The 70,811-nt window shown below is 49.3% G+C and overlaps 1 protein-coding gene across 3 annotated transcripts; it reads right to left on the minus strand.

Annotated features, from left to right (window-relative positions):
• Positions 1-11,224: 11,224 nt before the first annotated feature.
• On the minus strand, positions 11,225-27,888 carry SALL1 (spalt like transcription factor 1). 3 transcript variants are annotated; one of them, XM_055331060.1, is made up of 4 exons: positions 27,877-27,888; positions 26,762-26,854; positions 14,058-17,512; positions 12,903-13,402 (listed from the first exon to the last, which is right to left on the minus strand). In XM_055331060.1, exons 2-4 carry the CDS (start codon positions 26,835-26,837, stop codon positions 13,364-13,366), a joined length of 3,570 nt encoding a protein of 1,189 aa, XP_055187035.1. In that variant the 5' UTR covers positions 26,838-26,854; positions 27,877-27,888; the 3' UTR covers positions 12,903-13,363. The 3 variants fall into 3 exon arrangements, with proteins under 3 accessions (XP_055187036.1, XP_055187035.1, XP_055187034.1); XM_055331061.1 differs by lacking the exons at positions 12,903-13,402; positions 27,877-27,888 and adding an exon at positions 11,225-12,833 and having other exon boundaries at positions 26,762-26,920; XM_055331059.1 differs by lacking the exon at positions 27,877-27,888 and having other exon boundaries at positions 26,762-26,920.
• Positions 27,889-70,811: the final 42,923 nt, after the last annotated feature.

Consider the following 70,811-nt stretch of genomic DNA (forward strand, 5'->3'; position numbering starts at 1 on the left):
ACTCAAAACCCCGAGATCAAGTTACATGCTCTGCCAACTGTACCAGCCGGGTGCCCCAAGCATTTAGGTTTTTTTTTTAAGGAAAGGAGAGGTTCTTTATTAAAGCGACTAAGCATTAATATTTATTATGTTGGGCAGCCCAGGTGGCTCAGTGATTTAGTACTGCCTTCAGCCCAGGGCCTGATCCTGGAGACGGGATCGAGTCCCACGTCAGGCTCCCTGTGTGGAGCCTGCTTCTCCCTCTGCCTGTGTCTCTGCCTCTCTCTCTCTCTCTCTCTCTCTCTCTCTCTCTCTCTCTCTGTATCTCTCATGAATAAATAAATAAAATTTAAAAATATTTATTATGTTATACTAGTATTACATATATTTTTAAATGTATAAGACAAAGAAATACAAATACTACCATATCAATAGAGACTTCCATCATTAATTTTTGACAATCATCAATCTTTTCTCGTGTTCCCCCTTCCTCAAAATCCCTCTGTCTCTCTTTTCTAATTAATCTAGTTGTCGTTTTGGTTTGGTTTTGCTTTCTATAATGCAACAGCTTTCACCGATTCTAAGACAGGTCCTACTTGTTTTCCTTCGGTGGTCAGGAAAAGACCATGTGTGCATGAGCCCTCTGTTTACTGTGCGTGGTGATGAAGATCAAACCCATCGGCCCACGAGTGCTTGCAGATTTACCTCAAACTATGAATGAGGGTTCCTAGGGTAAAAACACTATCTTTTAAAATTTTTTCTTTCTTTATTTGGGGGCATCAGCTGCTGCTGTTCTTCTGCCTGAATCAGTCATAAAGATGTTTCTTTAAAAAGGGGGGGGGCACCGGGGTGGCTCAGTCGGTTACACATCTGCCTTTGGCTCAGGTCATGATCCCAGGGTCCTGGGATCAACCCCTATATCAGGTTCTCTGCTCAGCTGGGAGCCTGCTTCTTCCTCTCTCTCTCCCTCTCTGTGCTCTCTCTCTCCCTCTAGTTAAAAAAAAAAAAAGTTTCTGGTAGAAAAGATTTGATCTTTGCCCCTACCCTGGCTGGAGGTAATGGGAACTGGAAGGAGATGAAGACACCTCACCTGGGGAGAGTGGCTCCACCTGGAACATGGACATGGGCTGTTTGGTTCAGGTGTCTGGGTGCAGCCTGTGACTGTCTTGGTTAACCTCTTACGAAGACCATTGCTCTCACATGGACGATGTCCTTAGCAGGGAGGCTCTCCTGTCCTCCAGACTTCCAGAAGCAGATGCCCCCAGAAATGCAGTCACTCACTTAGGGCATGGCCAATGGCAGTTTGGTCTACCTCTCATCCTTATAATACAGGATGCAAATATCTCTATGGCAGTGGGGGGTGTTCCTGTTAATATTCCACTTGGGTAGTACAACAGCTTTTATAAAAGTAGCTGAATGTAAGCAACCTGAGGGTAGAGATTCATTCTGCTTTTTGTTGCTTTGTGTCCCAGAACCCAGCACAGAGCAGGTGCTCACTAGATGTTTGCTGAATGAACGAACGAATGAACCCAGCAGCAGGCACCTTCCTGGGGCCTGGGAAGGCTTCCCTGAGCTCCCCTCCTGCAGTAGCTAGACTCTGCTGTCCTGGGTGCCAGTGTCCAGAGCACCCTGAAGTCCCCGTGGGCTTCCACAGCGATGGTCTGCACTGCCCTATGAGTACCAGGGGGCAATCCTGGTGCTGCCCAAACTGCCTGGCCACTTAGAGGTGCTTCATAGTTTAATAAGCTTTAATAACCGTTTGATGAAGGAAGGAACGAGGGAAGGTGGGAGGGAGGAGAGGAAGGGAGGCTCTGGGTAAGTGGTTAATTAGAGATTGCTCTCTCTACATACATAACTCCATGTTGATCTGGGTGGGGGGGAAGCTAACCCTTTTTTAGTCTTTGTTGTGGCTGGGTCTGAATTGAACCTTCCAGACTCAAAGGTGGGAGAGCCTTTTGGCCACAGGGCAATTACAACCTCCTGAAATAGCGTTTCATTAGCAAGAGCACTGGGTTAGCCGGGAGAAAAAATGGATTGAAATAGTCCTCTGCCACTTAACGATCCAACTCTGGAAAAGTCCCGTTAAGTTTTCCCATTTTTTTTTAAGGTTTTATTTATTTATGCATGAGAGACACAGAAAGAGAGGCAGAGACACAGGCAGAGGGAGAAGCAGGCTCCCTGCGGGGAGCCCAATGTGGGACTCCATCCCAGGACCCCAGGATCACGCCCTGAGCCGAAGGCAGACCTCAACCCCTGAGCCACCCCAGCAACCCTCCCCATCTGTTTAAAGGGAACACTCTACCATTCACTCTGCCCTGCTGGGTTGAAGGAGACAGTGAGTGTGGAAGTGGTTTGAAAAGCAAAAAGCCCCTGGCAAACAAAGGATGACCAGGGAAACCTAAAGTCTGGCCTACCCGGACCAGCTTAAAGTCATCGTGTTCTTTCTTTCCCTTCTCTACCGGCAAGAACATCTGCAGGAAATCCAGGGTCCTGTCTGAGTCCCAAGATTTGCCTCCTGATGGAGCCCTCCTCCTGAAATGCCCTCTTGCTGTGCTTTACCTTCCTGACATCTTCGTCTCCTTGAAAGTATCTGCCTTCTGCCTTTCTACGTTTTCCTGCTGAATTAATCCGTGTGGCATTTGCCACTAACCCAGGTACTTCTGTCTCTGGGCCTTCCTTTCTTCACTTACCAAATGAGCTGGCTGGACCACAGCGAGGCAGAAAAAGTCAAGTATGTGCAGAGGCCAGCAGGCTGGTAGCCATGTGAGATGGGTCGGGTGGGAACCGAAGATGGACAACAGGTTTGCTTCAACCGAACGGGACAGTCACCTTCTGTGCTAGCCAATTGTTGAAATGTGGGAAGGCGAGAACACTAGATCATTTGACATTCCCCCCCCCCAAAAAAAAAATCTGGAAATTTGAACTTTTATATGAGATCTCCTGACTTTCAAATGCTGGCAATGCTTTCAAATTTGTTAAATATGCCTCGTGAGCCAAATAAAACACATATGCAGGCCGAAGTCAGCCTGTGAGTCTCCACTTTGTGACCCAGGGCCTCTGGGTGCCTTTTTAGCTCTGAGAGCTGTGGTTTTTCTGGGCTGTGAAATCTGCTCAGAAATACCCAAAGCTCCTTCCACCTTCTTTTTTCTGCTCAGCTCCTCTTTGTGTCTCACTTGGGCTTCTGTGATGGCCTCTCTCTAGCCCTGGGTATCTGCCCCAGTGGCCCTATTTGGAAATCGTCTTTGCAGATGTAATCAGGTGCAGAGATGAGGTCATTAGGGCAGGCTCTAATTCTGTATGACCAGTGTCCCTATAAGAAGAGAAGACACATGAAGAAGGTCCTTGCAGAGGAAAGATGATGGGAAGATACATGAGAATATCACCTGCTGCTGGAAGCAAAGGTTGGAAGGATGTGTCTACAACTTACAGGATGTTTCTACACCAAAAATCACTAGGGATACCAGAAGCTAAGAAAAAGGCATGAAAGATTTTCCCCTAGAGGTTTTTATTTTTTTTTTATTTTTATTTTTTTTAGATTTTGTTTATTTATTCATGAGAGACACATAGAGAGAGACAGAGACATAGGCAGAGGGAGAAGCAGGCTCCCTGTGGAGAGCCCAATGTGGAACTCCATCCCCGACCCCGGGATCACACTCAAACACTGAGCCACCCAGGTGCCCCTTCCCTAGAGCCTTCAGAGGGAACATGGCTCTGCCAACATCTTGACTGACTTCCAGCCTCCAAAGCTGTGACAAACTAAGTTTCTGTTGTTTTGGTTGTTGCAACCACCCTAGGAAACAAATATACTGGCTAATCAGGGGGTGGCACCCAGACAGGAAGGAAGGCCAGCAACTCCAACCTTCTCATCCTTCTCCCCCATGGCATGTTCAGATCATGAAAACCTGACCCTCTTCCTAAATTTCAACTATTTCCCTCAGCATTTCCTTCATTTTCCAGGAATTTGCAAATCTAGCTTTGCACACATAAGAAAATGTGAATGTCATCAATATTCTTCACGGGGAGATAAACGTATACAGCTACTCATGCCTGCCAACTATCTCTTCACTGTGATAAATCAGATGAAACATCCCTTCCTCCCCCCCCCCCCATGAAAGATTGCATGACTTGTAGTGTGTGAAAAAGAAAAGGGAAACCAGTTGATGCGTTTTCCCATGAGAGAAGGAAAGAGGGCGGGAAGTAAAGCCCCACACACTGCTAGGTGGATGGATCATTCCCTCCATGGAAAAGATACAAAAATATTTTGATCTGTAAGTATTAACAAGGTCTTTACAGGGTAGATAATGATTATCACGCGCAGAAAGCATCCAGTGCTCACTGAAGGGAGGTACTGGAATTAGTGTGTGGATTTACAATTAGTGTGGATTTCTGCTCTTTCTGTCTACACTCTACGCTGAGCATGAAGGACCCTGGTCAGGAGGGTTCTCATGGCAAGAGCAGGTGTTGGAGCAGAGCACTTGCCTGTGAATCCTGCAGGATTCTACCTCTCTGGAGACTTCTAAAGGGAGTAGAAAAAGTGAAAGGTGCGGAGATTTGATTTATTTATTTTATAATTTTGGGCCTGGGGTTTAGTTAGGGAGGGATGGGCAGGCGGTTTCTTAGATTTGTGACAGGGCGGGGCAGCCCCGGTGGCGCAGCGGTTTGGCGCCGCCTGTAGCCGAGGGTGTGATCCTGGAGACCCGGGATCTAGTCCCGTGTCAGGCTCCCTGCATGCAGCCTGCTTCTCCCTCTGCCTGTGTCCCTGCCTCTCCCTCTCTCTGTGACTCCCATGAATAAATAAATAAAATCTTAAAAAAAAAATAGATTTGTGACAGGGCAAAAGGATAGCGGAGTGGTTAAAAGCAAAGCATGCTCATTCTGGAGCTGGATTGTCTGGGTTGAGATTCTGTTTACCAGGGGTGTCCCTTTAGACGTTACAGGGAATCTCTCTGTACCTTAGTTTCCCTATTCATAAAATGGGTTTCATGATAGTATCCACCTCATGTGGCCGTTAGAGGGATTTAATGAGTTAGTTCAAATAAAACATTTAAAATGATGTCTGACATTTCATAACCACTATAAACACATCTTATGGAAATGGTTAACAGTGGCCCCAGTGATGTTTAGCTCAGTGGGTTAAAGCAACACCCATCTGTGGTTTGCCTCGGCTCAACTGGGCCTGGCTGGGCCTTGGCTGATCTAGGTTGGGCGTGACTAGGGGTGGTTCCATGTTGCCTCTATTCTTTTCCTGAGATCAGCGGGAATGTTCTTCTCGTGGTGATGGCAGAGGTACCAGGGCCATGAGTAGACACGTGTAGGAGTCCTGAGTCCCCAGGAATGAAAGTGGCACAATCATCGCATCTGGACAAAGCAAGCCAAGGGGCCAAGGCCAACGAGGTGGGGAAGTTCAAATGCTCCACGGGGGATGGCACTGCAAGTGACATGCCAAAGCAATGGAGGAGAAACAGCCAGAGACCTGGTGCCGATAACGTGAGCTACCACAGTAACTCTTATTATTATAATTTACCTAAGAAGTATTGGACTGAAACTGGGAAGGATAAATATAAATAACTCAGGCCCCAGCTCCCTGACTCACGTCTATTCAAACAAAGAAGGGTCTTCCTGGCCATTCCTGGCTCTGGAGATTTAGATAAAAGTGTGTGTGCACCCCCACAAGCACACACGTGTTTGTTAAAATGAAATCTTTGCTGAAGGCCACCGACAACCTCCCTTTCTGAGCAGTGTTTCTGAAAGGGACTCTTCTAGGAATGATGGCTCAGGACCACATACTATTTATTGGGCCCCGGAAGCCCCATAGTGAGCACTGTGACTAAGGATGCTCAGAAATGGGACTCAGGAAGGAAGTTATCTTAGGTACCCAAGAGCTGGAGCCCGTTACCAATGGGGCGAGGGACCTTAATGGGACAGTGCAGCTCACTGCACCGAGTAAGCTTTAGCGCTCAGTTTTGTTTTGTTTTTCTCTTTTGCACTCGTGTGTGCGTTTACAGAGAAATCCTCTTTATGGCAAAATGCTTTTAAAATCCTCCACGTGGAAGCAGCCCGGGAGAGGAGAACACACAGATGAGCAGCATGAGCCCAGTCGCTAGTCTCTCTTTTCCTGCCGGAGTGGCAGCTAGAAAACTCTGCATCGTGGATGAGTCATTGCAGAGAGCTGGGAGCTTAGGTTATTGGCCTGTGCCTTCACCACCACTCCTCCCATCCCCAAAACTGACTGCCAGTCTCCCCTCTAAAGCCCCTGCTGCTGTGATTTCAGAGGAGAAAGAGAGAGGGGTTAGCTGTACTTCTTGGGGCCTTCGTAAGTGGCTTTCCAACGTTTTCGATGGCAACCCATGCTAAATACATTTATTGTGTGTCCTGGAGCACCCATGCACATGCACAAATGTGCACGCACGCACACACACACACACACACACACATCCCTTGAGATAAGTAAGACACGACTGACCCTTACTAGTGAGTGTGATATATTCTGATCCTTTCTACTCTATTACATTTAAAAGATAACGCTGATGATGACTTCTAGACTGACTTCATAATGCCCCGATGGGTCCTGACCCACAGTTGGAAAAACTCTGGGCCAGTGCCAAGGTGTGCTGACAAGTAGAGGAGTGGGATGGCGACCAGGAAAGAAAACTCTTTAAGAGCACCCAGGCTTCATGCTTGTCTAAAGCAAGAGGCAGTTGGAAAATGAGGAAAGGACAGAGCAGCGGGTGTGTTGGTGTGATGTGGTGGTGTCGGTGTTATTTGGAGTTGGGGCACGGCACCCAATGGTTGTGATTGGAAAGACTATTGAAGAGAATCAAATTTGGCGTTTTCTTATTCCTTCTAAAATAAATATACGTAGGTTTTTAAAAAGGGAGTAACTTAAATGAAGTCATCGAGTAAGTAAGAGTATAGGTGGGACCCCAATGATGTGACGTGGTGAACATGGTAGAGTCTGAGAGAAGCTACAGGAAATACCGATGGGAAGCAAACCTTGTGTGGTACAGATGGGGAAGGTGGTCCATGGATCAGGCAAGTTAGGACTGTGCCCTGGGGCTGATGGTCAAGCAAGTGACAACTCCATATCTCCTGGCATCCAGGAGTTCCTTCTCTGCTCTCTGGGACTCAGTTTTGTCATCTGGTAAATGACAGTGGTCCTGTCTATCTCACAGAACTGTAACAAGATGAGACCTGCAGAAGCACCGCAGATTCTGAATGTAGAAGGAGCTCCACAAGCTCTTATGTCCCTCTCTGTCCCTTACATCAGGAGTGGGGCCTGCGATATGGCACGTTTACCCACATTTCTAGGTGACTGGGGCCTCATACTGGATGTGGCTGTGATTACAAGAAGATGACATGACCCCTGGTCTCTCTCCGCACCCATGTCCTAACCAACCGACCGCGCTGCATCGGGATTCAGCCGCATTTGGCAAGCTGGATGGGGTTCCACCTTGGGCCTAACAAGGAAGGATGGGTTTGTGTAGCCTCCAACACAGTGCCACTTGTCTTCAAAGCCCTCCGTGGATCATCAAAAACTGATGCTGGGTTTGACCTCCGTGAATGAGTCGCCAAGGGCCCCACACAGAAGATGGCCTGTTCCTGGGGGTGTTTATAAAGGCCCGGCACAGGCCCCACCCCCCTCATCCTGGCTTTAGAGGGGGCCAGAGCCAAGCTGACAGGCAGTCCCTGAGTCTTTGTTAAACTTGAGCTCAGATGGCCGTAGAAACACAAGAGGAGCCAAATCATATGTTTAAACAGTTAAGAGGAAACCCGGCTCAGCAAGGAGCTACAATCCTGGATTTAGCCTGGGTGAATTTTCCTTTACTGGGATTTCCTGTCCCGTTTCTGGATGTTTCTATCTATCAAATGTTCCCTGGCAGTTGGTTTCAGGCCATCAGCTCTGCTGTGAAAGAAAGCTTTACACAGTACTTGGGCTTCGCTGCTAAAGTATCAAGGGCTGCTGAATAGTATGGACCCAAAGGTTGGCTTCTATGACAGAAGCTCTGGTCTCCGTCTATCCGGCTGCCATGGAAAGAGACCAAACTCAAAGACTGGCCTTAAAGAACCATCCATAACAATAAAGGCCAGCATGCTCTCCCCGCAACAACTGCCTGGGGGGCAGGCGACAGTGGGGTTTGTGGGGGGTAGGTCCTTAAGGAATGTAAAGTAAGTGAACCCAAAAGTCGGCCTCCTGCAATGCTTTTAGACCGCAGTTAAAATTTAACAATTTTTTTATGTAAATCATCTGGTATACTCAATTGCAAGGGTTGGTTGGGGGGTGGGGTGGGGGGTGGGAGTGTGGACAAGAAGGGAACAATGGCCTGGGATTAGATAATTTAGTTAGAGCTAAAATTCCAGGAAGTTTGTGTTGATCTGGGCCTGGATCTTGTTACTTTCTAGCTCAAATCTAAATCTTTATCTTCCTATTATAGTTGAGAGGACATTTTTTTTACTTAGTCATTTTTACAGTTGTGATTTTTAGCCGCTTTCATCCACTAGAGCCAGTTAGATTAGCAGCTCTTAGCGCGGAGATGAAAATATTGGTAGGGCCCAATGGGCCCTGTTTTGTTTATTCTAACGGAGCAGGCTTTGATCTAAACATATTTCCTGGGGTCTGGACGCGATGACCTAATTCCTGTCTTATCCTTCTCCACTTTCCGTGAATCTCAGATTGCGCTTTACTGTGGAACCCTTTGAAATGCACTTTGCATGTTTTCCCACTTTGTTACCCCCTCTGACATTTGTTTCACTTGGGGTAGAGTTGTGTGACTCCTGGTAAAGGTTCCGACGCTTTATTTTTCTAAGGGGGCTGCTAAGTTTTAACAGAGCAGGAGCTTTTTCTTTCTCCCTCTTCCCTTCAGGTTCTCTCATGCTTGACATTCACAACACGCCAAAAACAATAAGCAAATAATCTACTGCTAGAAGTTTATGTCAACTGCAAATCATTTAGGATTTTCTGTATGAACGCCTTTTCTAATTAAAAAAAAAAAAACTGCCCCCCACCCTCCACCCCCCACCCCATCTATAAAAGTTAGTTGAATCAACCTGGCCTCCCTGGGAGGACGGAGATGGGAAAACTCTAAACTCAAGTTATTTTCAGGTGTCTCTAACTGGTCGGCGGGAACCTGCTTTCCCCTCCCCCACCCCCGCCCCCAGGGTCATTTTTCGAGGGAGGGGTGTCCTGGGCGGCTCGGGCCGGTCCTCGCTCTCCCTTCTCGTTCCCTCCCCAGGTCCTTGGCCATCACTACTCCGCCCTTCCGCGTATATTTTCTAGACGAGGGGGTCCGTTACGTGACTCGCTGTGCTTTCCTGTACTTCCACGGTGCACATTTTAAAAGTAGGAACGGGGGTGCATGTCACCCAAATCAGTATTTTTAGTTCAAAAATGTCGTCACCTTCGCCGTCATCGTTGCGGGCAGCAGCAACCCAGGAAATTCGGTTCTTCTCGGTTTCCAAACCACCTCCGTGCCACTCCCACGTTTCGGCGGGGGCGGGGGCGGGGGCGGCGGCGGGGGCGGCCGGGGCGCCGACCTGGGTCGCGGGGACGGAAACCTCGTCGCCTCACCAACCTGCAGCGTGTCCCTCCCGCGGGCTGAGCCCCAAGGCCGAGGCGGGGCTCGCGCAGGGAGGGGCAGCCCGGGCCCGGGCCCGGACCCGGGAGTGAAGCGCGAGGCGAGCGGGCAGGTCAGCATCAGTGGCCCGCGCTGGTGCACGGAGGCTGGCCCCGCGGGGACAAGGGCGCAGGGAGGGGCCGGGACTGCGGGGCTTCGGCGCCCCGGGAAAAGTCTGCCCGGGCTCCCCTCAACTCCCCTCCAGAAAGCGCTGGAAGGCTGGAGGTTGGAGGGGCGCCGCGGGAGAGACAATTGCCCGGCTCCCGCCCCGACCGCCCGGCTCGGCTCGCGGAAGCGGACGCGCAGCCCCGGGTGGCGCAGGGCCGTGACCTGGGACCTGGGGGCGGGGGCGGGGGCGGCAGGGCCAGGCCCAACGGGCGCCTCCGGAGCGGCGCGGGGCGGGGGGGCAGCGGGCACTGCGAGCCCGCCCCTCCCGGGGGCCTGTCCCCAGGCTCCATCCCAGGGTGCGGGGGCCGCTCCCGGGGAGAGCGCCCCGACCCCGAGGCCAGGGGCCACGGACACCTCCCCTTCTGCCTTTCATAGGACAGAAGCTTCTGGCCAGACCCGGGGCCTTCCCTGCGCATCCCCGCTCTCGAGCCAAGGCGGCTCTCTTGGGGCGCGTGGCCCCGACTGCACAGGGGCAGCCCCCCAATTCTCGTGCACCCAAGTGCACCCCAGCGCCGCGCACGGCCCCACCAGCACCCCGTCCCCGCGTCGTCCTGGCCTGGTACCCCAGGCCGAGCCACGCAGCTGGGGAGGCGAGTCCGGGCGCAGACTCCTGCTGGGAGGCGACCCGATGCTTGTCCCTTACCTGGGTGCAGGGCCACTGGCCACCGGCGGCCTGCTGGCGGCTCACCACCTACCTCCCTGAAAGAAACAAATCGCCGGACCCCTGTAGACACCAACTTCCACCCTGTCCGTTTGCTCACCCCAAAATAGTGCTCAGGAGGAAAACATGTTTCCCCTAGAACAAAAGGGAGAGAGGAAGGATCAGATTGAATTTTGGTGACGAAACATTCAAGTTGTAATGGACTTTTTCTTTCAAACATGCGTGTGTGTGTCTCAATGCCTGAAAGACTAATTACCGGACCGGTTGACCTCTGTGGGTTGAGGCCTAGTTTCAGAGTCAGATGATATAACCCCCACTGCATCGGGCACTCTGCAGCCATGGGGCTTTCTCTGCCTGAAAAAAGCCACTGAATCAAGGGAAGCGGATCCAGCACCGTTGAAATAAACCTGAAATCTAAATGGGCCAAATGTCCCGCTTCAAGGATGACCTGTTTAGATGAAACCTCCAAGAACTGCTTTTTATTTCATTTTTCCTCCTTCTTGGGGGGGGGTGGGGGTTGAGTGCCCAGATGAGTCATGGATGACTGGGAAAATATCTAGATCCTCCAAATTAAAAAGAGAAACGACAAAATGAAAGAGAAAGGAAAAAAAAAAAAACAAACCCACAGGCCCATGCAAACCTGTTTCTGTTACGCCTTTTACAATTCCTTATTTAGAGAGAGAGAGATACACACTCACATACACTTTACTGGTGCCTGGGGAAATGTTAAAATACATTTCGGGGCCTGGCTAAATAGAAATGCACTCTAAAAACACAGACACAGTATTTTGTTTTATCTGTTGCAAAAAAAAATGTATTTGATTACTTGAGTAAAATTACAGTATCTCTGTTGTTAGTAAGTATTAAATGTTAAAGAAATTGGACCCCCCATTTCCTTTCAACTTTCCAAGAAAGTGCATGTAACAGTCCAATTTTGTTTTCTTCCATACCTAATACAAAATAAACAAACACTATACCTGCTCTCTTGATCAAGAAGAAGCATTTGCTCTTGTAAGGAACATATGTACATTTTAATGAAAGTGATATTTCTTATCGTATATACAAGAGCATCTACATTTTCTCCACTGACGGTTGTTCAAGATGCCATACTTAGCAGCATTGTGTAATTCCAGCACACATTTTCTATTGTGAATATACCTACAAGGCAAAATGTTACGTCTCAGTTTCAACTACCAAAACAACACTTGTATTTTCTCTAAAGAATTCTGCGTGCTTATTACTGTACAGAAACTTATCAACATTGAGGACGACTCAAGTAAAAAGCACAATACAAATAGCAGTTCAAAACGGAAATGGTTAAATCTACAAAAAAAAAAAAAAAAAGGCAGGTTGAATTTTCGAATCAAAATCAAAAAACAAAAACAAAAACAAAACCCCAAACCTTTCAAAGAACCACATTGATCAGTCTGTACTTTCAGTCCTTTGCTTAAATTTGTTTTGAAAGATTAGACAATGTGTTTGCTGATAAAATTCTCCAGCAGGATCAAAGTGTACATTTATATACAGACTTTATTAGAGATCTAATGCATCACTGAGGCATTGCATCGACACCAGATTCATATTAAACCGGATATAGAAAATAAGTTAATGCCAGATTAAGACCGCCTAGCAGGGCAACTTGCAATTGCCATAAATGTTACAGCAAGTTTATAGCACTCTAGTCAATTAGTATTTAGTCCAAAATACAGAAGACCAAAGTTAACGCTTGCATTCTGTTTGCAAAGCCAGGTTATATTCACTAATAAATAAGCTTTCTTATAACTCTAGAAGTTGAACAAGGTACAAAAGAATGTCTTCATAATGTTGTAGTTCATAGTTCTGGGGGAACCAGAAGGGAAGGGGTGGGGGGGGACGGGCAAGGAGGAGGAGGAGGAGGCAACCATGGGTCTTGTTCTGAATGGGGTGTTGTGTGTGTGTGGGGGGGAGATGCTGTTTCTCCAGCCAGAGTTGCTTTAACTTGTGACAATCTCTTTGCTGTCCTCCACGAAGCGGGTGAAACGGAAGTTGGTTCCGTTCTCGCTGCTGGCCATCTTCTCCAGGCCGGCCAGAGGAGCGCTGGGCTCTGAGTTCTGGAGCTTCTCCAGATTTCCCGTCAGCCCACTAATAGGTGAGCTGCTCCCGCTGCCCAGGCTTCCAGGAATTGGAGGGATGCCACCATTCTGAATGACGGAGATCTCATTGGCCTTCATGGCCAGCCCGTTGGAGAGCGCCGCTGCATACTGATTCCAGAAACTGGAAGGATCCCCGCTTCCTGACCTGGCCGCCAAATCCTTCTGGAACATTTCTGGGAACTTGACAGGATTGCCTCCTAGAAATGTCATGGGGCCATCCACAGAGAGCCGCCGACCCCGTCGCGCAGGGGTGCTATTCCACATGTGAGTGCCCATGTGTACCTGAGATGAGGCAGGGGAGTGGGGGTTGGAAGGAAAAAAAAAAAAAGAAGAAGAAGAAAAAGAAAAAGAAAGAAGGGGAGAGAGAGAGAGGAAGGGAGAAGCTTAATAGTTGAATCTGTCTCAGCTCATATCCCAACATTCGACAAAGCCAGTGGCCCACATGTCTATTCTTATTAAAGTGCCAGACCGCGGAGAAGGGAACGGGAACCGTCCACTCCGGCTGCCTGGTAATAAGGCGTGTGCTCTCCCCAGCCCTGGGCCGCCTTCCCTCTTCCTGGGCCAAGATGCCTGCCTTACTTACTCTTTTTTTATTACCCGTATTTAGCTTATAATGGCCTCAAGCAAGCCAGTCAGTCGCAGATAGCTCCTTTCAGGGTTAGAATTGTTATGTCCACTCTCATTGCGATGGTAAGTATTGTATCTGACACCCTTTACCCTATAAATGTCCTTTTCAGATGGGAAGAAAGTACCCCTCTCAGATTGCCCATCGGAGGGCCCAAGCACGGCGAGCAAAGCCAGAAAGTAATTATTCATCTCGCATTACTGGCAGCAATCTCTAGAGAAAGACTCTGTCAACAGAAAAAATGTACACAGTAAGAGCGCTCAACTGTTGCTCTAGAACCTAAGCATATTTGCTTTTATTTCCAACACATATCAGCAGGAAATGTTGTATAATCAATTATCATAATGCCCATTAGCAGAGCAGTGTGACGTTATTGTTTTTTTTCGGGACGCAAGCCGTGCTGGACTGCGGAGTTATGAAAAATAGATGCATCCGCCGAGGAGGACGGTAATTATTAAGTGATACGGGCTGCACACAGGCCACGTGGAGGTCTTTAATCAATACCCCATGGCAACGCCGGGCTGTCTTGCTTGGTAGGTAAGGCAATTCATTTGGTGCACTTAGCGAGACAGCGGGGATGGGCTGCTATTTGGCTTAGGCGTACCAAACGATTGCAGGCGCTCTCATGCTCGGCAGGCCGCAGCCTGTCCTGGATCCCCAGGTCCCCGGCACGATCATGACCCGCACGGGCACCCTTGTTTCTCTGCCATCAGCCACACGTGGCAGGTACCCTCACGAGAACTCTCTCCCTGCATATCCTGCCTGTGGGGGCTGCTGGCTGGGGGTTGGGGGTGGGGAGCATGCATTACAGATAATCAATGGTGACCAGTGACAGGGCCGCTGGGTGGGTGGCTGGGTGAGGGACAGAGAGAGTGAGGTACCTTCAGATTGCCTTTTGTTGTGAAAGCTCTCCCACATATAGTGCAAGCAAAGGGTTTCTCTCCAGTGTGAGTTCGCTCGTGGATCTGCAGGGCGCTCGACGAGGAGAAGGTTTTGCCACACGTGTTGCAGTAGTGCTGCTTGGGAGTTCTCCTGGGCAGGGCTGGGAGCAGAACTGGGGACGTGGCGGAGGAGGACAGAGGCCCAGAGGGGACGTGACTGGTGGAGGTGTCCTTGCTGTCCTGAGGAGTGACATGCACGAAGCCGTTGACCTCTGTCTTGATGAGAGATGACAACGAGTTGGCGGGGATCACCGCCGAGTTCTGATTGGGGCCGAGGTTGGAACTGGGCTCGAAGAGCTGTGATGGTAGGTCCCGCATCTGATGTGTCAACATGTGCTGCTTCAAATTACCCTTTGTGGAAAAGCCGCGATTGCAAACTGTGCAAATAAATGGTCTCTCTTTGGTATGACTTCTGTAGTGAATGTCCAAGGCACTCTGACAAGCAAAGGTTTTGCCACAAATGTCGCAAGCAGTGTTTTTAAATTTACCCCGGTCTCTGAAAGGGAAGAGGATCCCCAAAGAATCTTCTTTGATGATTTTCTCTGCGTGACTGGATGTCAGATCCAAAGCCCCCCCATTCACGGGGGTGGGGGACAGGCCATTGGCAAACTCGCTTGGTGCTGCTCTCTGTGGCTTCTCCTCCACGCTGGGTGACTTGTGCAGCTCCTGGGTGCTGTTGGATGGGGACAGAGCCTGCATGGAAGAGGTAGACTCTGAGATGGCCGGGCTGCCAGCACTTTGGCTCTCCATATCACCACCCACCGAGGACGAATCGTTGGTCAGGACGTCCCCCTCGACGGACCCATTCTCCACGGACTTCAGGCTGGCCTGCAGCTGCTCTGCCAGGCCGGCATTGATCATCTTCATCTGATTTTCCAAAGCAGCGATGCTTGACATCTCCAGGGGCAAAGGCGAAGAAGACAGGCTGTCTTGGGACGCATCTGCGGACTTGGGCGTGTCAGGGATGCTGCCCTCGGGACAGTCCTCCATGTTTTCATCGGAGAAGTTGTCCAGGTCGTCGAAATTCTTCTCGTCAAAGGAGCCCGTGTCTGACTCCATGGATTCGGGGTAGCTGTCGGGGACCGGGGTGTTGGGGATCTGACCGCCCATATGCATTCGAATGTGCTGCTGCAGGACCACAGCGTTGGTGAACTTCTTCTGGCAGATGGGGCAGGAATGCTGGACTCTGAGCGGGGGCATAGCACGATGGACACTATAATGGGTTTTAAGGTTCCCTTTCGTGGTGAAAGCCCGGCCGCAGATCTTACACTTAAAGGGCCTCTCCCCCGTGTGCGTCCGGTAGTGCATCTTCAAGGCGCTCTGACAACTGAGGACCCGGTGGCAGATGATACACTCATTGGGGTCCGTGGCCTTCTTGTCAATGTTCTCTACCAACTGCTGCAGCTTGGATGTCTCTGACGCCTGGGCCGAGTCCAGGAGGCCCCCAAACGGAAACTTCGCCTTGAACTGCTCAGACATGAGCGGCAGCAAGGGGTTGGTGAAGGCAGTGGCACTGCCCGGGCCACCGTCTGCCGCCGGGGAGCTCAGACAGCTGCCACTGGCCGCCGCGGCTGAGCCGGGGGCCAGGCCACTCTCTTCGCTTTTGCCACCGGAGGGTGGCACCGTGGACCCTTCGGCCTCATCCGCAAGCCCACCCAGGTTTCTGGGGGCCGGCTCGGGGGCCCCGGAGTCACTGGTGACTGAGCCTGGGGGGCTGGTGGCAGAATGGCTGATGGGGATGGGGGCTGGCTCTTCGGTCTTGATGAACGGTGTGAGGCTCGGGAGGGTCGGGGGCAACGGCAGGCCGACCGAAGTGGTCAGGGTGGGCAGGACCGGTTTGGTGTCTAGCCAGCTGGTGACCGGCTTTTCCGGAGGAATGGACATGCCGTATGGGATGCCGGTACTCGTGGGGATATTGTCCAGATGCTCAGGCACGGGATAGGGGTTCATCTGGATATGAGGGTATTTCTCTTTGTGGCGCTGGAAGTGGACTTTGAGGTTCCCCTTGGTGGAGAACCTGTTTCCGCAGATGTTGCACTTGAAGGGCCTCTCTCCGGTGTGGGAGCGCAGGTGGATCTGCAAGGCACTGTCGCTCCCGAAGACCTTCGCGCAGAACCTGCACTTGTGTTTGAAGAACGCCTCATCCGAAGTACTCTTCGCTTCGAAGGCAGTGACATTTGGTGGCTTGCTTTTTCTTTGCTGGGCCAAGGCAGACAGGGAGTTTAAATCCTCTGCAGTCGTTCCGATGTTGGGCAAGGGGCTGGGGAAAACCGAGTTAGCGGGGGCCGGCTGAGGTAGAAGTGGATTAGATGCAGGATTCAATAAACTGCTTATTGCAAAAGCTGGTGAGGATGACGCCGAGGCTGCCGGGTGGCCGGCGTGCGAGGCGCCAGCGCTCGAAGCCACTTTTTCCGAGGACGGGGTGGTCCCCGCTGCCGCCAAAATGTTAATGTTGGGGGAAGAGCCGCTGTTGGGTGGAACGATGGTGTGGCCGGAACTGCTCTGAGGTAGCTGGATGGGGGGGAGCTGTTTCACGCCGCTGATGCTGGCAGACTGGCTGGCGAGGCTCTGTGCTAATCCAGCTGCCGCCGCCAGCTGCTGAGATAAATGGGAGCTTAGTGTGGACAAGGGGTTGGCAGATGTTCGTAAAGCCCCTTGAGGAGGACTAGGAGACGTTGGCAAGTCTGCGTTCTGAGAAGCCAACAGCAGTATTTGGTGGCGGATCTGTTCGATCAGCTGCAGCTGGTGGATCTGCTGCTGCTGCAGGGCCAGGAGCTGCTCCATGAGGGCCGGGACGGCCAGCTTGCCCCCGGAGGCCCCGCTGCACCTCGCTTCCTGGGAGAACTGGGCCACCGCCACCTTGGTGCTCTGCAGGTTCTCGATGATGACATTGCTGTTGATCACGGAGAAGTTGCCCAGTGTCGTCAGGTCCCCGAGTTGAGGTAGAGAGGTTGTGATCGCTGAGGTACCTGTGGAGGGGCCGCCGCCGCCGCCCGGCGTGGCACCACTGCTGCTGCCACCGCCGCCGCTGCCACCGCCGCCGCCCGGAGCGCCACCGCCACCTTTGTTAGCCCCCGGGGCCTCCACCTCCATGGACTCTTCCCTGTCGCGGCCGCGGTGTTCCGAAAGGTCACTGCAGTCGGCCTGATCTGTTTTGTTAGCGGGGTCATTCATTTGTGGTTCATCGGGATGATGCTCGGGAGGGGGAGTGGGAGAGAAGGTTTCAGGTGGGGTGGCCGGGCTCTCACTGACGATTAAAACTAATTGATTTTTAGTACAGTTCTTCTTGTGGAGCAGAAGATCTGACAATTCAAAGAACTCGGCACAGCACCGGCCACAGACGTGGGCGTCCTTGCTCTTGGTGGTGCGATTTGGTTGACCTTTCTCTGTGTCTCCTGCAAATATCAAAAGGTGCAGGGTTAGAAAGGGGGCCAGGGCACCCCGGGTCACCCGTGACTGCAAAACAAGGAGGTGGAGGCTGACCAATCGTGTTCTGTCTTCCAAACTCAAAACTCTGGCCCCTGAAAACCAGTCGATTGCACCTAAGAACGTTCATAATTAAATTTTGAGGGTGTGGAGGAGTTCCTATCAATCGGGTATCTCAGATAGCCAAGGTCTTCAGATAATCCATCAAAATATAAAATACTAGGAACTGAAGACATTGGTGTATAATGAAATTCCATAGCAAAACACTGATTTCCAATATTTTATACACCTTATTGTCTACTCATCCAGAGAGGGTCCGGCAACCATTCTGAGGACTTATTAGCCTCTTGAGTTTCTGTCAACCTTATTCATTTTCAACTGATTCAAAGATATCTGTGACAGTTTGTTCTGTCACTAAACTAATTTGTAGTCATTCAGGTTCCAATCAGTTGTTGACGGGGCGGGGGGAGGGGGGTGGGGGAGGATGCATATCACCAAGCAGAAGACTGACACCTTAAAAATCACCTCCAGCCCCTACCTAGAACCTGAGCCAAGGCTGATTGGTGACAAACACACTTTAGCCACATCAGTAACAAATCCTCCAGACTGCTCAAGACTCTGCTGAATACAAACAAGAAAGCAACACACACACACACACACACACACACACACACACACACACACACACGGAAGAGAAACACAATGATCATAATCCGTTACAAGGCCTGCCTGGCACCTATACATCACCCCATGGCATGTTTATTTTTAAAATTAAAGAATGCGGCCCTGGCTACCATTCTGCTCTTCAAGGAATATATGCCACTGTGCTTCAAATGGCAACGCTATGCCTCTAAATATCTCATCAAAAATGCTCTCTATATCTATAAAAACTGGCACAAGATTTACATTTCTGATTCAACAGCAACTTCTAGAAGGATGTGCCGTTAAGGGGAAGGGAAGAAATAATTCTTGGTTTTGAGTTTGGAAAGGCTGTGCAATTCTCCGTGTCTGAATGCCTTTAAAAACAGTTTGCTCTTAACTGTTATCAATTGTTTAACAGATTGTCCTGAACCTTTCATTATAAAAATCCCTTTATTTCATGTTTGTTTCCACTGGTTGCTCAGATTTCTTCTCGCTAAGATCCATTTGTAAATTAAACATAAAAATCTCCAACTCCAAGCTAACATCCTATTCAAAGACAGGATGGAGTCCCATTGTTTGCCCAGCATGGGGAACACCAACTTCTGTTGTACAAATGGTGTGTGGTCATCTCCGAAGGCTGTGAAAAAAAAAAAAAAAACTGTTTAATTCAAGGATTACCTCCCTGCATGCTTTTCTGCAGAACTGAATCAGATAATAGTTAGTTTCCATGACTTCCAAATTGAATCTCCCAGAAAACTTGCAGGGAGGAAGAAAAAAAAAAAAAACCCAACTAATTGCAAATATGAATAAATACAGATTCAAAATGTTGCTTTTTCGGTAAACTTCAGAGTCAACTCAAAAGAGTCAGCCATTTGCCTTTTCGTAGTAAAAATCCAAAAAAAAAAAAATAAAAATAAAAATAAAAAGCTTGAGTATTTTTACATTCCAGAAAATATAATTAATACCTAAATACTAACTTCTGGAAATTCCTTTAACTCTATTTGTCTTGAGTGATGCCCAAGTTGATGAGAAGCCCCGGTGAAGTATGCCAAATGTATGCACACTTTATTCACTGGGAGTGTTATTTGAGTAGCTAAGTTATACTTAACAAGCTAGCTTTTCTAATACCCATCTTTTAATCTGCACAAGGGTATAGAGCAAAATGCATTAACAATACCAAACAAATCTTAGCTGTAGCAGAAAATACCAATAATGATTCAGTTTTAATTTAATGTTTAATCATCCTAATTGGCACCGGATTCCTGTGCACATCCAAGGTGCTGTTTTAAGCACTTTCTGTCTCTCTCCCTGCCTTAAAATAATGTAAACAAAATATTAAACGAAATTCGCTGAAGTTATGTTGCTTAACTTGGGACAAAAATAATGTGACAAAAATTCTGTTTAAAGCTTCTTATTTTGACAACCAATTTTAAATGATGCATCCATTTCAGATGCTTATTTTAAACTAGGAAATGCAATTCCTAATATATTCAACAGAAATGTTATTTCTTTCTCTTTGCACATTTCCATATGTAATGGTTATGTTTCCATCTACTTTTACAGCCAATTATGAAGGAACAAAAGCTATTCTGTTTGTTCACACATTTTCAACAAAATGCATTAAAACTATTATGTCAGCATGTTCTATTAAGCTCTGCATTCAGTGGAAAATACTTTTCAACCAGCTCACATTTATCAAAACATAAAGCCACTTTAAAACACAGTTTTGCTTGGTCAGCTGGGCTTAGACAAATAATGACAGATTCAGAACTAAATAACTAGCAAGGGAAATCAGAAAACTGACTTCATCAATTGTACACATTACAATGTAGTTGCTTCAAATATTTAGCACATCTGTGTTCACGATTAAAGGGCATTTTAATTCTTTATAACTTGCAAACATCTGATATTCTCATAATATATAGACAAAATAAAAAGAAGGTTACTTTATAGGATTTAGCTGATTATTACTTTCCTGCGCTCCAATTCTGGCATTTGTGCTGCTTCAAGACTCACTTGAGAATTTTCAAGTTTTTCAACCTGAACATTTTTATATTTAGGATTGTGCTAACTGGACGGAAAATGTAGATGCTTAAAAATAAATGCCTGCTTGCTTCTAAGAAAGAGACTGTGTTAAAAAGCTGCCCATGTTTTAAGCTTGGATTTTCACAACATTTTAATAAGCTGACATTTGATCTCACCGTAGAGTCGACTAATTTAATCTCCTGATGTTTATGAACGCCCCCCCCCCAAAAAAAATCCAGTATCTATTTTGATTTATTTCAAAAGCAGGTGTCGCTATACTGTAATAGCTCTTAACTTTCAATCTATCTGTGTTCTGAACTGAATTGCAATGAAGTAGCTCAACAACAACAAAGACAAAGCATGAGGACTAGTTTGAATCTTTAACTACCAGAGGGAACATTTTAAGTTGTAATAAGACACACACACACACACACTAACGTGTTCTAATTCATTTTTCTGACCGTCTGCTATCTTGTTTCTCAGTAATCTGTTACACAGGATTGCAACTGGTGACCCCATTATAGTAAATACAGTTGCCTCGTTCCCTGTACTATGGTGAAAGTAACATTCCAGGTCCTTTTCTATGGAGCTTGCATACAAATTAATTTTATAATCCTAGTCAGGCAGGAAAATGTGAGAAGTAGTGGTTTGCTAAGTTTGTACACACAAAAAGATATCTGGAATTTTTTTTTTTTAAGTTTCTACTTTTTTTAGAGGAGAAGGGGCTGACCTTATAGCTCCATCCAATTTATACTAAAATTCCAGATGTTTTAAGTCTTATACTATTTAGGTACTTGACACCCAATTCAAATTTGTCAGTTTCTCATCATCTCAACCTAACATTGCAGAATAGGAGGCAGAAAATTGAAGTGTTCCAGTATATCTGTCTACTGTGAAAACAAAAATAAAACTATGCCCCACACAGCAAGGTTTAGCCAGCCAGGAAAACAAAACAAAACAAAACAAAACAACTCTATTCTACCGCATTTAGTCTTCTTTGCTGGAGCTCTTCAGAAAGATCCTTCACTTTACTTTCCACTGCCTGAAGATCCCATTAACATTTTTAACAGAACCTCTCAGGATTGTGATTTTGGAGCTTATCATTTTTACAGGCTGTCCCTTGCCGTAGACCAATTTAGAAAGGCCATCACCAGCATTTTTGATGGACTGCTGTTTTATCTTTTTCGTAGTGTTATAATAAGGTACGTACATATTTTAGCCCAGACCTGGGAAAAGCCTACATCTGAGGGTCAAGCGTAAGAGGCCAAAGAAATTTCAAGCGCTCCAACGTATGCCCTGCACACTCTCTGTGATAGTGTCTTAAGTTTTCCTGTTATATGCAACCAAATGACACATTACTGGCTGGCTTCAATTCCCTCCGCCTTCTGGCCAGGATTAGGGTCTTGTCTCGTAGAAGAATACAAGCGATATCTCTGGGAAAAAAAAATAAATAAATAACACCCGGGACAAGACACTCCTTTGAGAGCTGCGGTACAAGCCCCCCTCATGGACACAATAAACGGAAGGGGGAAAATGTCTTCCCCTTGGATGAACCAAACCGAACACTAGATGGGGTTCCAGTTGCAAGGGTTTGGTGCAAAAACTTTGCGGCTTTCCTATTCCAGTGACGCGTAAAAAGAGAGACTCCTTAAGGCGAGATCTAAACTTTGACTACATAAACATTGGCAAAGGCACAAGAAACTAAATCCCTGTTGTTTGAGGGTAGAACTGAGCTATGGGGACTACCTGTCAATCTTCTCCTTTGGGGGTCTGGCATCTGAGGGTGACGGGGGGAAGAAGGTTAGGAAAAGAAGCCAGGCTGATAAGGTGAAACTAAAATAAACTACCAACTTCCTCGCTAACTTCCTGCGAGACTCAATTTGGGGGTCACTGGGAAGATACTGAAGGACATATTATGATCTGGACCTTGTCACCTTTGCATAGGAGGAGGCTAGCAAAGGTTAAAACAGCTCGACACGTTTAGCTTTTCTAAAGCCTGGCACCACACACTTTTTTTGTGTGTGTGTTGGGGGGGGGAGGGGAGGGGTGCTGGGGCTCCGGGTAATTTACCATCTCCGCTAAGCTGCTACATTCCTCCAGTTTTGGTGAAGCTAAGAGAGTTTTGGGAGATGTGGCGAGCAGTGCACCACACCATGTCTTAGGAAAACTGAATGAAGACTGCAGGAGGACTTTGTTCTGGTTACTACATACTGGGCTTTGAACCATTTCAAAAAACTTAGCAGACTGGGGACTCTGGCTGGCTGGCTGGCTGGCCTGCTGGAGTTCCCACTAAGATCTCCACCGGGAGAAATGGGGGTTCCTGCCTCCTAAAGGGCTCCTGGTAAAGAGGACTTGCTACCTGCAAACGTGGAAAGAAATGAAATAAAGTCCCCGAAGAGTAACCTATAAATTGGCACTTGTGCCTATAAACCATAGGAGAAACTTGCTGTGCAAGACACTGTGAGACCCTCAGTATCACCAATTCACTTTTGCATACATGCTTTCACGCCCATGTACGCTTGGCTTGTTGGTAGGTTTGTTTTTAACATTTTAGAAAGTATTTGCAGCCCGAAGCAAATCCCTCCAAAACCGTTTGCGTTCTCCCATCCAGAATCTTCCATTATGCCACAAACTTAAAATAGGCCTGATGAAACACGAATTCTTTCCAACTGCCTTATCGTGCAGGTGTCGGTTTTTCAAAAAAAGCAATTAATTATAGTTCTCTCTAACCTTTTAGGCCCAGAAATCAATGTCTTGCCATTAAGCTGCTCACAATGAGTAAATTACTTTGGTAAATAATAGAATTGCATTATTAATATAAATAAGAGGAATGTTTATGATACTTTATACGAGTCAATGTTTTATCTTGAGTTCGGGATGTTTTTATCTTTCTTCCAATATTATCTTTCCTTGCAAGAGCTGATCACCAAAATACTGTAATAAATGAATGGACTCTGAATGGGCCATGCCTGCAGTTACTTGAATCTTAAAAACACCACCCAAGGAAGAAAAACCCAACAGACACACAGACACACACATCTCTCTGAAAACTAGAGCTTAGGAAAGAACCAGCACAGAAAAGCATTAGATTCTAATATTCCCCTTCCTCAAAATTATTTATCTAGGTAAATTATTTTTCTCATGGCAGTAATCTTCCTACAAATAACTTGAGACTTGTTGAATACCATTTAAGAGACAAGTAACATGTGTCATAATCTTGGTTTCATAAGAAACAGAAAAATTTCCCAGTTTAATGTAGGGGGTTCCTGGTATTACAGCTGAATTAAAATATGAACACTGGAAGACTGACCAAATAATCTTGTTTTCTTGAACTTGTTCTGAGGGAGTTATCCGTGTGGCTGTTTTGCATGGCTCTGGTTTTCTTTGTATACGCATGAACACACACACACGCACACGCACACACAACACATGCATGACACACAGAGCAGCAGCCCTGGCTGCTCTCAGCCTGAGTCTCTGCTTCTGGGCTCCCATGACTTGGAGCCCACAAACTTTTCTAGGTCCTGCTCTAGGTAAAAATCATCATGTTTGAGGTGCCAGCGTATGTCAAGGACACCAACTGCATTTAACTTTGGTTTGTTCGAGGTTTCACTGACCATATTTTCAGACCCTTTCAAGACACGAGAAAAAGGTAACATGTTGAGTGAGGCACATGTTGATTGAGGTGCCGTCTTCCACAAAATTTAATAACCTTTATATATGTGAAAAAAAAAAAAAACCAACCCAAAACAAAACCAAAAAGCACACAAAACCACCCCAAACCCCAACAACTTGGTGAAGTGTGTGTCCTGTGTAGGGAGATGAATAGAGATTGCTGAATTCCTTGCAGAAAATGTGGTGACTTTTGAAAGGTAACTTTGAGAGATGCCATGTACTCTCAGGGCCCACTATCTCCCCACTATTCCCAAATAAAAAGGCGTAGAGTGTAGAAGGCCCTCCTGTAAGTCAGACGCTGAGGAGGATTAGTTGTGTACTAATATTATTACAACATACTAAATCCTGTAACCCTATTACAAAATCTACCCTCTAGGCAGCTTCCCCCAAACTTATTGTTCAACCATGTAAAAACAGTGATAACCTAAAACCATTACCACCGAAGAAAAAGAGGGGGTGGGGAGAGGTGAGAAAGAGCCAGGAGGGGAGTGCTGGCCACCGGGCCCCTAACACTTTACTGCTTCTTAGGACAATGAACTAGCTTTGGGGGAGAAAGAATGGGAAGAAAAAAGAAAGAGGGAGGAAGGAAGAAAGAAAGAAAAAAGAAACTTGATTCAGTTACTTAATTAACTTACCTCAAAGCTCAAATAAACTTAAAAAAAAAAGTCCTAATAAATAATAATGGTAAGAGGTAGTGAACTCCTTTTATGCTATCGCTTTATGAGAAGCCCTAACTATTAAAAATCCCGGATTTAGAAGGCAACCGGAGAAAGGCAAGGATCTAGCAGGCATCATTTCTCCGCAAAGCCCGAGTCTTTCTTCTCCTTTTTTGAAAATGTATGAAATCGGTAAAAATGGACCAAAAAAAACCCCCCCAAAACAAACAAACCCAAACCCCAACAAAACAAAACAAAACCCGAAAAACTCTTTCTTCTCCGTTTGGTTTTTCCTACACCAACTGGGAACTTGAACAGTGTTCTGGGGTGGAAGGTCTCACAAGAAACTTTAGGAGAAGACGGGTGTGGGGGCGAGAAGCAGAAGAAACCAGCCGAGAAAACCCGGAAAAATATTCGGAGCTCGTGCTGCGGCCTGGGGTAATTTCACCCCGATTTGCCTCGCGTCCCGGGATTTGCCTGGGGTGGCAAGCGGGATTCGGGGACTCTTCCCAGCAGACTGAGAAATTGCAGCGACTCTGGGGTATGGCTTGAAGCTCGAAAACGTACTGGGGGGGGGGGGCAAATATTGTAAACAGTTTTCTTAATCGGTCTCAGTTCTCCCCGGATTTCTAGCAGGGACCCCCACGCCGGGAGTCCCGCTTCCCGACAGCCGGGGTGACGGCAGCGGGAGTCCCTTGGCTTCGGTGCCTGGGCTCTGCGCGGCTCCCCGCGCCCCAGGTCTACTGAGAAGCAGGCCTCTTGGGAAGGAGCCCGAGCACCTCGGGGCCCGGGCGGCCGCAGAGTTTGGTGGACAGAGGTGCCGACCTAAGGGCACGCCTCTGAGCCCTGTCGGGGTCCACGTCCCTCCTCCACACCCCCAGACGCAGCCCGAGGCTCGAGCATTCCGAGGGGCGCCCGGGGCCGCGGAGACCCCGGCGGGGTTGCCCTGGTCCTCCCGCCGCCGAGAGGCGAGCACCGTGCCGGGGACCGACCCGGGCGCCGGCGCCTCGGGCGCCTGGCAGCGCGGAGGCCCCGAGAGTGAGCCACGTTCAGGGACGAGGAGGGATTCGAGGTGTGCTCCCTGCGTACCCCAAATCCCCAGCCGGGACCTCTCCTACTCTCGGCCTCGGCGCCCTCAAACAAACTTTGTTCCAGACTTGTTCATTCCCTTCGGGACCACGCAGTTGTCGCCTCCATCCGAGAAAGCGAGTGCCTCTGTTTCGGGGGGGGGGGGTCCTCCTCTGGCCTGAGAGCCCCCCCACCCCACCCCCAGCCCTGGAAAAAGACCCTTAGGGTTCCTGGAAGTACAGGGTGCCACGATCCTCGGCGGGCGCACACTCAATGTAGATTTCTCGGGGGCGGGGGGTGGGGTGCATGTACTGGGAGAAAAGATGCGGGAATAAACTTGCGTAGCCGGACCCCAACGCCGTTCCCCGTCAGCCTACACTGTGCCTCCGAAGCAACCAGCCGCGAAGAGCCCTCTCCACCCCTGCCCCGACCCCGGCGTGTCCGGCATCGGCGCCCCGACACAGGTCCCCGGCCTCCGGCAGCCCTGAGCCCCTAAAGGCACCCCACGCCCCTGCGCGGGCCCAGGTGGGGTGTGAGCGCTTGGGGGGGCGCGGCACAGGGGGCTCCCCCGCGCTGGGAGTCAGCCCCGAGCACCCAGTAAACTTCCTTCCCGCAGGCAGCAGGGCCGGGCGGCGGGGGCCGGCCGGGGGGCCCCCGGGCACCGAGCGGGGAAGCGCCAGGGGCCCCGCGCGGCCGACCTCCGCCCGCCCCTCGCCGACCGGCCGCCCGGGCCCCGGCCGCCGCTCCCCGGAAAAGCCGGGCCGGAGGAGCCGGGCCCGCGTGCCCGCTCTGCTCCCCCCGGGGGGACCCAGCAACTCCGGAAAGATCCTGCCGGGAGAAGTGTTTGCTCTCCCCGGGCCGGGGTGGGGGGGGGCGGGGGGAGCCCGGTGCAGGCAAGTTGGAAATTAAAAGAAAAAAAAAAAAAAGAAAGAAAGAAAGAAAAGAAAAGAAAGAAAAGAAAAGAAAAGAAAGGAATGAAGGAAGGAGAGGAGGAATCCGCCGAGTGGGCAAGGCGAGCGGGGACGCGGCGGCGGCGGCCGGGGCGGTGGGCGCGGGGGCCACCGCGTGTGCGTGGGTCCGGGTGTGCGTGAGTGTGAGTGCGAGTGCGTGTGTGTGCGCGTGTGTGTCCGCGGCGCGGGCCGGAGCACTCACCATCTCGCCGGGGGAGCGAGGCCACTTCGGGGTCGGATTGGAAATGCTGAGGCTTCGCTTGCTTCCTCCGCGACATGCTGGCTCAAACATCAGCTGGGGCAGAATAAAAAATTACTAAAAAAAAATCTTCTCAAAATTACGGAAATCGAGCGGCGGCGGCGGCGGCGGCTCCCCCCGCCCGCCGGCCCGCCCGCCCCCTCCCCGGCTCCCCGGCCCCGGGCGCAGCGCGCATGTGTCCTGCTATAATTATGATTATCAATAATGCATTGCGATTAATCATAGAGGGGCTCTTTGAAAGGCGATTGGCACCGGGCCAGCGCTATTCAAACCCGCTCGCCTTAATCAATTAGTTCGTGATTTGCTGCAGACCCCTGTCTCTCCGCGCGCTGGCCCAATAAGCCGGCCGCGGGGCTGGCTCTGCGCGCCGCGCCGCCCGACACTGGGTTAACCCTCTTCGCGACCGCCCGGGACTCCGCGGCCCGGCCGCCGCGGGCCTTCCTCCTCGCCTCTGCGCGCCCGGCGCCCCGGCCTGCGCCCCCCCGCCCCCGCCCCCCCATCGCAGGCTGGGCCGACCCGAATTAGCATGCCCTCCCCGGAATCAAGCCTCCCGGGTGGGGGGCGGGGGGTGGGGCCGGGCGGCGGGGGCTGGAGACCCGGGCTGCGGGCGCGCGGCGAACTTCCCAACTCCGGCGCTAGGCGCGCCGGCCCGCGGGGGGAGGGAGTCCCGTGGCGGGATTTGGGGGGGGGGGGGAGGAAGTCCCGTTTCGTGAGTGTTTCTTCGTTTCTTTAAGAGCTACCAGAAAGCAGCCCACCCCCACCCCATAAAAAAAAAATAAGCGAGTGGGGAAGAGCCAGCCCCACGCCGGTCCGCCTCCCGCCCGCGGCCCGGCCTCCCTCCCGCTGGCCGCCTGGCTCGGCGCTCCTTCGCCCCGAGTTCTCCATCCCCTGGATCGCGGGCTCGCGGGGGCGCGGAGAAGAGGATCGAGGAAAGGTTTGGGAACGTGATGGGTTTGGGGCTTTTGGAGGGGGGAGGGGCGACTCTCCCGACGCCCGGATCCTTCTCGAAGGGCCCCGATCTCCCAGCCCCTCGGTGCTCCCTCGCTCCCTTTCTCTACCTCGGACATTCCCAGGACAATTAGGGCTGAAGTTTTCGGGAGAAGCAGCCCCGAGCCCGTGGGATAAGGGGCGGCCCGGCTCCGCCCAGGACCCCTCCCGGACCTCCCCCCCGGCTGCCCCGGTTGGCTGCAGGGCGCGTCACTCCGCGGGGAGGCGGCGGCGGCGGTGGCGCCGCCGAGCCCGGGGCGGGCGGAGAGCAGGGACCGGCCTGGGATCCGAGTTCAGCTCCAGCCGGGGGGAGGGGAGGGGCCGCCGCTTACCCTGGACGCTGCAGCCCGCCCCTGGCCTCGGGAGGCGCGGCCCAGGCCAGCTCGGCCGTGGGCGAAGCCAGTCCCCGGGACCCCGGGCTCCGCACCCTGGGGGGAGGGGGCCGCGCCCCAGGCTCCTAGTAACCAGGTGGCCACGCCGAGCCGTGGGAGTGGGGGGGGGGGTGCGCGGGGGGGTGCCTCCCGGTCCGCAGCTGTCTGGCCCGATAGAAGCTCGCCTCCATCTCTCGGGCACTTGCCGAGCGCGGCACCCAAACTTTTCGCACTAGCTCCGTCTCCCCAGGCTGAGATGCAGCCTCCCTACCCGCGCCCCCGGGTCCGGAATCGGGAGCGTGGGGCCCGCACCCCCTCCGCCGGGCTCCGGCGCCCGCGAACCTGAGGCTCAGTCCTCGGCTCAGCCTAGCTCTCTGCCCTCGCGCCTCGGGGTCTCCTCGCTCCAAGGCTCCCGAAGTCCTGCGCCCGAAGGACAAACTAAACTTCGCTCGAGTAATGGGGGAGGAGGGGGGTGCAGATACACAATCCCTGCCCTATCTCGCTATCGGGAGAAGAGAGGGCTCATAAGGACGCCCCAATTCGGGAGCGCCCTTGAGTCTGGAGAGCACCACAGTCGGTTCGCGCGAAGTGGGCACCAATCTTTCCAGTAGTTTCGGGTGCTTCGGACCTTACCGGTCTCCCCCAAATGACTCTTCTCTCTTAGCTTCGTTGGTCTTCAGTCTTTCTTTTTTTTTTTTAATTATAAATCTTTTGTGTGCGGGTGCGGGTGGATGTTTCTGTTTTCCTCCCGGCGACTTTTTTTTTTCGTGCTGTAACTTCTCTCTTTCTTTATTCTTGTTCGCCCTTTCTTCACCTTTTCTCCCTCTTATTTTTCTTCTCTTCTGCCCTCGCTCGGTCCTCCCTCCGCCCCCCCCCACACACACACTCCCTCTCTCCACCTCGCTCTCCCTTTCTCCCCAGGTCCTGTTGGTTACAGTAGATTTTGATAAAAAGACGAACGAAGCTATCAGTGGGGCTGATGTTGAAGAATGAAGATAATAATGTTTCCATAGGTGGTGCTTCAAATGCCATTATTTCTCACTGAATATTTAAAGAGATCCCTCGGCAAAGATGGATCTGCGTGCTCCTGGGGTGCGAGCCGCTCGCTTCTCCCAGACCCCCGGGAAAGTGTACAGTTACACGTGCCAATCCCGCACCGCCCCCCCCACCCTTGCAAACTGGTCCTCGCACACAGCAGCCCGCACCATCCCAGGTACACCAACGTGCCCGTACATATATGCACTTGCACACTCGTTTCTCCGACTGTGCCTGCACTTGGAGCCGCCCGCATCCGTCTCCAACACTCTTAGCTTCTTGAGAGTCCGGGCCTCCGGGTCACCGCGTGCTGTCAGGATCCGAGCCGAGCTGGCGATCCCGCAAACCCCTCTTCGCGGTGCGCGCCGCGTGCGCCCCGGGAAGCTCTCGGAACTGCTTCACACGTGTTCGTTACTTGCTGCGTTATTAAGATGGGGGGGGGGCAGAAAAGCCTTCCCTCCCCCCAAAACACCAAAACAAACAACCAAACGAAATGCACACGCAAAAGCAGCTTCGCGATGTCTAAATTAAAAATGGGCGAGCGGAGACCAATTAATTTGGGGGGATCCAAACTTTAACAACTTTTTTCGTTCTCTTGCGTCCTCGACGGTGGAGAGGCGGGCGTCTCGCTCCGTGCGCGGCGTCCCCCGCTAATTTCTTGTTTGTTTTCTTTCCCTCTGTGGCCGGGAGAGAGGAGAGGGGAGGTGGAGGAGGGGGGATGGGAGGAGGGGGATGGTCGGAATGGCGGGGAGAGGAGAATTGGTCTTTATTGTTGATGGCAATACATCAATTACGGGCCATTGTCTGGGGCCCAAGTTCCGCGGTTCGCTGACGCGGGCCCTGCGATGTCAGGGCGCGGGTGAGACTTCGCGTGCCGCGAGGCAAAGAAATAATTAAATTAATAAAAACGGAGACAGAGTGGGGGTTGATTTTTACTTTTGAGCGCGGGTCGAAAGAAGGCAGCGAGTGCGAGCGAGGTGCTACAGCGGGAGCCGGTCCCCAAGCCTCGCTCACCCCAGTGACCTGCGCGCTCTGTAGGGGGTCGCGCCGGCCCGGGCCAGGGTGGGGCAGCTGCTGGGGGAGCCCGGCTGACGCGGCTCGGACTTGCCCTTTCCACAAGAGGGCCTGGTACTCAGGGGCTGATCTGAGCGAGGGAATGGGGGTGGCCCGAAGGGAGGCTGCAGCTGCGCCAGGGTCGTGACCTCGTGGGCCAACAAGAACCGCACCCGGGGGAGGCGCTTGGTTGGCGAGTTTTGCAAACTCACATTTGGGGGCTTGATGTCTGTGTTTCTACTAATGCGTCTCCTCAGTTTTCCCCAGACCCAGAGGGCCTCGGTGGGTTGGCAGACCGAAGGGCTGTGCCCCAAGGCCGCGGGCCACGACTGAGTTCCCAGCGAATGGGTTTCCGAGCCTCTCTCTCTGCTTCCTCCCAGATCCTGGGAAGGGGAGAGGGTGTTGGGCCTCCCCTTTCCAAGGCCTGCCTCTCCCACCTGCAAACCTATCTTATGCTGGCCCAGTCTGACCCCAGATTTGGGATGGAGCCTGGAGTGAGGCCTGGCCTGGGCCCGGGACCCTCCTCTTGCCGCTGTCGCTGGTTGGGCACCCCAGAACTGAAGGACGCCCCCACGCGCCCTGGCCGCGCCCCTGCTTCCTCGGCCCCAGGCCCCAGGCCCCGCGGGCTCCCGGCCCCAGGCAAGGAGGGCAGGAGAGGAGGTTTCGTTTTCTTGTGTCAAGCAAAAAAACGGCGAAAAGGCGGCAGCGGTGCCCCGGGGGTGGGGGTGGAGGCGCATCGATGGTACCAACATTATTGATGGGGAAATGTTTAGGGCAGGGGCCCGGAGATCAGGTTCCCAGTCCCTCCTCTACCCGGAGGTGGGAGGGACGGAGTAGGGGGCGCGCGGCGGCGGCGGCGGAGGCGGCGGTGCTGGTGCTGGTGCTGGTGCTGGTGCTGTGCTGGTGCTGTGTGTGTTGGGATGGGGACGCTTGGACCCACCCGCATTAACCACTCCTGGGGCTTATCTGTATTTTTCTGGTCTGAAAGTTTGGGAAGGAAGGGGGGCCAGAGAGAGAAAAGGATTGACTCGGCTAGTTACTAGCCCTTAGAACTCTTGGCTAGGGTTGGGGCTGGAGGGGTGGAAGGAGAGAGCCTTAAAACTGACCCAAAGCAAAGACCAAGTTTGGAAACCCCACCGGCGGCTCGGTTACTTTCCACGCCCCGCGGCTTCGCTTCCCCAGGAGTTTCGGAAACTCCTTCCTCGCCCGAAACGCGGGCGCCCAAAGCCTCCACCTCGCCTCGGCCACGGGAGAGGCTTCGAACCTGGGGCCTCTGGGAGCGGGCTCGGCGGGGGGGGGGGGGTGCCCCGGTCCCCACGGAGTCGAAGCCGTGCGCGCCGGGCGCGCTCGCTCCCCAGCAGCCAAGACGCGGCGGCGAAAAGGCGCACTTTCAGGGGGACTCCCGCCGCCCACAGCCAAGGGCTATCTCCAGACCGGCGCCGGGTGCCGCGCGGGGACCAGGCGCCCCGGCGCCGGCTCCGGCGGGAAAGTCAGCCGTGGCGAGCGCAGGGCGGGCTTGGTCACCACCCGCACGCCTCCCGGCCGGAGGTCCCGTGCAGCCTGCCCGCGGCAAACTTCCTCTTCCATCTCTTGCAGGGCCATCCGCACGGCAGCATTTAGAAGCTGACTTCGCTGGCGACTGCAAGTGCCTGCGATTTTTGCTTCCCGTCCACATTCGGCGTCTTGCACTTAAATTCGCTGCGCCCCGCATGCAACAGTGCCTCGCTAAGGGGTCTCTGGGTACAAAATTCCTCCCAAAGGAAATGTCTCGAGGTACAGAAAGTGGAAAAGATTAATCGAATTTATAAAAAAGAAAACCTTTGCTTCCTTGGGGTTAAAATCCCCTTGCGGTTTTTCTCAGCGTGGAAAAAAAAAATTATCATCCTGCAACAGAGTGTAGCTAATTCCTGGAACCTAGTAGTAGGATGTTCAGAAAGCCCAGCAGGGCTCACAGATTCTCATCTTTGAGCTCAAGAGGTAGGACCTTCGGATCCAGTGAAAAATGATGAGTTCTTCTGTCATCTGCTGGGATTGGGTGTGAGATCTGTGGAGCCCTGGACTCTGTGTGCTTTTGGGGGTGTGCCTCGGGGGGTCTGCCAGGAAACTCATTTTCATTCATATAGGAGATCCTCTCAAATGACCTCCCAGTGGGAACTCCTAGATAAACTCATGGAGCAAATCTCTTACAACCAACCCTAAAGAAAGAAAAAAAAAAAAAAGATACTTCACCACTTTCTCTAGAACAACATCCCTCTTTAAAGAAGAGAACAACAATTTGCAAAGAGATGTGCATCTTATTTTTATGAAAAGCTTGTGTGCCTGGAGACCTTGCCTGGGGATGGCCAGGGTTCCAGGAGGAAAACACCTTTTGGTTTCTGTTTGGTAGAAGTCCGATGGCCAGCTCTGGTTGCAGAACCATCCTGGGGTCCTGGCTCTTGCCTGCCTAGCGGCCTTGCTCCCAAGGCCCATCATTCACATTACTGGGAATTTACAAACCGCACAGATGTCAGCTGAGCTCGGACTTCATAGGGGATATTTCTCTGGGTTTCTCTCTGCTGAGAAAGAGCTCTCTGAGAAGGAGAGAAGTGTTCCTTCTCCTCGGAGCTTGCAGCTTGAGTCAGAGTTGTGGCTGTATCTTGGCCCCACAACCCACTTCAGTTCGTCAATGGTGCGCAGTTGACACCTGCATCCTTTTGGGGCCATATGTGGGATGAGTACAAAGGGGTGGGGCCGGTGAGGCGAGTGGACAGCCCACCCAATGCTTCCTTCCCCTTTTCCAGCTCAGTGAAGTTTCTTAAGTACTGTACTATAATTTCTTTCTCTCACTTTTCCTTCTTCTCTCTCCGGCTGCAGCAACAGCACGGTTCTCCCTGACTTAATCCCCAGTTTAAGGTGGGGTTTTAAATTTAAGAGACTCCCGTTTCCCAATTCTAAACCTGTGTCTCCCAGCTTTCTGGTGCCTTCCCCAAACAGGAGCAATTATCTCTTAAATCATAATCCTGAATCCATCAACACCTGCCCACTGGGATCAGGAACTAGCTCCACCTTTTTCTCCCTCTTCCCCACTTATAATTCTCATTCTGCCCTGGCCTCCGCTCTTTCATCCCGAGTACCCCCCCCCCCACTCCAGACTCTCCAACCTATTTTGTAGTAAAACTCAGTCCCCGAGAAGCTTTGCTCAGAGAACCTTTGCTCGGGCCCTACCAGATGCAACTTTTACTTAGAACTTGGCTCAGGACTTGCTGTGGCCTTGGCTCAGGGACCTAAGACAGGAAGATGGTAGCGCATCTCCTTCTCCCACTTAAACAAAATGATTCCAGGGGAGTTGGGGGGAGGCCCTCATTTCCAGGTTTGTTTTTATTTTCTCTCTCTATCCCGGACCCCACAGCACTTTCCTTTTGGGAGAACAGTGCTGAGAAAGCTGGCCTCTAGTCCCAGCCTCCTTGACAGGTGTCTCTTCTGCTGATCTCAAGTGACTGTCCCTGGCCAGCTTTATTCACACGCCCTACCTGGGCCTTAGATACGGGGTTCACATCCTGGCTGTCACTGAACCGCGTCCTGGGAACACCGTCCGAGGTGTACACCCATGGATTGGGTAGTAGCCTTGGTCAAATTAATATCCCTGCACTCCCGTTTCCTGCTGCGTGAAATGCAGCTGATGGAGAGGAAGCACAGTGCTTCAGAGCATCCAGCAAGGAGTCAACTCTGCCTCCTTCGAACAGCGTGACCTCCATATACCTCCGGCAGCTCCTTCATCTGTTCCATGGAGATAATAATAGTCCTTATTTCATAGGGCTCTTGAGGGTTAAAAGAGTTAATATGTATGAGGAGTTTAGAATAGTGGCTGGCATATAATTAGCATAATATAAGTGTTAACTATTACTGTTATCACCCCACAGGTTGTTAGGATCAAATGCGGGAGGATGGTTAAAATATCATTCCCCATTCACTCATCCATCCCTTTATCCGCTTATTCATTCACCCTGTAGAGTAACATGCTAGGCGTGGGGGGATACCACGGAAACACTGCTGTTCCTGTCCTTGCTTATGGGCAGTTAATCAAAGGGTTTATTTTCTGGGAGTATGGTATTGCTTGGCTCAGTGTTGGGGGGTGAGTGGAACAGCCTAGGAGCGAGGGTAAAAAAGGTGCTTGGTTTCACGGCATTTCTAACATTTTTAAAATTTTTTGATTTTTCTAACATTTTTGTAGGAAGTCCCGACTAATACAGAAAATTGAAACTAGAGCAGGTTGTGTATGAGCCCAAGCCTAATTGTGCATGTGGGCCAGGGACAGATCATCTGCATGCTTCTGGAAGGTTCCTGAGCACTGGTGCCATGCAAATGGTCTGTTGCTTAGATGCCAGCCTGTATTCACCTCGTTGTTTTATTTGGCTCAAATATGTGTATTTTGACTGTGTGGACTCCTCTGAATTGAGCAGAAAACAAAACAACAATAAAACAGGTGCTGTTTTTCTTTGGGCCCCTTGAAAGGTATAAACCATGCGCAGTGTTTACTTAGGCCTCCTGTTGCTGGCTCTTTTCCTTTCCATTTTTGTCAGATTATAAAAATTGAGCGTGGTCATAGTAACGGAGCACTCTGTAGCCAAATCTATTGGTTGGGGTGGGAAATCCTGTCAGCCTGTCCTGCCCTCCCAGGTGTGTGTCTGTCGGGTCTGGATGCAGACCGTCTAGTGGCTGCTGTGCCCACCTTGTGATGAGTATTATGACCAGGTTGTGATCAAAGGTAATTTCCCATTTACCGTCAGAATGCAGCGTGCTCTTGTGAACACCCCTCCCCTCTGCTTTGAGATGAAAACGCTTTGTATGGTTAAGATCTAGAAGAAGAATGAAAGTCTGAGCAAGAAATTCCCCTTCGCGGTGGTGGTGTTCTGTTAAATGGGAGATGATCCCACGGATATGTTTGCGGGATCCTAACGGTGTCTTTGGGAAGCTTCTGGTGGCAAATGTGGACAGTCACGATGTCAGCAAGTGGAGGCCGAGGTTTCTTTTTTCTCTGGCGTGGAGGGAACAGACTCGATTTAATCTGTCACTTGATGTCCTTTACCTCAAAAATAGTGCCTGGGGGCCCTCGGGGGCTTTATTTAGAGGCTCTTAGGAGCTTGGCAGTATGTAAATTATGCGTGAGTGTCCTTCATAGTTCCCGGTGGTCACAATCAGGGATTTAAACATGATTTAGCATTTCAGATGATTTGTAGGCGCGATGGAGCCAGCCAGTGCAGTGGGGAGAGCCCAGGCTGGTTTTCTCACCAGTGCATTAAGTAGGTTTCCAAGTCCTGGCTGCTCCTTCCGTTCTCTTTCTGGCCTCTGAGTTGATCTATGAGTAGCTCCCAGTGTTGGTAGGTGGCCTCCCAAAAGTCATTACTAGATCAAGCAGTTCGGAGATTTTTCACAACAAAAGGTCTTATAACTTTAAAACAATGCAGCACAGTCTATAGTGACCTTTTGCCTGCTCATTGACTCATTCATTCATTCATTCATTCATTCCATTAGCCAACACTTACTGAGCACCTACTGTATGCCAGTCAGTATTTTGGGCATGGAGGATATAATTGTGAAAAGATGGAGGTCTCTCTGGTTTTCTGGAGTCTACATTCTATTTTTTTAAGATTTTATTTTTTTTATTTTTTAAGATTTTATTTATTTGAGAGAGGGGGAGGGAGAGAGCACAAACAGGGGGAGTGGCAGGCAGAGGGAGAGGGAGAAGCAGACTCCCTGTTGAGCAGGGAGCCTGATGTGGTGTTTGATCCCAGGACCCTGAGATCATGACCTGAGCTGAAGGCGGATGCTTAACCTACTGAGCCACCTGGGTGCCCCTGTAGTCCACAGTCTAATGAAGGGGATATATATACACACATACACACACACACAGAGAGAGAGAGAGAGAGAGAGAGAGAGAGAGAGAGAGAGGGAGAGAGACTCAATACATTCAGAGAATGGTAAGTACTTTAGAGAATGTAACACTGTGTGATGTGATGGAGAATGACTGGGTGGAAACATGGGGGGAACAGGAGGAAAGTTCAGGAAGGCCTGGGGGGAAGTGACCTTCACACTGAGATGAGAATGAGGGGAGGGTGTCAGCCATGCCACAATTTGGGGACACAAGCATTCTGGGCCAAGGGAAGAGCAATTGCAAATGTCCTGAGGAGGGAGTGGGCTCAGGAAAGTGTGGTCCTTATTCTTCTTCTCCTATCCTCATTATTCTACTTTCAGGAGGAATTGAGAAATTAAATATCTTTTTTTTTTTAAAGAAAAATTGGTTTTTCTAGTTGAATGGATAAAACAAGTTGTGGCATATGGAATACTACTCGGCCATGAAAAGGAACTAAGTGCTGATAGTCGCGGTGATGTGGATGAATTTCAAAAGTATCTTGCTGTGTGAAGGAAAGCAGAAACAAAAGTGCACACAAGGCATTGTTCAATCTATGGAATGTTCTAGAAAGTGCAAACTCATCTATGGTGACAGAGAGCAAGTCTGTGGTGTAATGGTTGCCTGGGGACAAAGGGGGAGGGAAGGAGAGATTGTTGAGGGGCCCAGGGAAAGTCATGGTGGTCATAGTTATGTTTGTTATTTTGACTGTAGTGATAGTTTCACAGTGACAGACACATTTCAAAATGGATCCGATTGTATACCTCACGTGTGTGTGGGGTCAGGATACTTCAATCATAGCTCCACAATGTTGAAAAATTAGGTATCTCATTTTGGAAAATGTGGGAAGTGGGTGTTAGAGATAAGGAATTCATTCATTCATTCATTCATTTTAGAGATAAGGAATTTAAAGAGGAAAATGGAAGTTGCCACTATCATATTTAAACACTCCAACCCTAAGTATTCTTTGGGCCTTGGTCACATTTGATCTGGGAACAAGTATCAGCTGGGGTGGGTGTGGGACTAGGGTTGGCACTGAGCCACCTACCTTGACCCTGGAAAAAGCATAAAGTTTTCCTTGTGTTTTTGAGTAGTAGTGACTTTTTCTATTATTCTACCCAGAAGCCAAAAGTCTTTTGAATGCCAGGTGCTAGTCTAGTCTTGGAATTAGAGCCCCTATGGGTGTTGAGAGAGAAGTTTCCAGCCCCCAGCAGCTGGTGCATCCAGACGGAGTTCAGGGTCTGAAGCTAGACCAATACTGTTCACACCAACTTACAGTTTACTGACAAAGGATTAATTTGAAATGCCATAGACCAGTTGTCATCTGAAGGACCATCTTTAGTGAGGAACAAGGGTTTTTGTTGTTGTTGTTGTTTTCCCAATCTGTCATGGACCAATACTTTTTTCAAAATATCATGCTAGGGGAACCCTGGGTGGCGCAGCGGTTTAGCGCCTGCCTTTGGCCCAGGGCGCGATCCTGGAGACCCGGGATCGAATCCCACGTCGGGCTCCCGGTGCATGGAGCCTGCTTCTCCCTCTGCCTGTGTCTCTGCCTCTCTCTCTGTGTGTGACTATCATAAATAAATTAAAAAAAAGTTTAAAAAAAAAAAAACAAAATATCATGCTAGAAAATATGAATAATATTCCCAGAAAAAGTTCCGAGGAAAAAAAAACAGAATAGAAAACAGAATTGCACAAAATAAGCTCAAAATTGTATTGCAGATTCAGTGAACATAAATTATTCTGGTAAACTGTCAAAGTAGTTTCTTTTTGTTTGTTTTTTAAAGATTTTTCTTATTTATTTGAGAGGGTGAACAAGTCGGAAGGTGTGAGGGGGAGAGGGAGAGGGAGGAGCAGACTCGCCGCTGAGCAGGGAGCCTGACGTGGGGCTCAATCGCAGGACCCTGAGGTCATGACCTGAGCTGAAGGCAGATGCTTAACCTTCTGAGCCACCCAGGGACCCTATCAAAGTAGTTTCTAAATGCTTGCAGTTCTCTAGTTCTGGTGTTGCAGACTGACAGCAAACCAGACCAAGCACTAGCCCGTGGACCACAGTTGGAGTAGCCTTGGGGTAGTTCAGAACCTCACAGCCACAAGGTGGGTGATGGCATGTGACGTATTTGTTCCTCTTATTGCTCAGGGACCCAGGCTGGCCAGAACCCCCCAGGACCACTTACCTCTGGTCATAAGGAGCTTCTCCATTTTATCACCTGGGGACACACAGATGTCATAGTCGTCTATGTGGGAAAAGCTAGGCAGTTCCATAGACCAGCAGTTCTCACACTTCAGTGGGCAAAACAGTTGGGAGGGCAAGGATCTGTGAAAAATGCATGCTTGTGAACCGCAGCTCTAAAGATTCTAATTCAGTATCTGCAGAGTGAGGGCCAGGAGTCTGCGTTTTCACCAATACCCTAGTTACGCCGTAGTTGACTTTAATATGTGTGTTCCAGAGATCTCATTTTGAGAAGCGCTTATGCAGGCAGTGGAGGTGGGTCAGTGGTGGGGATTTCTCTGTCGACACGTGCTTACATCTCTCTACAAGCTGAATCAAGGACCAGAAATTAAGCTGGAAGATGCTTCCATCAGGGTTCTTAGCTTCAGCAAGAGACACTCAAGGAGGGCAAGCAAATCAGGCTCAGCCTGTCTAGGTTTGGTCTCCAGGGCAGCTCCTAAGGAGACATGACTATTGCCACTGGAAGCCGTCCCAGTGCTGACCCCATAGAAACCGGGCACCACAGAAGCTTCTGGGCATTGGCTATCGTTCCCACTCCCATGACATCTTCAGCAGCCTGGACTCTTTATGGGCCCTGGATCCTGAGTCAAAGTCTTCAGCGGGGCATTGGGTGGCTGCTTCAGAGTCACAAGGGAGGCTGGGAACATAGATGTCCAGCATTTTTAGCTTCTGTCTCAGAGAAGTCTAAGGCTCATGTAGTGGGGATTTCCCTGAGCTAGGAGAGCCTGAAGAATGACAGGTGTCTCTGTAACTTGTATAGCTCATCCCCCTTCTGAGACGTTACAGAGATCTTTTAATTTTTCTGAGCATCACTGAAGGCCCACAGGAAAGGTGCCAAGGATGGTGGCAAGCTTACTTCAAGCATCTAGGGCGACAGCTGCCCTTTTGTTGAGCTCCATCCTCTGCATTGGAATGGAGCTCTGCCTCTTTCATACGCCTAGCAGCTCAACCTAATGTGTTGGAGAATTCCTAAGACTCATCAGGCACCATCAGCCCATAGCCACCAGCACCCCCCCCGCCCCCCCCCCGCCAAACGTTCTCAGAGCAAAGGGATGGAGAAGAGAGCTGCCATTTGTTGCATACTTGCCAGGACTCAGGCTTGGGGCTGAGCACAGTACCCACATTAATGAGCTTCATGAATTCCCCCAGGAACTTCGTAAAGAAGTGTCTATGTTTCCCATTTTATAGATGAGAAAACTGAGGCTCTGGAGTCATTTCCCTGGAATCACAGAGGTTTGGGGCTGCTGGGGACCTGCAACCAGGTCTCGGACAGCTTTATGAGAAGACAAAAACAAACTAAGCCAAATGGAACTAAGGGATAAGAAAGTTTTTGAGTTTTAGGAAGGCCAGGTGAGGTGGGGACTCGGGGCAGGAGTTTGGAGTCGGCCCCATGGACACAATCAGAACTTCCTTTTTTGATTTCAGATGACAGGAAGATATAGTTTGAGGGTGCAGATTCATTAAAATCTCCAGAGCTGTGGTTGCTTTGTATTTTTTTATGGATGGTCTTTAAATGACTTTGATTTAGAACTGATGACGCTGATGGAGCGCTTTGAGCAAAAAATTTACCCCTGTGCATTAAACTGTCTCTAATTCTAGACGGGTTCATGTTGGAAGCCAACACTCAGGCTAAGTGACCCCACCCAGACCCTGATCCTGCCTTTAGTATGATTCAGTAGTTAAAACAGGCAGAAACTTCTGTTTCTTCTTTTTGCCCTGATGATTGTAGTGGAAACGTAGTACGGGTGTAGAGGAAAAAGCCAAGATTGAGGAAAAGGATGTTGGAATTAAAACCCTCGCCCTGGTTATTAGTAGCAGGATTTCCCTCCAGGCTCTTTTTTTCCCCCCTCCAGGTTCTTAAGCTGGTGGGGCTTTATTATCTTTCTATGTAAATCCAGTGACTTCATCTGTATAGTCACCTGCCTGGGGCAGGGGTGGTGGTGAGAGGCCCTGACTGTTGGCATCACAAGGGCAGGACACATGGTAGGTGTTCAGTAAATACTTGTGGAATGAAAGGATCTAGGGAGAGCCTGGCTGTTGTCTTGCATCTGCGCACGCTCTAAAATGCTGACAGGTGCTAGCAGGCTTATATTCTGGTGCCAGAGTAGCATCTCAAACTTCGGTGCACTCAGAAATAACCAGAGGGAACTTGTGAGCGTGCAGATTTGGAATTGGAAGGTGAGGAGTGGGGCCCGGGAGTCTAGATTTCTCCCAGGCTGCCAGGTGATGCAGATGCTGCTGGTCATGGACCACTTTGTGTATCGAGGGTGTAAATGAGGGGCCAGCAAAGGACAAACTCCTGCAAGGTGGGAGTGGGGTGACAGAAAGGGGTCCACTGGGCCAGCGAGCTTCCAATAGGAGCATGGGTCAATTGCCCAGTTCCTCCTGTATCCAGAAATGTCCCTGGTTGGGCACCATGCCTGTGAAGGAACAAAAAACACATACCCTTTTGCTCCTGCGAGTGATGAGTGTGGCCTGGCCATGGTATCTCATGTTTGCCATATTTGGTGAAAATGTGGCTCTGGCTGCCCGTTACTCTGAGTCACCGGCGCGTGGCACTAGCATTAATAACTGCTAATACTTGTTAGACACGGTGCGCGTTGAGCAGCTGGCACATGCTTGGCACACACTAGGCCGTCCAGGAAAGGTAGCTGGTGATGATGATGATTGTTTTATGAAATGTTTTCACATCTCCCTGCGAGTTCTCTTGCAGCTCGATGACATGGGCATTAGTTGTGTGGGTTCTGGAACGTTCATCTCCAGATCCTGGACGTCCAGTATCTGGGCTTATTCACACCTCTGCACCTTTGCTAAGAAGCAGCATTTCCTCCTGGGGGCAGTTTAGTGACAGCTGGGGACATTTTTGGTTGTCATGGTTAGGGTGTGTTCCTGGCACCTAAGGGGTAGAGACACAGATGCTGCTAAAACAATGCAGAGGACAATCTCCACAGTAAATAGTCCCAGGGTTCAAGATGTCATAGCACTGAGGTTCAGGAAACCCTAGTTCAAATGGTGCCTCTATCAGAGAACACTTTCTGCAGTTTCACCTGTGACTATTCTATAGGTTTCTAAGCTGACCATGGAGCAGGAAAAAAAAAAAAAACAAACTCATGTTATTTTCCTAACTTTCAAGGCTGCAGCCTCTTAGTGTTGTGGGTTCAAATCCAGACCAGTGAGAGCTTCCCTGCCGTCCCCACCCCTAGCCCTGTTCCTTGTACAGTAAGGGTCTTATGGGTCGGGTGATTCAGTCTTCCCATTCTGGTGGAGCAAGGAAGGGAGCCAAGGGCCCCGGCGGGTGGGTGCCTGTGCCATCTACTTCAGAACTGGGCCCTGCAGCTCTTGGGCCACTGCCTGCCTCTCTCTGGTGGAGATAGACAAGAGAAGCCTGCTGGGGAGAGGAAGCCGAATGCAACATCCAGACTTGGCTCCCCCCCTCCCCATACTCCCCAAAGACAGAAGAAGAAGGGGAAGAAAAAAGCATGCTAGACAACTCGTTTGGCAGGATAATGCCTTTTCCTCTCCAAAATGCGAGGAACGCCTAATGAGGTGTGGCCTCTCTGGAGTAATTGAAGTTGGAATGCTTCTCGCCGGTGTGTGGGTCTCTGCAACACCTCCCTTCCAGCCAGGGCTGCCCCCCACCCTCCGGCAGCGATCCCCGGGGGCTCTGCTCTCCTGACACGACACGAGGGAATAAAACTGGGGGATCCTTGGGGATGGCCCGGCCAGCACCAGGAAACCCTGGGAAAGGCTGCCGCACAGCACAAGGAAATGTCGATTGGAAAGTGAGAGGGCAGGTGCTTGGCTTCCTTGCTGCAAGCTTGTGCTGGGGATGTTTATCAGAGGCGGAGACAGGCCCCACAATGGGACAGGCCTTGATTCTGTCTCTGGCAGCCTTTTACTGCTAGTGATAGGTGCCATCAGTGTCTGGCTTGAGAAATGACCATGCTGCAGGCACCTCCATCCGTGCAGCGTATTGATCGGCTGTGTCCCACCTCCCTGGCGTGAGGGAAGAGAAGTGAAAAAGTCTGAGGGGCTGCAGGACCGCCGGGCAGTGTGGGACTGGGGGCTGCGGCTGCCCCCGTGGTGACAGCGTACATGATGGTCCTTGTGGCTTCTCCCCTGCCATCACCATTCTGTGCTCCCCCGGGGACGAGTCAGATCTGCATGCACAGTGACCTTTCAGAAAGGCACATGCCTCTTTGGATTTGTTTTCTTCATCAAAGTGCTGTGGCTGTGGTTCATTTTTCCACCATTGACACATTGGGCCTGAAAGCAATTAATGTGGGGCGGAACACCTGAGAAACCCATTCGTAAATAATCCTTTTTTGGGGGGCCCCAGCATTGGGGAGCTAGGGGAGATTTCTACACCTGAAGCCTGCAGGCCAAACTCAAGAGAAGGGTGTGTATCCAACCCTCTGACTTTGCATGTGGGACTAAACAGCTTATTGCCGTAAGCCCCAAGGAGACTTTTTTTTTTAAGATTTTGTTTATTCATGAGAGACAGAGAGGGAGGCAGAGACACAGGCAGAGGGGGAGAAGCAGGCTCCCTGTGTGGGGGGGGTATAATATGGGACTTGATCCCAGGACCACGGGATCATACCCTGAGCTGAAGGCAGATGCTCAACCACTGAGCCAACCAGGGGCCCCCAGAGGGGACATTTTTATGGCATGTTCATTAAGAGTTCATGATATAGAAGAGACAGGATATGCCACCAACCCCAACCAGGGCATGAGACCCATCTTCTGAGTAAACACTTGAAGGCACTTGAGCGAAAGTTCTGTCTGTGGCCGTTGAGCCTACAGAGAAAAGGCCTGTTGAGCATAAGGCCGGCTGAAAGGAGTCAGCACGTGGAAGTGTGTGCGGTGGGGAGAGGGGCCTTCCTGGGAGTCTGGCTGGGGTACAGATGACGCCTAGGCCAAGCCACTCAGTTTCTGTAAGTCTCAGTGTGTTAGTGGCAATAACGGGACCTGGCCTCTGAGATTGTTGGATGGGGACAATGGACTAACGTATGGCAAATGTATAGCCCGTCCCAGGGGTTTCATGATGGCCCCATAAATGTTAGGAGGAAGAAGATGCTGTTGGTGGTAACATAGATGGCCACGATCACTTGGTGTCTGCAGCGTGCCAAATTACAAAGTGCAGTCTGATGCCCGCGTCTGACCCATAACCCCATCACGTGAGAAGCTGGTTCACCCACTTCCAAGCATGCTTGCCGAGCAGTCATAGAATGTGGCTGTGGGACGATTGTTTGAACTCCAGATCTGGTCTTGCCCTCTGACTTCAAACCCTGTCCCTTCACTGCCCTGACTTCCTCATGCTGTTTGGTTGGCTGTGGGTCCCGAGACTGTGAAGCAGTTTTCACGTTGCGGCCCGCAAACCCCGGTTAAGGAGAATTTGTTGCCAAAATCGTTACTCGACACTCTTGTCTGCTTGGTGTTGGCTTTTGGAGCCTTCATGCTGTTGTGTTCATCGAGTGTTGCCAATTGGTGGTGAATACGGCAAGCGGGGGACCCCAAGCAGCCAGAGGCTCAGTGTGGAGGGAAGGTTGCCAATTCGGCAACTAGGATTCTGTGTACCCTTTTTGGTCAATTAAAACCTTGTGTTTTACTCAGATCATCCCTTCCTGGGGCCATCTGAGTTCGTAAGAATCTCAATAGCTTACATGCGCTGAGCCAGGCATTCACTGAAATGCTTTACAAGTGCAATCTCAGTTATAGGCTTCACAGCAGACTTACAAAGAAGGCCCTTTTATATGGCAGCGTTCTTGGCTGCAAGCAACCGAAGCCGACTTGCTATTCCAGAAGGACGGAGTTTATGGGAAGGGTGCTGGGGCTTCCAGAGTGGTTGGGAGGCTGGAACGCAAGGCTGTGGGAATGGACCCGGTGAGCCCCAGAGGGCCAGGCAGCAGAGGAGGGCCATTCCGTGTGCCAGGTCTGCTGACCAATCAACATGACTTCCAATCCTCTCTGTGCCCTAGAGTCACTCAATCTGGATGTGCTGGGCTTACAGCGAGACCTGCCATGTGGGCTGCCCGGCTGGCTCAGTCAGTAGAGCGTGTGACTCTTGATCTTGGGGTTGTAAGTTCCAGCCCCACATTGGGCATAGAGTTTTCTTAAAAACAAAAACAAAAACAAAAACAATCCCCAAACCTGACATTTGGCTGGGTCAGGGCAGAAACAAGATCTTATCTTTTAAGCACCAGCAATGCCAGGCAGGCTCCATCTTCTGCCAATATGGCACACCACTGGGGATCCCCAAAGGACTTTTGAATGTCGGGTGGGGACTGGATTGTACATGGCCCAAGGTGACAGATAACTGCCACAGTAACGTTAATGGCCCCATTGTACAGATGTATAAACCAAGGCTCCGAGGGTTGGGCCAACTGCCCAGTTTCCACAGGCATCAAGTGGCAGAGCTGGGATTTGCTCCTACAATTTTCATGGTAAGCTTCTGACCACTGAGCAGCTCTGCCTTTCCTCAGGGACTTCCTTTCATAGGTTGGGATGAGCTCTGGGCTGACTGTTAACATGATTCTCTACTCAGACTGATCTAACAGTGAGGAAGTTTATTAGCTCCCATGCTCAGAGTTGGTTAATCCAGGGCCTCCATCATGCTATCAGGGACCTGTGCCAGTCCCATTGGAAGGCTGGGTCCCCTTGTGGCTACGGTGGCAATCACAGGCTTCATGGCTCCTTGCTTCCTTGTTCATGTCCCACTGGGGAAAATGAGAGTAAATGGTCATCTCCTCTCTCTTTAAAGGACAAGAAAGAACTTTCCCAGAAGTCTCTGGCAAACCTCTCCTGGAGTCTCATTGACCAGAACCGGGTCACATGACCACTACTAAAACACATGTTTAGGTGTGGTTAACCTCAGACCTGTCCCTAGAGGTGGAGACAAACCCCAAAGTGCATGGCCTTTCCAAGATGACAGCAGGGATTAGGGAGTTGACCATGGCCACTAAAGGAAATAGTAATGCACTTAAGCATCCATAAATACGTACAAGTTTAACTTACCTTTTATTTATAACAAGGACGCAGGCTAGCGAATGTGTTTCCCATACTGATATGCGTGATCCAGTTTGTCTGTTTCTCTAGTTAATAAGTGCTTTTACTTACATAGCAGCTATATGAAAAGAATGAAGATACATTATTTGTTTGTTGTTCTTGCCAGCCTGGGCTTTAGCATCTGACAAGTCTGTGACAGAAACACATCTCTCACAGACACTCCGGCCTGGAGATTTGCTAACCCACCTCCCATCTCCTTTACATGTTCATTTCGTCTTTCAACGTTGTTTTAAAACATAGCTTGCTCCCTAATGGAGTTACCGGTACCATCCATGGGTGACTTTCAGTTTGGGGTAAGGGTGAGGGCAGGGCAGAGAAGAAAATTCACCAAAGGCATGACATTTCCCAGGTGGAGAGACTTCTCAGAGCAGTGCTGTACCATTGGTCAGGATGCTACGGGTTGCAAGCAACAGAAGCTCAAGCTACCACTGCATAAGGAAGAAGGAGACTGAGGAGATCCTGGATAAGGGTGCAGAAAGATGCAACAGGACTTCAGGAACCAATGACATGAGGGGCTCACATGACCTCAGAACACTTCATTTCTTTTTCTGCTCCTCACAGAGGATCTGCTTTATCCTATGTACTTGCAGACTGGCTTCTTCCACTTTCAAGACTCTTCTGGAAAGAAATGGGGCTGCCTAGGACAAGGCATGCCTCACTCCAAGATATCGGATGCTCTCTTTCAGTTTTCATTTCGAGGACCCCTGAAGGCCTCTCATTGGTTCAGTGTGGCTCAGGTGCTAAGTCACCTGGGGTCAAGAGTCATGCTGTACTTACAGAGTGATTCCCTATGGGGAGTGGGGTGGTTCTAAGAAGGGAAGTCCTGGGACCACCGTCCCATGGACCCTATCATACGCATCTAGCGCCATTGAGGGAGGGTGGCAGGAGAGAGGGAAGAGAATTTCCCTTGTGAATTGAGGCACTTGGCCCTGCCTAGGGTTTTCCAAGGAGACTAAAGCTCCCTGTGATCTCACCTCTTCCTCTTGAGGATTCTCTGGAAGCTGCTGGACCTTTCAGGCATTGGTGGTTAACAGGGCTGGACAAATGGGTATAACCTAGTCCCCACCTTCCAAAAGACTACAGATGGGCCAGGGAGACAGATGCGCACACAGCTTAGGAGCTTGCGTGGGGACTCCTGAGGACTTCAGCTGGAATATTCATTGTACATCATGGCAGTTTCCCAGGAGTGGGCTTCTGCGGAATCTCTGGCCATGCTCCGGACCTGGTGCTGCATAGTGGTGGCAGGTAAGCGATGGAATGAATAGCCTCTCCTCTGTGCAAGGCAAAATCCAAGAGAGGTGCAGGCTGGCTACTCATGAGAGGAGAGCAGGGGCAGCTGGGGAAGGCATCACAGATGTGGCCTGCATGGAGCTATGCCTGGAGAGGCCAGGAGATGGGCGGAGAGTTAGATGAAAGGAGGAAGGGTGGGAGGTCCGCTCCCTCTGAATGGCTTTGCTGGCTTCTTGATGCTCCTCTCCCTCGTCTGGGCTCTGACAACCCAACATACTCCCTAGAACACCACCTAAGTCATAGCGATTAAACCTGACTTGTCCCTAAAATTCAGCCACTGCCTGGTCTCCACCACGTCTTCCAGGTGCTCTGTGTCTTTCCAACTAGACAGTCTTGACCATCTTTACGGTGACTACCAGTCTATGGCCCTTGGTCCATTCTTTCTACTGGGCTTCCACAGAGAAACCCTCAAGTTCCCCACCAGGCTGGTGGTCTCTTTCTGAGTGGGGATTAGACATGCAAAAGCGTGTATATAACATATCAGAACTTGCCAGGAGCGAGAAGTAGGGACTGACCCCCAATTTCCCGTGGGGATCTGGAACCACTGCAGCTTAAAGGAGAGAAGGGCCGAATGACAGAGGAACCACTCAACAGACGTGTGTGGAAAACTGCCTGAGCTACAGGCTGAACCAGGTGAGTAGGATTTACATCTTAGGGACTCAACACTAGTGACCTTCTGCAGAATGGCAGTACTGTGGAGATGGCCCCAGGGCAGGGAAAAGTGGTCCGAGCAGCACAGGAGCCAGGGAGACAAGGAACAGGATGATCCCAGGCTCTGTGCCCAAGTGAGACACAGTATTTTAGAAGATTTGGGAGGATAAATCAAAAGGCCAAGGTGAAGCTGTGAATAAGCCCTATTTCCCATTCCAGATAGATTTTCTTTAATTTATTTTGTTTTTCATTCAGGTATTTGCTGGCCTATTTGTTTTTAGGGATGTCACCAGATTTCCAGCAGAGTTGATTAGAACCTTGAAGGATGATGATTTCTCTTCTAAAGAAAGGTTCTAAATTTCTAATTCAGGGGCTTTCCAACTTCTTAAAATATGACCAACTCTTTGTTTTTTTTTTTTTTTTAAATATGACTCATTCTTTAAAAATACATTTTATATCAGGATCTTAGTATGCATGAACATACATATGGAAACGAGAGTTTCAAAAAATAAAACTTTCCCATAATACAGGTGGTAGATTCTTTTTTTTTTTTTTCCAGGTGGTAGATTCTTAACACAGTGCTTCTCAGGGATGGTTCTGAACCAGCAGCATTAGCATCACTTGGAGATGCAGACTCTCAGGCCCCATCCCAGATATGCTCTATCAGAAGTTCTTGGGGGCACCTGGGTGCCTCAGTGGGTTAAGCATTTGCCTCTTGATTTTGGCTCAGGTCTTGATCTCAGGGTTGTGGGATTAAGTCCCGTGTTGGGCTCTGTGCTGGGCATAGAACCTGCTTAAGACTCTCTCTCCCTCATTCTTCTCTTTCAAAAAAAAGTTCTGGGCAGCCCGGGTGGCCCAGCGGTTTAGCGCCGCCTTCAGCCCAGGGCGTGATCCTGGAGACCCAGGATCAAGTCCCACGTCAGGCTCCCTGCATGGAGCCTGCTTCTCCCTCTGCCTGTGTCTCTGCCTCTCTCTCTCTCTCTCTCTCTCTGTGTGTGTCTCTGATGAATAAAAAAATAAAAATCTTAAAAAAAATAAAAAAGGTTCTTGGAGCTTTACCAAGACTTCCAAGTGATTCTAATACTTTCCCAAGTTTGGGAACCACTGCATGATATATACTATGTTATTCTAATCTATTAATTAAAAAAAAAACCAAAACCTTCTTTTTAAGCCACAAGTTTGGTGGTAGCTTAAAGGCTACCTAAAAGAAACCTCTGGGGCTCTGCATGGGCTTCCATGCTTCCTTTTCCAAACTCATCTCATACCATCTGCCCTTGACCGCCTTGCTCTAGCCAGCTCCAGCCAGCTCAAACAGCCCTTTCTTGAAGCTCCTGAACCTTGGCCATGGTGCACGCCTGCGGAAGCCTCCCTCCTCAACTCTTGCAGGGCTGCCTCATGGTCCATAGAGAGCCATGGCTCAGATGCTCTTCCTCAGAAAGATTGCCCTCTCTAATTTGGTCTCAGAAGGTCTGTTTTCTTTTGGTTGGAGCCCTTAGCACAATTGATACTTGTCTGCCTCTGGTTGAGTATCAGCTCTGTAGAACAATGCCTGTCATGTATTAGGTTGTCAGTAAATATTTGTTGGGGGAAAGAATGAATTAATGAATACCTCTCAACCAGATGTACCTGGGAACACATTGTAACCACTTGGGGGAACATCTTCAATGCACAAAACCCTTCTCCTCTCTCTGGTGTGGCCCTTTTGAGGATGATATTGAGAATTCCCTCTCCTGATTCCTGGTCCACCACGATTCTGCTGGTGCAAAATTAATTGTTTTAAAGATTTTATTTATTTATTCATGAGAGACACAGGCAGAGGTAGAAGCAGGTTCCTTGCATGGCACCTGATGTGGGACTCGATCCCAGGACTTCAGGATCACACCCTGAGCCGAAGGCAGATGCTCAACCACTGAGCCACCCAGGCATCCCATGCAGGAGCAATATTTTAATCAGGGAAATGGAGAGGGAGTAGCACCCAGGCTTTTGAAGGTAGGGCACAAGGGTTAAAGACAGAGTTCTAGTCGCCTGGCCATTTGACTTTGAACAAGTCACCTAATGCCTCTAGGCTCAGTGCAGTTGGGGTCATAACACCTGCTTGTCCAGTTGTTAAGAGCCTAGGAGGGCAGAACTTAGGAACATGCCATGTGTTACAAAGGACTCACAAACTTAACATCTAAGCTATTGACCCATAAGCCACATTCGTAGCATAGAGACACAAGCCCTGCAAGGAAGTCTCCAGAGCAGTGCGCAAGCCCACGGTGGGAGCATGCAAACATGAAAATACCACAAGTCCTCTGAAAGGAGTCCCTGAGTCTCAGGCTTTAAAAGAAGGCTTTGCGGATTTGCATAAGGATTTGCATATCCTTTGCGAGCCATTCCAGGCAGATGAGAAAGCATTAGATCCCTAATACTCTTACCTCCCTCCTGCAACCTTGCCTGGCTTCTCCACCTTCCTGGCCTCCCAGCTGGAGCCCAGCCTGGAAAAATGGTGGGTGGGGCTTCCCCTGGGGGCTCCCACTGCCATCCCCTCCTTCCAGAAGCACGTATGGGGGCGAATCCAGGCTTCAGGAGCACTCCGGAGCCACGCTGCCTGATGGATGGCAGCTCTTAAGCGTGACTGAGCTTTCACAGTTGAAACCATTAAAGGTTATTCTCCTTTTAATTCTTTGTGGTCGTTCTCACTTCTTCCTTAGAGAAACCTCTGATTTTCACTTGCGAGACGCTTGGCTGCGCTTGTCATACTCTAAAAGGTGATTTCGGTTCTCCGATGCCAGGGAACCTTTTCTGCTAATCAAAACACAGCTGCAGAGGCCCGTGTGATCTGCTAATGGGCACCCCAACTCTGGGGTATGTCTGTCTGTACCTGGGAAAATAGATATAATTAGGATAACAGATATCATATGTATATGCAAATGCAGCAGGTAGAAATGACTAGCAGTGAGACAGGGCTTGAGTTTGCCAAATCCCATCAGACCAGCTGCGGGCTTACCCAGAGCCACACCACCAGTACCACGCCCTCCCCAGAACCAGCTCCGGGGCCTCCCTTCATCCCACGTTCTTCCCTACCCTACCCTTCTGCCAAATATGTGTCTTTTAAATATAAAAGCAGATTCCCATAGTTTTCTTAAAAGCCTCTTTATTTTATTATTTTAAAAGATTGTATTTATTTATCTGACAGAAAACACAAGCAGGGGAGCAGCAGGCAGAGAGAGAAGCAGGCTCCCCACTGAGCAGGATGCCCAATGCGGGGCTCGATCCCAGGACCCTGAGATCATAACTTGAGCCAAAGTCAGATGCTTAATCGACTGAGCCAACCAGACACCCCTGGGATGGTCTTTTAAGAACTTTTCTTCTATGTGTGGCACTGTTTTAGCATGTAGTGGGATAGTTCACGGTGAAACAGGCTAATGTTGCCCACTTTCCTGGGCGGCAGGGAGGGTCACGTAAACGGCAGATGGATGACGCAGTGTTGCAGGACAGAAGACACCAGAAGCTAGCTGTGTATGTGGAGTAAGACTACCTTCTGGGAGCCTCAGCCTGTTGATGATGAGAGTCTCAGTTCTGAAGCTCTGTGTCTGATAGGCATTGAAGAGGCCCGTCCAGTCTGTCCAAGGTGCTACAAGGCTGTGCAGGCATATAACATGGCCCTGACTTTTCCCAAGGCGGGCAGGCATTCGGTGAGGGCATCCAGCTTCTAGCAAACTGTCAGGGTCTGCATGTGGACATCTTCTTTTCCCTTCTCCTCCTCCTCCTCCCCCTTCTTTTTCAAAGATTTTATTTATTGGAAAACACAAGCAGGGGGAGCAGGAGAGGGAGAATCAGGCTCCCCGCTGAGCAGGGAAGCCAACGCAGGACTCGATCCCAGGACCTGAACCGAAGGGAGCCCTCCTTTTCACTTCTGTATGCTCCGTTCCTAACACAGTGCATCGTAGGTGCTCAACAGATATTCATTGCTTGCTGAATTATATCATAACCTTACTTCTCTGCCCTCAAGATGGAAAAGCAGCCAGAGTCTTGGCCCCTCTAGCAATGGCGAGGACAACACCTGCCTGGTGCCCACAGACGGGGTCAGAACCACACGCGGATTCCCATTCTGCTACACCCTGGTGGTGACTTTGTTTGCCTCATCTGTAAAATGGGGATAAGCAGAATAGCTTCTTTTTAAAGTTATTGTGCAGATTCCTTAACCTTGCACACGTCGGTACCTGGCATGTCCCTAAACGGAAGGCAGCGGCACTGAAGTGGATCCCCTTCCTCCCCTCCCTGTCCCATCCTTCCTCTCCTCCCGACACAGATCCTAGGAGATCTCATACCCAGTCGGGTCCCAAGCCCACGAAGTGAATCTGGGGCTCGATCTCAGCATGGCATTGATGTTTCTTATTCTGTTGAAGGCATCAATATTTGTTCAATAGTATAAGTCTTAAATAAGCGTCTAAACGACATATTACAGATGATGAAAGTCATTTCCGCACAGAAGATTATCTCACATGATCATGTTTCCATCGTTATCTGGGGCCTCTGTAGTTGGCAAATCTCCACAGCTACTTAAATGATAACATTAGTCCTAATACCGTGTAAAATGACTAGTTCCTCAGGGTAGGTTTATTTTTAATAGTGTATGTCAGCAGCAAATAGCCTGGAAGACCCCAGAGGAAAAAGCACAGCTCACACTCTCAGTGAAGCGATGATATGGATATATTTAATATCTATATTAAAAACCTTTTAGGCGCCATGGTGATATTGAACTGGATAGTTAGACATTTGCAGGCAAAAATCCCTGGCTGTTTATAGGGCGTGATGCAGTGTGCATTACAGAAACCGTTTGAGCTTGTTCAAAGTCAAATTTGGGCTTCAAAAATCTTTGACAGACATTTGACCCCAGTAGTAAAATACCCTGAAACACAAGCTAGGAGAATAAAATCGCCTCCTTTTTTTTTTTTTTTTCCTTTTTTTGGGTAAGTCTGTTGATAAGTTCGCTGCACTATTAAAATGTTTAATCACTTCCCTCCAGCAAGAGCTACCTTCCATCTGAAGTTGCAATTTATTAGAGTGCCCTGAACATAACTTGCTGTACACCCAGGAGATGGCCAGGGGATCCTTAGGGGGAAAATAAGCCATGATTTGCAATCGGGCATATGGTGACAAATGAATGGGTTGAAAAAAATTATTTTGGAGTTGATGTCAGGGGCCACACTATAAAATTTGCACTAATTTCCTCTTCCAAATGCACAGAGGTGAGAGAGTGACCATAGGTCTGTTCCAAACTGTCACCAGCCTAATGGCCCTGAGACAGTTGCTGGAAGGGGCGCCAGGCCTGCATCAGCGAGTGGAGAGGGGCAGCAGGGGATGGGGGCTACTTGCTTCCGGACAGAACCTTCCATGAAGGGGCATTCCTCGCTGCCTCAGGCTCTGGTCAGAGAAGCCCAGCTGGGAAGAGCAATGGACAGATGGATGCCCAGTTTCAGTGGATCTATTGTTACCCTCCAGATCCCTTCCCTCTGGTCTTCGTAGGTGCGAGGCTCACTTCCACCTTCCAGATGTGACTGAGGACAGACTGGGCTCAGGGGCGGTGCCTCCGAGGCAGTGAAGATGATTGCGGGGCCCAGGACCGTGGACCTCCCTCTTGGAGGAAGGGACCTGGAGGCCCCTGGGATGACCGCAAATAGTTTACTCCTTCTGCTAACCTGTCACTCAGGACTGCGCCTGGGAAGGGACCAAAAGATAATGAGACAACTGGGAACTCTCAGGTCACACATCCCCAAAAATGGATGTATGAAGATACAGGGACTTCTTTATCTATCAATCTGAATCCTTGGCTAGACAAATAGCTACAATTCCTTCTAAAAATGTGATAATTGGGGGTGCCTGGGTGACCCAGTCGATCCTGGGATCGAGTCCCACGTCAGGCTCGCTCCTCAGTGGGGCGTCTGCTTCTCCCTCTCCCTCTGCTTGTGATCACTCACTCTTTGTGTCAAATAAATAAATAAATAAATAAATAAATAAATAAATAAATCTTTAAAAAGAAAAGAAAGAGAAAAAAAGAAAGACAGAAAGAAAAGTGGTGCTGAGCCATAGTCTAAAAAAAATAAATAAAATAAAAAATAAAAATTTGATAATGGATCCCAATGGGGTTATGAGGAATAACAGGTGTTCTGGCAGAGAAGGGTATGATAGGTCAGGATATTTGGGCAAAGTACACGTTGAAGGGTCATGAGACCTATCAGCGGCCCTGATGTGTCCCCAAGGGAAAGTCTAATGAACAAAAGGCTAGTGATTGATGGGCACTGAGGGGGGCACTTGGTGGGATGAGCACTGGGTGTTATGCTATATGTTGGCAAATTGAACTCCAATAAAAAAAAAAGAATTAAAAAAAAAGGCTAGTGATTTTGCTCTGTTTCCCACTGTGAGGGGACTATGAATCCCTTTCTTCACAGAATGTCATCATTTCACCTTTGCAAAAATGCAGTTTGAGGATCCCCTTGTGGGCGGTAGGCAGAGCTCTAAAAATGCATCCCCCCACCCCCCCAGCCCCATGCCAAGATTCTCTTCTTTGGATTATTCAATCAAACCCCAACGTAGGTACTGCTGGAAGCCCCCCCCCCTCCCCGCCCCTGTGGAATGCAAGTCCGGAGTGTGCGACCTTCCAGTGGGGAGAGCATCTGGGTGGGGAGGTCTCACCCAATCAGCCGAGGCCTTGATCGCAAGACTGAGAAGGCTTTGTTGAAGTCCCCTCGCTGGCTTGGAAGGCTACGGGACCATGGGGGGAGAAGGGTGCACAGCATGGGGAGGGACATGGAGAGCAACCCCAGCGGACAGCCTCTGAAGGAGTGGGACCCCAGGCCAGCCCTTACAAGCCACAGGACGGTGCCGACACCCCAGAGGAGTTTGGAAGCAGATTCTTTGGAGCCCCAGGCTCAGAGCCATCAGAGCTAATTGTGTCCACTGGGTCTTACCCCTTGACGCTTGTAAGGTGTCGAGCACCTTGCTCTGATCGGGCATGGGCGGGAAAGGTGTGTCGGTGTTTACAGGTGAGGAGCACGGGGGCGGGGGGGGGGGTGCTTGCCAGAGATGCTCAGCCAGTGCTCAGAGCAGGCAGCCTGGGTGGGGCTTTTCCTGTGATTTGAGGGGGCGACCTTTGCTTTCCTCTCTCTGGCTCTCAAGTAGGAACAACGTGAGCATCGCGCTGCAAGAGGCACTGCAAGAAGGCGCCTGGAAAAAAGGCATGAGGACCATTCAGAGAAGGACACGTCGGGCAAAGGCTTCCACCGCTGCATCAGGGAGGCCCTTCCTTTCATCTCTTGTGTCTGACCAGAAAAGCTCCTTAGAGAAAGGACTCACAGCTGTGAGCCAGTGACAATGTGTGGGGGCAGGGCGTGGAGGCCGCCGGAAGCAGACTGCTGGGAAGCTTTTTTTGGGTGACTAAGGGCAAAGACACACAGGCCTATAATATCAGGAGGAACAATGTGTGCAGGCTGACCTCCCAGATGGGTGGTTTGCAGAGGTGGGACTGCCCGCGTAATGAATCTTTCTTTGCCACAAGTCGCATTCCTCCCTGGGCAGTCGTACCCCTTAAAGGGGTCCCTAACTTAGCATCATGGAGCAGCCAAGTCATCTGGGACCAGCCCCCGTGGGCACAGGTGGACACTGAGGTCCAGAAAAAGGATGAGACTTTTGCAAGGTCATAGGTGCCCTGACTTTCCATTCCAGGATTCCCCAACACACACACACACACACACACACACACACACACACACACACACACACTTGATGCTATAGTATCACGGCATTTCTTCATGTTAGTTACTAATCACTTCCTGATGCACGAGAGCTCCTTACCAAGCGACTTTAGCGTGTGTGTGTGTGTGTGTGTGTGTGTGTGTATGCTTTGTGTCCAGCATGAGTCAGAACTATGTGTTTACTATTGTCCTAATAATAATAAAGTCTAACACTGATGGAGTGCAGACCCAGTGCCGGACACTGTCTTGAAAGTCTGTGGATTAACTCACTTCTAAGAGCAAGCCCATCAGATCCAGGGGAAGCCATCCGGGTCCTTAACGAACGTTTCTGCCCAGAGGCAGGTGGAGGTTTTGTAGGGCCTGAAGCTTATACAGGCCCTACAAAATTATGTGTTATGCAGGGCCGGGGTCTTGCAAGGAGCCCAAGGAGAAGAGCTCTGAAGCGTTGCAGGAAATCTGCCTTGGTGTCCGTCTTTCTCCTTCCCACATGTTAGCGTTGCCTGTTCCTGCCCCCTGTGAAGTTAGCCGGGCCACCTGCCTTACGTTGGTCAATGGAACGTGAGTAAACTTCATGTGTCACCTCCAAGAAGAAAATTTAAGACTCAGTGTGTGATTCCCTCCTTTTCTTCCCCATCCTCATGTTCACGGTCCTTGCACTGACGGTGGAAGCACATGCTGAGATGGAACTTCCTTTGCCCAGGGACTCAGAGTCCTTAAAATGATCAGAGCATCTCCTCCTCTCACCCTGCCCTGCGTCAACCCGCAGTAAACACAGAGCGTGAGAATTGAGCTTTTGTTAATTGACCAAGATTTTAGAGATTTGTTTTTTTTGTCTTTTTTTGTTGTTGTTGTTTTAACCACAGCAAACCTAGCAGAACCTAACTGATACAGGTAGGGTACTATCATTGTTCCCATTTTCCAAATGACAAATGGGGACACAGAGAGCTCTAGCAACTTGCTCAAGGCCACACAGCTAGTTAGTGGTAGACCTGGGATAAAGTGTCCTAGTTTCCCAGTGACACACCCGGGGTGGGTGGGGCTTTATTAACTGAAGATACTTGTCCCATGAAGAGGCTGCTACTCAGCTCCAGCTGATGGCTGTAAAAGAGGAATGTGGGGCAATTGTGGCCAGATCTTCTGATTTTTTTGAAAGAGAGGCCATAAAACCAGAGTTTCAAGGTGAGATCCCAAACATTGTAGATAAGCAAATGATTGAAGTCATTTTCTCTTTTCTTCTTTTCTTTTCTTTTCTTTTTTCTTTTCTTTTTTTCTCTTTCTCTCTCTCTCTCCCTTTTCTCTTCTTCTTCCTTCCTTCCTTCCTTCCTTCCTTCCTTCCTTCCTTCCTTCCTTCCTTCCTTTCTTTTTCTTTCCCTGATGAAGACATCAGTGAGCTTGCTTTGCTTCACTAGTTTGAGATCTTACAATATCCAACCTCTCATTGAGGAACAAAAACAACTGGAGATTCAGGCTGGTAGCAAGTATGTGCTAAGTGACGGGGCTGTGACACGCAGCGTCTGAGAAGGCTTCAAGGAGGCGGTAGTGCCTGGCATGAAGGATTGTCATCAGGTGTCCGGGGCCTAGGGAGGAGAGGTCTCATGCAGCAAGATGACCCGGGGTTAGGGGTGTTCCTGGGTGTCGAGAGAGGAACACACATTTTCAAACATACAATCGCACAGAACATGTTTTGTCTGAGTCACTCAGTCTTTTATATGAGGCTGTCATCCTCACATGCAAATACTCTTCAAGGAAACACAAATTGTTCCATATGATGCATATCTGGAAGCTTGGCTGTCACTGTGAACATGTGGGTGAAGCAGGATGTGGCACGGGGTGTCACTCAGCCAGAGGGACAAGGGCTATCATGGAGCAAGTCTTCCCAGCAATAGGAGATTGGCTTGGACCCCAAAGAAGCTGCTCCCTGATGAGGCCAAGGTATTTAAATCTAACTTGTCTCTCCTTCAGCTATTTGTCTGCGGGGCTCAACTTATTCCCGGGGAATAAGACAATAAAGAGTTAAGAAGGTTATGTCCATGTAATTCTTAACACTAAGGAAAGTCATGGTCAGATGAGACTCGTGCCTGTCCAAGAACATCTGACCTCCTGCATTAACCCAGAGGTTCCCAAAACATAAAGAGAACACCAAATGCCATAAGAATAAATGGGCTAAGGGCACCTTGCTCGGTCTGTCAGCAGAACATGTGACTCTTGATCTCTGGGTCATGAGTTCAAGCCCCACATTGGATGTAGTGATTACTTAAAAAAAAAAAAAAGGATAAATGGGCCATGCGTGGAACTAGAACTATAAGTAAAGACAGTTGGAAAACTGAATTACACAGGGAAGCAAAACTCTTTGCTGCAGGACTTCTCAGAACCTTTAATATCTCATAAGCACTGGGTATTTCCAAGTACAACATGGCACCCTGCTTTGCCATGGAATCTCTCTCTCTTTTTTTTTTTTTTTCCTTCGGAACTTCTTGGAAAGAAATGTCATAGAGAACATTCTTTGAGAGACCCTGTCTACTCTTTCAATTGTGGCTCCTCTTCTCACCTCTCAGTATCCTTGCCTTTCTTCGTTTCTTTAAGAATTGCAGTTTTCCCTTTCCAGGATATGGGTTGTTTCTACTTACCCATTACTGAAAAGGACTAGGGGGACCAGTGGAGATCGGGGGAGGTCACGGCATATCTGTCACTGTAACCGCCTGTCCTCGGGCTCTCTGGGGTGACAATGGTGTCTCCCCCTGTCCTCCCCTTAGGAGTGACTTTCGCAGATGGAATTTCCAGCCCAGGGGAGGCACTTCAAGGCACTTGGGAGGTAGCAGCTTTTAAAGGAAACGCTCCCTCTGCCTGGGGAGGCGGAAAGGGAAGAGGAGGAGGGAGAAGGAGCCTCTGAGTGGTTGACCAAAAGGGGCCCCTTTTATGGCCTTCCTGTTTATGGCTGAGAAGTAAACAGCTTGGGAGCCAGGTTGTCTCTGACGGCAGCTGGGGCACTGGCTCAGGCTGGCTGGGGACCTTCTCTTTCTGGGTGGCAATGGGCGGGGCATCTGCCAGTCACGCTAGTCTCAGGGGCTAATTTTTTTTTTTAACCAGCATTTTGGGGCATTTTCCATCACACCATCTGCTTCACCCACATTATTGGTCCTACGGCTATTGAGGGACAGCTGGGGACCTCTGTGCGCAGGGGCTTGGGGTGCAGATCCCAGCTGTGCCACTTGGCGGCTGTGTGACCTCGGGCCAGGCCTGAACCTCTCTGTGTAGTGATGAGTAGGAGGGATTTGGGAGGATGTGGAGACTATGCTGAGAGCAGCACTTGCCTCTCACGGGGTGCAGGGTGAAGGTCAACCCAGGGTTCCTGCTAGGATTCTTATTTCAAGGGTCGCCAGATTGAGCCCCCAGGGCCAGGGCGGAGGTGGGGGGACGGGGGTGGGGCAGACCTTGGTTGATGCAGCAGCTCTGTCTCTCTCTTTCCGGATTGGAATCCGGAGCATTTTTGTCTCCTTCGAAACACAGGCTGTGATGGACGAGAAGGTGCCCCAGCCGCGATGAAGAACAGGACGCCAGGGGCAGCCCGCACGGCGAGAATCAATAAACTATAATGATCAGGACTGGTGTCTGTGGGGGCAGGGGTCCCCGGGACAGACGGCGACAGGAGGGACGTGCGGCTGCAGCGGCAAGCCTCGCCGCCTTGTGCAGCACCGACCTCCGTGCTCCTCCCCACGCGGGGCACCGGTTTCCTTAAATCCCCGAAGTCCTCGAGCGCCCACACCTGCCCTTGGAATCCCTAGTAAGACTCTGAGAGCCTCCGTGTCATATCCGCAAAGACACCCCATTAACTCTGCGCGAGGATGGGGTTTGCTCATTGCCCACTTAGGGTACCAGGTCTAGCCACGGGGGAGGGAGTGTAGGGAGTTAGAAACCCTACCTGGATGTCACCGGGGTCTTCATCATCCCCAAATTTGTAATTCTTTAAAAAAGATTTTATTTATTCATGACACACACACACACACACACACACACACACACACACACAGAGGCAGAGACACAGGCAGAGGGAGAAGCAGGCTCCTCGCAGGAGCACAATGCAGGACTCGATCCCAGGACCCCGGGATCATGATCTGTCCCGGGATCATGATCTGAGTCAAAGGCAGAGAGTCAAACCCTGAGCCACCCAGATAACCCCATCATCCCCAAATTTAATGCTCCTTCCCTGGGCCCTTTGCTCTATGCAGTTTCTGGTGTAGCACTTCTGGAATCTCTGTGTGAAGCTGTCACCAGGAGTGGAAGTCAAGCCTCAAGGACCCACTGGCCATTTGCGAGCTCCTCTATGATGTCACTCGCCTTATACCTTTGTAAAACTCTCCTCTAAAGTCGTCTTTTCTCTGATCCCCGATACCTGCTGTTTTGAGGTGTTCTCCCCCTGAAAGGATGATTAAATCTGTATGTATTTTATTGACTTTCTTTTCTCCTCCTACTCCCCCTGCCATTTGATCTCGTAACCTTTACAAGGACACAACTGGCATTGACTGAGGTCATTTGGGATTGCCATGTCTTCTGACTGTATTAGTGAGACCCTTGTAGGAGTAATGCATCTGTGACACTCAAATAGGTTGTGTTTCTCCGCCCCCATCTCTGCCTTTTCTTAAGAATACTATATTTTTAAAAAATATTTTATTTATTTATTTGAGAGGGAGAGAGAGAGTCAGAGTGGGGGCAGAGACGGAGGGAGAAGGAGAAGTAGGCTTCCCATTGAGCAGGGAGCTGGACACGGGGTTCGATCCCAGGACCCTGGGATCATGACCTGAGCTGAAGGCAGACGCTTAAGGACTGAGCCACCCAGGCGCCCCAAGGATAATATTTTTGGAAGCAAACACACATGCAAACAGGCTTGTTTTCCTTGGGCTTTGTTGTGTGCTGGGCACTGGGGGCTAAGGTTCTCCAAGCAGGACCTTTTCCTTCAAAAGGAAAGCCTAATCTCAGTGGTGACAATAGGAACTACTTCCCTCATTTGTGGGTAGAGGTGCTGGACAGACTGTCACAGAGCTTGCAGGTGGCCTAGCCTCGAGGATGTCCAGGTGGGTCGTCAGAATCGCACTGTGCAGTGCGTCATCACCGCTTTTTCCAGCAAGGAGACTGACAGGTTAACTCCCAAGGCCTCACAGCTCAGCCTGAGTGGCCAGGCTAGGTTAGATCAGCACCCCGCCACCCCCCACCCGGCCCGACTCCCCTGAGGAGACAATGATTAGGAGAAGATGAAGGAGGCACAGTAAATGCCATCCTGCACTGGGGGGCTCCAGGATCTATCTCACACGTCCCCCCCAGCCTCCCACCCGCCACTTCCAAGGAGGTATCTACATCTCCTCCCCACCCTCCCCTGCCACCTTCTCTGGCTCTAGCTGACACATTTTACAAGGAGGTCAGCCTCCGAGCCCTCAGCTGGGCAATCACGTGGCTGCCTGGGTTCCGTGGGGGCCAAGGGCAGGAGCACCGGGCCTGGTACTGGGCCAGCCTGGCCTCTGCCATCTGTGCTTGCTCCTTGGGGTTCTGTCTGTCTTCTCTGGGTGGGACCATCCAGAAAGATCCCTGTTATCTGGAAGCAGAAGGAAGAACTTTCTGTGCTCCCACTTGGCTGGGTCAGGGAGCGACTCCTCGGTAAGAAGACTGTTTGTGGGTTTGAGGTGGTCCGGTTCTGCCCACAGATGCCCCTCAACTGTTCACCTTGGGTGGGAGAGTGACCGGGAGAAAGGGGAGCCCATGTGCCAGAATGGGGTTTGGATTTTTCTCTAATAACTGAGCATAGCCTCTGCCTCTTGGAAGGAGAATGTGATTTCTCCATCTTTCTTTCTTTCTTTCTTTCTTTCTTTCTTTCTTTCTTTCTTTCTTTCTTTCTTTCTTCTTTCTTTCTTTCTTTCTCTTTCTTTCTTCTTTCTTCCTTGCCTTTCTTTCTTTCCTTTCCTTATTTCAGGTGACATGGTGACCTTGGGTGAAGTGCGACAGGAAGCTTCCTTTCATTCTTTTCTTTTTGTTTTGTGTCGGTTTCAAAAGTATAAAACTGTCGGAGAGTTTCATTTGGATACAATGAAGTAGATATCAGAAACATAACTTACCTTCAAGACTCGGAGTTTTGAGAATTTGTAGGATTCTTCCCCTTTCTGGCCTCAATGCAAAATTTTCACTTAGTAACTTATTTCCCTACCTTGATAGGATATCACTAGAGAAAGGACTGTTAAAAAAGAAATGGTGTGTGTGTGTGTGTGTGTGTGTGTGTGTGTGTTTGTGTGTGTGTTTTCCACTTTAATTAAAAAGGAAAAGGAAACATGGAATGATAGTCTGCTGAGAAGCGGGTTTCCAGCTCGGCCACCACCGCCCTCGGGGTTCTTTACACCAGGGCTCTGGATTTGTCTAGTTGCTTCATTTTCCAACCCAAATCATGTTCACTCGTCAATGGCATTCAGGAATACAAATGTGAGATTTTACAGAAGGCTTAAATATATGCAGGATTGGAAGCAGCATTTCTTCAAATTTAAGGGAATTTCGGTTGTGTTAAATGGAGTCAATATTTTTCCACAAATTCAGTCTGCTGGTTTTTGTTTCACTCAGGGAGAAGAGCTAACTGTGGAACCCCAAGCAGAGGAATCCTTTTCATTAGATGTTTGCTTTATTCGCTTTATTTACGTGGGGGAGGAAGTCGTGAAGCTCTAGAAGAATAAAGATGGCAGGAAAAAAAATAATGCAAGTGATTACTTGTCTCTCTTCTTTTTTTCCAACCTAGATTTTTCTCTTTCTTTCTATGAAGCTCCTCATAAGGCATGGTAAACCTTGGCCCTGCCCCTGCCTATACCCCGCACAGAGCAAGGCAGAGGCCTGCTGGCCTGGACTCCCCCACAGGTGAATGGGGGGCTGCACAGGGAGGGAAGAAAGATTGGGGGAGCAGAGCCGTTTCCATAAACAGATTTGGGGGTTGAACTTCAGCCACCAGGCAAGGGAAAGATGGATCTCCTGGAGGACAAGCTGCTTCTTTCTTTTCCTGATAACTGAGTTTCATCCGAAGACCAGTACATCTCCCACTCAGGATGCTTTACAAAATGGTTATATAAACTACCGTGACTGGTGCTGGAGAGTTTTTAAAAAGTAAAGTCTGTACTTTTTTGTCTTTTTTAAAATTAATTTGAAAAAAAATTAATTTGATGCTAGCCTTTCATGGGGGCAGACAGGAAGGATACCAGGGGGATGATATTGTAGTTACTGCCGAGTTATTTACAAACTGTGCAAAAGATTTTCGGCTTTGGACTGCTTATTTTTCCTCCTTACAATCCTTTATCCTCTTTCCACACTCAAAGGTGTGCATGAGAAAGATTTTGCCCTCTATTTTTTTAGATTTTGATTTTGCCTTCTTCTTATCTCTCTCTCTATCTCTCTTTTTAATTTTTGCCTTCTGTTTTGTTCCTTTTTCTCCTCCCTGGAGATTTCAAATCTCTGCAAGCGCTGAGAAACATAAATGTATGCACACACGGGGACATGTGCAAGCACGTCTCCGTGGGTGACCCTGACTGCCTCTGTGGTTTCCCCTAAAGGCCTGCCGTGCTCTGTTCCCCTTTGGTTGACATCTGGGTGGCCCTGATCCAAGCTAAAGATTTCAAGCTCATCCCAAGTTCCCCAAATGTCTCCATCCCCCACGCACCCTGGGTGTCTTCCCTGTTGTCTCTATTAGCATGGACCAAATGCCCTGCTTTGTGGGCTGATTTATGGTTGCATTAGGGCAAACTCCACTGAGGGCATAAAATACAGTGTCCCATGCTTGGGTCTGATCTTACATGTTATCGGTGATTGCGAGTGCATTTTATAACCCCGGTGCCAAATCGAAATCAAGGTGATTTGCGCATCAATCTCCTGGATAAAATCAGGGCATGCTCTATTGCGGTTTGACCTTCCTGGTGCCTTTGGCTGGTCCGACTTGTCTAAGTCCCTTGGACAATTACCCAGGGACAGTTGGAAAATGCACAGATAATGGCCAGAGCTGGGATTACCAGCTGTATCAAAAGGCTTAACTGCTCACCCCAGAGACTCTTGAGCGCCAGAGAAAAAGCCCTAGGAGGAGGCTCGCATGGTCTTTAAGAAAGGCAGGCTGCAGGCAGAGAGGGGGAGCACCTGAAACCGCTCCTCCTTCTCGGTGCTCTCGGAGTGAACCCCCGAACTCCGTGGCAAATCTGGAAAACAAAACTCAAATCTTACAAAAAGCCGGCAGATAACTGGGCTCCAGAGGGCCTGCGTAGGCCCTCCCTGCCTTGTTTACAATCCCAAGAGCTCAGCCGACTGTGGGTCAGAGAAGTAATTAAGTTTCTAGAATGACCGGAAGGCAGGCATAGGAATGGAATCGGTGGCAAGTCGTTTTGTCCCACCGACACCCAAAGTGGGCTCTCCTTGCTGATTTTCAGAAAACCTGGTCAGAGGCTTCCAAAAAATCTGTCTCCTTCGAGAAAGGTCAAATCTTAACCCAACATTTTGACGGTGGCGTTTTAAGAGCCTTGCAGGGTTAAAGATATTTTGAACAGGATTCGTGGCAATTGTAGATTTTTAGAATCTGAAGGCTCTTTAGTGATGGTCAGAGGGTGTATTTAGGATAAATATTTTCAAGTCAGGGTTTTATGCCTATAATCTGAGTTTCTCAACTTATATTTAGCTCAGACTTCTTTTTAAAGTAATTTCTTCTCTTTTGAATCTGCACCCTTTCAGAGTCCAGGGGAGGAAGCTCAGATGGCTCTTCAGATGGTAAAGCCTGTTTTACAAATCCCTTTAAGATATGCTAATGTATATGGGCTGATTATTAAGATAAATACCTTGTGTTGGAAACTGGAGTTAATTATAATATATATAATTAGTCACTGGTCAGCCTAGAAGTTATAATTTATTGTTCCCTGATTTGCATTTATTATCAAAGATATTTAATTTAAAGGAATTACAAAAAAAAATAGCCTGATTTGAGTGGTTATGGAGATGGTGGGCATTTAGCAAACTTCAAAACTCTCTCTCCCTTCCTCCCCCCCCTTTTCTAAACCCATTATATTCAATTTCAGGAAATAACACACCAACATTAGGACATGGGTCCTGCTTGTTGATTCAAAAAATGGGAAAGCCATTTTGGAAGAAGAAAGGAAGCTGTTTTTTCTTCTAGATCCTCCCTCATTTTTGGAACACTAGGTAAGCTTGCATGATAAGAGGTTCCAAGTCCAAGTAGAATTATGGAGCTTGGGTGATAAGGATGTCTTTTGTGTCATGTTGGGGGGAGGAGAACAAGGTACAATATTAGATGCTTTTTCTTTCGGGTAATCATTTTTCCCGGACAGTGAAAAAGAGGCCAGCCATTTGTTACAGATATAGCTTTTGTGTAAAAGGGGATTCTCGTGCCTTTTCGTAAAGACTGTTTCCATAAAGCCCCCACCTGCCTTTCAAACATATTGTTTCTGCGTTCCTTATCCGGGTTCCTGCTCTGTGACAGCTCTGGGCCCCCTCAGTCACACAGGACCGACTTTCTGGTGTCCCTTTGTCTCTGAATTAATGCCGGTGTTAGAGGGGCCCCTTGGCACAGTGTGAGAAGGTGGCCCTCAGCCCTCTCGCCTCTAGAGATCCTTTTGAAAATAAATGCAGCCACAATTTGCAGTGAGTTTCTCTGAAATGCACCCATCGGGGGAGGGACACCCTGGGATGTCAGACTTTTCCTTCCTAAGATGAAGGAGTCGTCCATCCTTGGGTGACATCTGTAAGAACATACTGTCCAGGGTTCTGTGTCTTTCCATAGAGATCATCCTGGAGCCATTTGCACATTCTTTTTGAACCTGTTGAATGCTGAGATCCTATGACACTCTCTCAACCCCCATGTCTTCAGAGGTCACACATGGGGGTATCTGATTTTATGGTTTTCTCATAAGCAAGAGCAAAGCAGTCAGATTGGGTGAGACTTGAATTATTCTTCCTGTGGATAGAAATCCTGTCTCTTATTGGAGCAGAGGGAGGAGGTGAGGATGGGGCAACTCCTTTTGGGCGATGGAAAAAGCCGGAGGCCTAAGCATCATGAAATACCATGGGACGCCTCTTGGTCATTTCTGCAACGGGTTGCCCAGCTTCTCCTCTGTTTAGGAAGCCTTGGTGTGTAAATGTGCACCAAGGGTGGTGTACACACAATCTGGGAGGCATTGACTGCAGAGAATTTGGAGATGACCACCAGGGGCACCTGCGTGGCCCAGTCCCTTGAGCAGTGGACTTCTGGTTTTCAGCTGGGGTCGTGATCTCCGGGTTGTGGGATCGAGCCCACCTTGGGAGTGCTCAGCACAGAATCTGCTCGTCCCTCTCCCTCTCCCTCTCCCAGGCTCATGTGCATGCACTCTGTCTCAAATAAATAATCTTTTTAAAAAGAAAGAAAATAAAATGAATGCCAACTAAAAGTGGTCTCTTTTCAATGATCACTATGGGCCAGTGATTCTAGCATCAGTGATAAAGTACCGATGTGGCTGCCCAGAGGGCCCTTCCGTAATGCACACACACACAAGCTGTGTGTTCACACGGAGCTGGGTCTCGGTCCTAATCCCCATTTCTCAGTCAGAGCAACCACCCTCCAGCCACGGAGAATGTTGGTTGCCAATACCACCTTTTCACCATTTCCTGAAGAGTTATAGTCAGCCTTCCCTGAGCAGCCCATGGCCCGTGGGTGGCCAGCCCCACGGGGAAACAGTCCCAACAGTCCCAAGGGGCAGTTCACCATTCAGCATCCTCATCTCCACAGACCACGCTTAGACCTTGCTCCAGACCACGGTCTTGCTCAGCCCTTTGATTCCTTTGGCCTGTTTGTTTCCCTCCCTTGAGCACACCAACACATCCCAGGCATTCAGATTCCTGTCTCAGGCTGTGCTTCTAGGGAACCCTCCCTAAGTCATTTGGCTTCCATGCAGGAATGCTCTGCATGGTGAAGAAAACTTGGCCTCTGCTTTCCCCAGGTCCATCTGTGTTTCCCAAAGTGTCTGTGTGTCTCCTTTCTCCCTCTTTGTCTATTGATGCAAAATGTGTTCCCACTACAACTTTGGACTTTTCAGGTACCTTTACTGTCATCCAGGGGCCTAGAGAGTTACAGAACCATGTGCAGCCCTGAAGATGTTAGAATTCTTTTCTCAAGGACTCTGTTTGAAGGCCATAACCAGCCTCTGGGAGGCAGGATAACATGAGTTTTGTAGCTTGGCAGACCTGGGTTGAGTCCAGGCTGCCATTTACTTCCTGGGCAATAGTGAGTGAGACTAAGCCCAATGCCATCCTCCCCAGGTGATAAGATGCAGAGCCAGCATTTGAACCCAGGATCTCCAACCCAGAGTCCCTGTGTTTAGCCCCCATCCTTTGCTTAGCACAGCCCTTGGGTGCTCATCGGTGGTAGCAATGATTATCCCACTGATGGGATGGCAGTGATGTTGGCAACGAGGTAGACAGAACAAAATTCATACATGTTGGTAATAGGTGCCAGTAAACCAACTGAAATCCCACCAATTCTTCCCCACAGACTCCTTCAAATGATAAAAAAGAAAAACAAAACCCCCGAAACCCCAAAGACCTAAACCCTTGGGGTCCTGAAATAAGCACTGGTCTTAGAGACTGAAACTCTTTTAGAGTCAGATACTAGCTTTGGGTGAGTTCGCTTGTCTAAGCCTTGGTGGGCTCCTCTGTAAACTTGGTGGAAACATCAGGATGAAATGAAAAGAGATCCTAGGTACAAGCTCTTAGCCCTGTGGCTGGAGTGGTAGGTGCCCACAAGATGTCTGGGGGCTGGAATAAAGTGTGTCTCAGGTGACTCCAGAGAGAAGCAGTGTGTTGCAGGGTTACCACTACCTCGAGTGCCACCAAGGAAGAAGTGAAGGGGACTTGTAAGAATTCCTGGGACCGTGGTAGACAAGGCCTTGCTGTTTCCCAGACTTTGCAGTGGCGATTCCCCTGTACTCCTGGGTCCTCTGCTATTGCCAGGTCCTGTTGTCACACCTATGGTCTCATTATCCTGAAAGTAAACTCCCCAACAAATGCACAGGAAGGCAGAGATTTTAGTCTATATTGTTCATCACTGCACTCCTAACACCTAGAATAGTACCTGGCGTATCCTAGGTTTTCAACAATACTGTTGAGAAAATGAACCTTACCAAGAGCCAGAACCGGGGACTCCTTGCTGGCTTGGTCATGGTCAGAAGAGAGTTCAACTCTTGACCTTGGGATCGTGAGCTCAAGCCCCACGTTGGGTGTAGAGATTGCTTAAAAAAAAAAAAAAAAAAAAAAGAGCCAGGACTGAATGTGGCAGGGACTAGCACTCCACTAGGTGCCAGGAAACCTTAAGGTGTGTCCCTTCTCTGCTCTGTGGCTTTGGGAAAACTACCTATCACCTATGGACTTCATCTAGCATGCCAGTGACACCGCTCTGCCTTAGAGAGTTGGCTTAATACTATTTATCTATTACTGGATCTTTGAATTTCAAGAGCTATGAAATTGATTTGAAAAGAACAACTGAGGGAAATTTAGCTACTTCTAGGACTTACAGTACTACTTACAGTAGATAATATTTCTAGAAAATGTGCTGCAAACTTTCTCCCTTAGAAATGAAAAAACACCTTTCCAAATAAACTCTTTGGTTAAGTAGTCAAAACTGAAATAGTTGAACTTTTTAGAAATTAATGGCACCATGTGAACCTGTGGGATGTAGTTAAACCCTTATTCAGAGAACAATTTATAGCCTTAAAGAGATTTATTGAAATACATGATTGAAATACATGAACTGAATATTCAACTTAAGAAGATGGAAAACAAACACCACACCAATACCAACATGCATCTGCACGCACACATACACACACGTGTGTGCACATGCATGCGTGCAAGCACACACACAGGAAGGAAGGAAAAAGTTTCCTCCTGAATTTTTCATGGAAAAGTCTTAGGATAGTGGGATATGTTTCTACCAGGAGATTTTCTGGGGGGATCCCTGGGTGGCTCAGAGGTTTAGCTCCTGCCTTTGGCCCAGGGCGCGATCCTGGAGTCCCGGGATTGAGTCCCCCGTCAGGCTCCCTGCATGGAGCCTGTTTCTCCCTCCTCCTGTGTCTCTGCCTCTCTCTCTCTCTATGTCTATCGTGAATAAATAAATAAAATCTTAAAAAAAAAGTCTACCAGGAGATTTTCTGAAAATGATACATTTTCCTTTAATCAATAGTTTGCTATTATATTGTGCCTTATTCAGAGTATGAAGCTTTCTAGAGGTTATAGCCATTCTGTAATAGACAGTCATGTTTTATCTACATCATCTTTGGAAAAGCACCAGTCAAGGAGGATGAAGGGGATTGTGGGAAGCAGACCCTTAATCATGTGAAGAGGCATCTTGCTTGGTGATGCGATTTGTACAAAATGGTCATGGCATCAAGGAGGACCTGGAGACCGGAGTGTAATGTGGAGGGGAGGACCCTCAGCCACCAGCTGGAATTTCCAGGGGTGTAGAGAGAGGTAGAGGGGAACAGTGTGTTGGCTTCCTTTTCTAGTTCCATTTGATAATTAATCTGATGACTAATAGGAAACCAGACTCCTATCTCCCTGAGGATGTCATCCAGACAGAAGACCACCAGAAAGTCCTATCTGGGCTAGAGCAAAGAAGACCTCCAACACCCATTTCTTTAAACAGCACCTGACTCTGGACTCCTGCTCAGAATAGCAACTATAGAATTGGGTCAAACAGCCCCATCGATGTTTTTTTCTACATTAGTCTGGGCAGTGCCAGTACTTTCTCTCTTGCCAAGAGGAAGGAACCAAGAAACCAAGAAACCAAGCCTAAGTCTTCAACCCATGCATGGGGCTGCTGGTTCCTGTATGGCACTGATTGGAATTAGGGCTCTGGGGTGTCTGGGAGTCTCCCCTTGACCTATGAGTGCCTCGAACCAGACACATGACAGGGGTGATGGCACCTTTAGACTTGTGTGTGTCCAATGGGATCTCCACTGACTTATTTAACCTCTTGGAGCCTTGTTTTCTTTCACATTGTTGTTTGTGTTCGTCCCTTTTTTTTTTAATTCCAGTGTAGTTCACATACAGTGTTGTGTTAGTTACAGGTGTACGCCATAGTGATTTGACAATTCCATACATTACTCAGTGGTCATTGTGATGAGTGAGCCTTTAATTCCCATCACCTATTTCCCACCTCCCCTACCCACCTCCCCTCTCGTAACCATCTGTTTTCCATAGTTAAGAGTCTGTTTTTTCGGTTTGTCTCTCTCTCTTTTCCCCACCTTTGTTCATTTGCACTGTTTCTTAAATCCCTCATATGAATGAAATCATATAGTATTTGTCTTTCTCTGACTGGTTTATTTGACTTAGCATTGTACTTTCTGGATCTATCCATGTTGTAACAAATGGCGATTTCATTCTTTTTTATGGCTGAATAATGTTCCGTTATATATATATATATATAATATATATAATATATATATTATATCTTCTTGATCCTTTCATCTATTGATGGACATTTCCATAATTTGACTATTGTAAATATTGCTGCAATAAACACAGGGGTACATATATCCCTTTGAATTAGTATTTTCATATTCTTGAGATAAATACTCAGTAGTGCAACTGCTGGATCATATGGTAGTTCTATTGTTTGTGTTTTTCATCTGTAAAATGGGTAACATCATACTGCCTACCTGTCAGTCTGTTTAGGCTGCTGTAACAGACTCTTATACATTGGCTGGCTAATAAACAGCAGACATTTATTTCTGAGTTCTGGAGGCTCCAAGTCCAATACCAGGGTGCCAGTGGGGTCAGGTGGGGGTTCTGTAAGGAGCTGCAGACTTCTAATTGTACCCTCATGTGGTGGAAAGGGGATGGCAGACAGCATTTCTCTGGAGCCTGTTTTATAAGGGCACCAAATCCCATTCGTGAGGACTCCACCCTCACAACCTAATCACCTCCCAAATGCTCCACCTCCTAATACCATCACCTTGTGGGTTAGGATTTCAACGTATACGTTTTGGGGGGGATGCAAACCTTCAGACCATAGCGCTATATCACAGGCTGTGTGATAAGTTTTTCATGAAGAAATTATAGAAAGCATTTAGATTAATGCCTGGTTTATGCCTACACTCAAACTAAATGGTGGCTCTCTGTGACTTTACCCCTTTTGTGTCAATGTTCTCGTTGGGGGAAGAGATGGGGTAAACACTAACCATCATATCCTCCCTCTGAAGGGAATTTAAATATAGAAGGTGGAGCCATATGAAATTGTCAACATTAGATTGCTTTTGACCTGTACAAATAGTAATTTTGTGCGGGTCAATCTGATGAAATGTGGTATGCTAATTCCTATCTGTAGAGACTCATGACCAATTACAAATATGAATTATTACTTTATTCCCCCCTCACTATCCAGCTCCACAGTGAAATGCACCTCAGAGAAATGACAAGACTGGAACTGTGGGGTTTTCTTTCTTTCTTTGTTTCATTTTATATCCTTCCCCCCACCTTGCTCATAATTATATTTCCTGGCACTCTGTGGGGGCAAGCTCTGCTAATCAGAACTATCCCATAGAAGCCAGTAGATTTGTTATTTTCAGTGTTAAGTTGTTAATTGATTTGATAATTACCTGGGAGACACACACACATACACATACACAAAACAAATGTCAGGCCACAC

This window comes from Nyctereutes procyonoides, unplaced genomic scaffold, assembly GCF_905146905.1.
Source record: "Nyctereutes procyonoides isolate TBG_1078 unplaced genomic scaffold, NYPRO_anot_genome, whole genome shotgun sequence".
In the NCBI taxonomy this organism is placed as follows: Eukaryota; Metazoa; Chordata; class Mammalia; order Carnivora; family Canidae; genus Nyctereutes; species Nyctereutes procyonoides.

Coding starts and splice junctions, on each gene's coding strand:
- SALL1 (XM_055331061.1), bottom strand. CDS start 26,837: ATGTCGCGGAGGAAGCAAGCGAAGCCTCAGCATTTCCAATCCGACCCC. Junction 17,513..26,761: donor CTCGCTCCCCCGGCGAGATG/GTGAGTGCTCCG, acceptor TGATATTTGCAG/GAGACACAGAGAAAGGTCAA. Junction 12,834..14,057: donor CAACAAAAGGCAATCTGAAG/GTACCTCACTCT, acceptor GCCTCATCTCAG/GTACACATGGGCACTCACAT.